The 72,089-nt window shown below is 36.2% G+C and overlaps 3 protein-coding genes and 2 long non-coding RNA genes across 5 annotated transcripts in view; 1 reads left to right on the plus strand and 4 right to left on the minus strand.

Annotated features, from left to right (window-relative positions):
• Nucleotides 1-8,595: 8,595 nt before the first annotated feature.
• On the minus strand, nucleotides 8,596-15,297 carry LOC105443986 (tyrosine-protein kinase receptor Tie-1-like). Its single transcript, XM_030978824.1, has 10 exons — nucleotides 15,270-15,297; nucleotides 14,712-14,782; nucleotides 14,001-14,171; nucleotides 11,824-11,928; nucleotides 11,329-11,510; nucleotides 10,766-10,870; nucleotides 10,236-10,341; nucleotides 9,483-9,579; nucleotides 8,980-9,079; nucleotides 8,596-8,787 (listed from the first exon to the last, which is right to left on the minus strand). Exons 2-10 carry the CDS (start codon nucleotides 14,743-14,745, stop codon nucleotides 8,728-8,730), a joined length of 960 nt encoding a protein of 319 aa, XP_030834684.1. The 5' UTR covers nucleotides 14,746-14,782; nucleotides 15,270-15,297; the 3' UTR covers nucleotides 8,596-8,727.
• Nucleotides 15,298-33,787: 18,490 nt separating this feature from the next.
• LOC115921150 lies at nucleotides 33,788-36,765 on the plus strand. Its single transcript, XR_004062778.1, has 4 exons — nucleotides 33,788-33,876; nucleotides 34,362-34,498; nucleotides 35,313-35,429; nucleotides 36,184-36,765. It is a non-coding gene; the product is annotated as an uncharacterized LOC115921150 (long non-coding RNA).
• A 7,952-nt stretch (nucleotides 36,766-44,717) lies between these two features.
• On the minus strand, nucleotides 44,718-45,727 carry LOC105443992. The gene is made up of 3 exons (XR_972927.2): nucleotides 45,678-45,727; nucleotides 45,182-45,281; nucleotides 44,718-44,994 (listed from the first exon to the last, which is right to left on the minus strand). It is a non-coding gene; the product is annotated as an uncharacterized LOC105443992 (long non-coding RNA).
• A 664-nt stretch (nucleotides 45,728-46,391) lies between these two features.
• On the minus strand, nucleotides 46,392-49,527 carry LOC100893822 (tyrosine kinase receptor Cad96Ca-like). The gene is made up of 6 exons (XM_030978825.1): nucleotides 49,465-49,527; nucleotides 48,709-48,879; nucleotides 48,222-48,326; nucleotides 47,715-47,896; nucleotides 47,207-47,311; nucleotides 46,392-46,520 (listed from the first exon to the last, which is right to left on the minus strand). Exons 1-6 carry the CDS (start codon nucleotides 49,496-49,498, stop codon nucleotides 46,392-46,394), a joined length of 726 nt encoding a protein of 241 aa, XP_030834685.1. The 5' UTR covers nucleotides 49,499-49,527.
• A 20,873-nt stretch (nucleotides 49,528-70,400) lies between these two features.
• LOC590825 (tyrosine-protein kinase receptor Tie-1-like) overlaps nucleotides 70,401-72,089 on the minus strand; it is a 6,133-nt gene continuing 4,444 nt past the window's right edge. The window contains exons 6-9 of the mRNA XM_030978302.1: nucleotides 72,038-72,089; nucleotides 71,280-71,376; nucleotides 70,777-70,876; nucleotides 70,401-70,584 (exon numbers count right to left, since the gene is read on the minus strand). The exon at nucleotides 72,038-72,089 is cut by the window's right edge and continues 54 nt beyond it. Coding sequence (XP_030834162.1) covers nucleotides 70,525-70,584; nucleotides 70,777-70,876; nucleotides 71,280-71,376; nucleotides 72,038-72,089 — 309 coding nt within the window. The 3' untranslated portion in view covers nucleotides 70,401-70,524. The remainder of the gene's footprint in view (nucleotides 70,585-70,776; nucleotides 70,877-71,279; nucleotides 71,377-72,037) is intronic.

Here is a 72,089-nt window from a genome sequence, read left to right on the forward strand (position 1 = left end):
CCTGATGAATAGGTATCAGTTACAGATCGACACCCATGATTGGGACGTTTTTAATCTACCGGTACATTAAACCCAGATGAGGTAAATGGGTACCCGATATTAAGTCTTTAAGTGCATCATTACATATTATTTTATGCACCTGTTACAAATAAATGTATTTCAATAGCCAGAATGCAAATTGCATACATTAGTTGTTGCGAGGTAGAACAAACATTATGGCTTGCCCTTCATGTACCTGACAACACGTAATGTATGTAACTTGCAATCAGGCTATTGAAATACAAATTATTATGTACAATTTCTTTTTAAACCACAATTGATTTCTCTAAAATTAAAATGAATAATACATACACATGTAAGAATCCTTAATTACAAATAGGCCTAAGGTTACTAGGGCTTTACTATATCTTCACCCGGTCGAACTTTTCTCACATTTAAACCAAAATTCCTTGCCATTCTACACACACGACCTAAAATGCATGTATTGTACTAACCTTCTACCACCAGATTTATAGGAAGTGCAGTGGTGTCAGTTGGAATAACACATCTATACGCCCCATCATCCTCGACTTCTGCATTCTCAATCGTCATCACAGATTCAATGACTGATAGTGATGTCACCACAAAATTAGAGTATTTAGATGAAGTACTGAAACGGTCTTGTCCATTATATATAGTTGTAGAACCACCTCCAGTACTATCAATCCATTGAATTGTGTTTGCTGTTCCACCATTCAAAGTACATGTCAGTGCAGTATTAGTGCCATTTGGTACTCTGGAAGGACCTGACACAGTTACTGTTTGACCACTGGTTGCTGGGAAGGGAAAAAAAAATGTGTATTCGACTTGTATAGCGCACCGTTAAGTTTTTGTTTTGTTTGTTGGTATCCCTATGCATGCGCTTTACATGAAAACCATATTGTAGGCACAAAGCTCTTATCAAATCAAGAAAATAATACCTGAGTAAATGCTAATATTCTCTTAAAAATATAATTTGAATTGAATCTTTAAAAGATATATATTATACAATTCATGAGGTTTTAAATAATGTAAAGGAAAAATAAGTGATTAAGAGTAAAAGGTTGCAATGGAATAGAACAGGTTATTCATTAATTGCAATGATATTTTTTAAATTCGGCGTTACGGCTGCGAAGCACATTTTTACCAAATCTACTATAAAAAATGAAAAAATAATTATATTGAAACCAAGAGTAATTCAAATCATCTATCCCTTTGCATTATCAGGGGAATTCCCTATCGGAAACTTCGGTAACATTCCGGCAGTTTCTAGATATAAACCTGAATAAAGTAATATATCTAGAAACTGCCGGAACTGGAATTTCGTTGAATTAATCTTTTCTAACATTCTAAATGTCAATAAAATATTTACCGTTTAGAATTGCTTGAGCTCGTGTATTTTCGTAGATGTTTTAAAACATTACGAAATCCAAAGTAATCGAACAAACGTGTTCATTGTAAGTATCAAGCAATAAGCAAGTAAATGTCAAACTGTTGTAAGATCATAATGTGAAAGCACTGGACAAGAGCATTTTGAAGACGAAGATAATATTCGGAATGCTTTTGAATAGTCATGATTATTAATATACTACTTGTCGTGGATGCAGTTTATGTACGATCTACTCCTGTAACGGCACTAAGGAAAATTTAATCTAGTTTTTTTTAACTTTGATTGCACACTAAATGTTAGCTTCTTGTATAATCATAGAATATTATGAGAACTCTTAAGTATTGAGGTATCGTTTATAGCAACAAAAGCCAGTTTATGTTACCAACCTGTTCATCATTCCCTACTTACATAATATAAGAAGTATTTAATTAATAGATAACTTTTAAAATACTTACCATGAACAAGCACAAGGAATGTAAAAACCTGTGATGCAGTCAAACCATCCATGCTAACAGTTCGATTTCAGTTGTCTCCTTGTGGAGGAATTCTTGGCATTAAATTTAGCTGATTCTTAAAAAAAGCTGAAGTTGATATTTTGTCTTCTTCCGGATCCAAGTGATTTCCAAATCTATTTTGCATGCCAGATCTGAGTTTTAAATTAAAAGATATCTTGAAATTAATAAACTTGATTCAAAATCTTTAGACTGGTTTACTATTAAATTTGACGCATACTTCTTAAAAATAGATACATGCCAGAAGTTAATGTATGCAAAGTGGATTCCAACTTTAGATGTGAAATTATGTATAACAGGGGAATCAAACAGTGAGTAAAAAGGGGGTTTGGAGACAAAGTATTAAGAAAATATGAGGAATATAGAATAACTTATGAGAAAGTCATGCAATTTTTACAACTTAGTGGAAGACTACGACAATCCATGGAGAATTCTCACTTATAGGTCTGTAATGTTTTTATCTTTACATTAAACCCGCTTATCCTTTATTCATCATTATTCGTGGTAATGGTGACACTCGTATATGCCCCCACCCGGGGGTGGCGATTTCTTGTCATGACCGGGGGTACGAAATACGAGGGAAATTATGTATTCCGTTGGTATCACGGTCAGTGGCATAATGAGCAAAAGCAGGGGGAGGCAGAAAAAAAATCCGCATCACCGCCACTGTTACATGTTACGTGCAGGCCCCGTGGAACATTTTTCAAAGTGGGGGAGGGCTAAAGTATTTAAGATAAGGTAGAGCGTAGCGACGAAGCAAGTGGAGCGTAAATTGGCGTGGTGTTCAACGGGAAAGCCCTAGCGGGACTCAAGGGGCGGACCCCAGAAGCTCACGGCGTTTAGGAATTAAATTACAGCCAGATGAGTAGCCAGGGGCCTTAGGGCCCTTGGTTGGGTCCAGGGGTAGAACCCCCGGGAGCTCAGGGGTTTAACGCATTTAATAACGGTCAGATGAGCATCCAGGGGCCTGCCTTAGGCACCCCCCGTTTTTTGTTTGCTTTTCTTTCTTTTCATATCTTTCCTCTCCTTCCTCCTTTTCTTTTTTCTCTTTCTTGCTTCTTTTCTCTTCTCTTCTCTTCTCTTTCCTTTCTTTCCTTTTCTTTCCTTTTTCTTTTTTTTCTTTTCTTTCCCTTTCCCTTTCATTTTCCCCTCTCCCTTTCCTCATTTTTCCCGACAGAAGCGCAATTTTACCTACAATATCCTGACAGGTGGGGGAGGGGGGGATGTCGCACCCCATATCCCCCCCCCCCCCACCCCCTTAGCGACGCCCCTGGTTTTTAGTCCATTATTCTTTTAAAATAAATGCAATTCCTCTATTGTTGTTTAATTCTCTTTCCCCCCTTTTTTCCATCTCTTTTTTGTTGTTCTTCTTCTTCTTGCGCTTTTTGTTTTGTTTGGAGGGGGGCTATACCCCTTTTCCCTTTCCCCTCCCCCTTTTTACCGGGGGGGGGGGGGGGGAGAGGCGTACCCCCTGTACTCCCCCCCCCCCTGAATCCGCCACTGGTATAGTTGTATAGATGTACAGTTTCCTGCGTTCTGAATGCGGGCTGGATAGACGTATAGTTGTACGGATAGTGGCATGCTTGGCCCGCCATATACCCCGCCATATTTACCTCGACTAGCTCTTAACACGACCTTTACTCTAGGCCTAGGATAAGTTTTTTCCGTCAGAACAAGACTACAGTCTGTTGCTGGGAGAACATTATAGATATTATTATGAAAATTACATATTGTATAACAGAATGTTTACCACTTACAAAGGCACTCAATTGTATTGTCCCTGTTCTTTGGGAGTTCCTGCTTTTTTTTCTCGACAAGCGAATGTATGGTGCGTTCTTTCAGATTCTTAATAGTCTAGCTGATACATGTATTAGTCAAATTTTAGATTGTGGTGCAATCAGAATGGTCAACTGTATGGAGAAGTGACCAAAAGAAAAGCTCTATAAAATGTATATTTAAACTGCATGTAGTAGTGAAATAATGTATACAAAGTAATGAGAATAGCGATCACACTCACCATTACATCTACCTTCAAGATTCCATACACCTGGTAATAATGCAACAGAATAGCTTATTTTTGGTAATAATCAAGTAAATCCACGGTCACAATTGATATGAACGATTACAAAAATTGATTCCCGTATGCTGCGTGAGGGCGTATTGCAAAACAGTTCTACTTCGTTGTTGTTTCGTCAACATATAACGTTGGAGACCATAGGCCATACCTCGTAATAAATTATATAACGACATTATGAAGAATCATATTACAGGTACTATGTCCCTTTTGCAGCCAACCTCAAATTCTGTAGAACTTTGCAGGAATTATGAATATGTCATGTATGTCCTATCTGTGAAATTTAAACGTTAGCAGTGTCCTCGTATTCAAATTATGCAAGGAAACCCGTTTACTTGCTAGACTTCACTGTCAGACACTATTGAGTGACTGACTGGCTTTTTTTCTTCTTTGGTAATATACATGAAAAGAGTTGTAAAGGGTACATGAGCATTTGTCTACACCAATAACCCACTTCTTGTGATGGCCAAGATTAAACTGATTGAATCTTTGCGCATCATAAAAGGTATGACCATTCGGTACAATTGTCTGAAAATCAAGACTATTACTTTTGGGCTCTATAGCCCTAAAGTCGATTTGACAACTAATATTCGTTATTTTCCCACTTGAAGACATTTTCAAGCCCCACCTTTTTTAGGGAAGTTTTAAATTAGTATTATCTATCAAATGCAGTTGGAATTTAACTTTTTCATTTTTTGGCCTGCAAATGGGACATAGTACCTTTAATGCAAATGTTAATTATCAGGACTCGTTTTGGCAAACCATGAAATCATGAAATTATCATATTTCATTCAAGTGCCATATTTCTTATTAACACTGTTAACAACTCTGTCTACAAGTTAAAGAACAGAAAGAGAAATGTTCGCAAAACACTGTTTAGATATTGTTTGAATTCAAATATGAAGTGTTAAAACCTTAACAAAACAAAAAAGAGTTTTCAAATGTTTTGAGAGAGCTCCAAAATTGAATACTTTTTAAATGAATGATTTGTCGAGTTGCCCTAACCGCTCCTCTCTCCCTACGCCAATGTGTATTTGTAATTATATTGGTAGATTTACCAATATTTGTACGAGGTATAATATGACTGCTTAGAGACTATCCTAAATGAGTTGTTATGTATAGTAAAAGTGCGTTACCTTCCCATCCTTCATCTCTCTCTCTCTCTCTCTCTCTCCCTCTCTCTCTCGTATTTGAAAAGTCTTTTTTTGTAAGTTTGTATTGTTATGGGGAGGGGAGACGATTCACTCGTGCAATGATAAGTTATTTATTGGTATATACATTTTCAGACAGGGATCTTTTGACCCAAAAGTCAACTTTCCTTGTAATCATATAGGCTCCCACACATATTTCCAATATGCCCCTATTGCAATTACGGTTACACGAGTGTACGCTACAAAAACGTTGTCTTAATTCTTTATTAACGTTTATTTCGTAATAAAATAGTAACATAACATAAGCAAATCATTTACGTTCTTTAATAAAAAGAAAACACGAGTACAGACTGCAAAGTTTGAACCTTGGTTATTTTTGTTAAGAGACAGATTGGACTAAAACTGAATCCTCTGCACATTTATTTTACTCTATATTTGCCATATCTACGTTTGGCCTCAGCAATATTTTCATTTTTTTATTTTTATTTTTAATAGGCCTAGTCTTGAATATAATATAATGATCTTTTGACAAATCAACGTCTGTTTGATTTCAATCATCAGTGTCAAAAGTAAATTAAAAGTTAATAGTAGTACTTCACATTAATAGTACATTATGAAAAAGAAGCAGTATCAAATACATTCAAAATTATATCAACATTTCTTTATCAAATCTTAATAGGTTTATAATAACAAAAAAATGCGATTTCCTTTTAACCTTTGCTATAATACACTTAAACATACATTTTCGCTATAAACAAGAAAGCGCTTATATCAAAACATTTTTAAAAATCGGAAGATATATAATTGCCTCATGAAAGGACTTATTTCACATTCAAATCTTACACATCAATAGAACATAAATCTTACACAAATAACACAAAAGGTAACTACAACATCAAATTTAAATTACACATATAAGTCAAATTATCAAATGAAGTTCAACCATTTCTTTGATAAGTCATACATGTATTTTACCTTCGTTTGTAACCTTTCCTTTCTGCTACATTATATTTCTATGCTTTCTCTGATTTCGCTTTCAAACACATCAATACAGAATCTCTTTGACCTTTTCTAGTTTTGTTGAGTTATAAAATAACTTTATGTACACTAAAGAACGTTATGACCAGCAATAAATTATACTGGCAATACATTTCTATATTTAGTCTTTGCTGAGCTATATACTTGAACACCTTGCATATGTAACTTGTGGATCCATTCTGTATAAATGGGATGTACAAATTGTAAAAAAAAAGTGATTCCTTCACATGAAATTTGTTGACAAGTAATCGACGTATTGCATAGAAAACATCGTAAAGCCATACAGTTACATTTTACCATCAAACATGTATTGACATAACCTTATATACCATGTCCTTCATAGTTATAATCAATACACACACGTACACGCGTGCACACGCACACATACACATGTATGATGGGTTGACCAAAGTTCGTGGAGATTTTACAAATATTAGGAAATGTGCTATTCGATCCATGATTTCTCATATTCTACACTAATTTATATAGTTCAATTATTACCGAATGGCCATCGACGTTTTTTACTACAAATTTGTTCAACTAGAAAATTTATTATCAAAGAATCCTGGAGATTTCGTGATCTCAAAATTCGATGTCTGATTGGAGTGCGCTGAAACTCAATAAAGAGTCATTAACAAAAACAAGACCTTAATAATAGTTTAGTTTTTAAAAAGCTATGCATCGCAGCCCGGGGCCGAATTGTACAATAAAACACAAAAGTATTTGTATGGTAAAAAGACCCAAAAAAAAGTGGATTCATAAAAATACAAGTACACAATCTTTATGAAAATTTAACAACACTAAATTGGAATACACTTGACAATAATAGAACAAAGAATGTAGCAATTATGATGTATAAGATTGTCTCAAAACAAGCTCCTGAGTATTTAGTAGAAAGGTTTATATTTGCTGACCATACATACAATACACGTTCAAGTCTGTATAATGTGAAAACAATAAGACCAAAGACTGAGACTATGAAAAGATCTTTTAAATATAGAGGGGCCTTAACATGCAATAACTTGCCACATGAAGTACAAGGTGCTAAATCGTTAAATATTTTTAAGGCAAAGCTGACGTAATACGAAATAAGTGTGTGGGGAGGGGCTAACTTATTAGTTTAAGAGAGCTTTGTTGTTGTTTGTTTTTAAGGTTTTATAGTTGTATACAATTTTTATCTCATAATTTCAACCTATTTATCATTGTTATTTATGTTATATTACTCCTACGCAATATGTTTTAAATGTCTATTCGTGTGCAATATGATCTTTGCAATACGTTATCAGTTTTTGTCTCTTTAAAAACAAAAACAATTATATATGTAGTATTTAACTGATCCATATTCATAATGCTCTTAAGTATTTATTATTATTCCATACTTCATTTTACTTCTACTTAATATGGAATACGCATTTTGTCTTAATTTCACAATTATTACACATTCTACATTATGTGTGTTCTCTTTTGTTTATTGTTTTAAAGTTTGATTATTTAATATTTAACATGAATACATAATATGTTTTTAACTTATTTATAATCTTGTTAAACTTCTTTTTGTTTTTACTTTATATATATATAAATATGCAAACAGATTATGATGATCATATATGTAACTTATTTAATTGTTTATCTTTTGGGTCTACCAATATAGTTTTAATTAAGTAAAGTGTTTTTTAGCTTAATTCCTATTATTGTCGTGTTATGGTTGTGAATCTGTCAGTGTTATATTACTTTTGATTATATGTCATGATTATGTTGTTTTTTATCGACACGGCCCTGATTGAAACCAGTCTGCGAACTGTTTCGGGCTTTTACCGTGTATAAATAAAATAAACTCAAACTCAACTCATGCAATTGTATATAACTCATGGGGGTTTAACACGTCAGAGTCTATTATTAAATGAAAAGTATTATTTACATGTATAGATGACGGTTCAGAGAGGGAGATATATTGAGACAGAGAGAGGGGGGAAAAGGCAAAGGGGGAACAGAGCGCAAGAGAAAGAGACAGAGAGAGCGATAGGGAGAGGGAGAGAGCGAAAGAGATATGAATTGTTGGAGAGGGGGAAGAAAAGGAGACACAGAGGAAAAGAGAGAGAGGAGAGAGAGAGAGAGCGAGAGAGGAGAGAGACATACAGAGCGGAAGGGTGATGAAAGAAGGAGAAGAAAGGGAATAGGTGGTCATCTACATACAATAATGCTATGTAATGACACTTACATTGGTCAACCTTGAGATTGTACTGATGAATATATGAGATCATAATTTCATTTTTCGGTTAATAGCTCCACCTTTAGATATTTTAAATATTACATTTTTTAATTTTTATTCTTCTTTTATTTCTACCAAATGATCTTGAACAAAAATATAAAAAATACATATACTGAATGCATATTTAATACATGTATTTCCGATATCCTGATTCAGCACTTTTGGCCGAATTTATAATGCTACTGTAGCTTAGTTGGCTCGGATGCGACCATCGTACAGCGTAAAAGATGTAGCTGCATTGTAGTATGGCTGCATAATCCGAACAAGGCTTATTTTCACATGTCCAGTGTAGACGCATACAATCCTTCATCCAAGTCATTGAGAGACAGGTAATTCTGCGAAAATCAAAAGAAAAGAAGGAACAAAAGCTGCAACGATAATTATTAGGTTTAGGGCTAGAATTTTGTTCATGATACCTATTGAACAGAACCGCGTTTAAAAATCGGAATAATACTAACGGGTACGTAATAAGGAAACTAAATTTTGCATTAGACATGTGAGAAGAAGGTAATTTGAGTATATCTTACATGAGTCTTTTCTAGAATCCTTTCCAAATTCTTGAGGATCTGATCAAAGTTACTCCGATTTGTAGCTTCCTTCTCCCAACAACCAGTCATTACCGCATACCTGAAAGATAAGAAAGAGACGATCCTTATTTAATAGAAATCTAATAGAACTACCTAAATGAATAATACAAAGACAAGTTCAAAGTTCGTATGCAACAGCAGTTTCGTTAGCATGGTTTCTTTATTTCATGTGCGAGCCCACTCCATGCACTCCGAGTCGTTTCACTCCAACGGGAGTGTTGAGACGTATCATTTTCAGATTAAGATTCAGATTCAAAGATAAGAGAGCAGAATCAAGTTCCATCATATAACTTATTGTTGAGAAACATATCCGCATTTGATAATCAACATAATTATGAAATTTAACAAGTTATTATAGCATCGAGTAAGTCAAGTAAATTATAACATTAACGAAACAATCTGTATTCGACAAAGTAAAGACTGATAGAAAGAGTGTGATTTACACTTCTTGTCCACAATGGCGAGGGCGTGGCATCTGGTAACCATTGGCAACTTCCTTTTGGACAGTGTCAAAGGTCATTTTAGGGTATGGCCTCGCACCTTTAAGAATCAAAGAAATATAACATTAAAACATTTATTTCCAATATACAAATAATTGACATGTAAAGCTATGGAGAAAAATTATATTGATCATATAATGTATATACAATTTTCCTCAACCCTTCATAGTACAAGCGGAATTAAGTGCAAATTGTTAGACTAACTGTCATTCATATCTGGGACATGTATTTGAATACGAATAATGCAATAAATTAAAAGACGCTAATATTATTGGTTGGTCATAAAGAGTGGAAAAAGTGGCTTGAATTCTTCGACTCTAAAATGCATCAAACAAGAATAAGTCGAGGTATATTTTGATTAGTGCAATTATTTATTTCACTTTTCTTCATAACACCATATGATACATGTGAAGTGGGGGAGTTCGTGGTATAGTGTCTCATTCTATTGACTCTAAATCTGAGGTTTAAAGGTTCGAATCCCAACTCGGCACTTACTTCCTTTGGCAAGATATTAATCAATATTTACCACTTTCCATCCACTCCACTCCACATGGCAATAATATTGCAAGGGTAATAATAATTGCAGGGCCCTGATGAAGAACAGCTGTAACGTTTAAAGGGCTTCTTACGTGAATGACTTCAAGGTCTTTAAGATGGTACACACAATTATATGCGATATAAACATTATTTTTTCACCTAATGTCACAATTTCCCACAAGACGATACCAAAAGACCAGCTATCTCCTTCTGTTGATTGTTCACCAGTAACCATGGTTTCAGGCGAACTCCATCTTGTTGGTTTCTGAGATGTTGGAAAGTATTACAAAAAGGGTTTAAAATTGTATTCACTTTAAAGTTAGAGTTAATAATAATTTATTCATGGCTTAAAACGAACCGTGATTAGCAGACAATGGCTTAATTGTTTACAATTTACAAGCAGATTTTAAAATACATCAGAAATAATATTGCATATGCCAAAAATGAAACAAACACCACGGTAAATAAAATTGCTGATAATCAGGGTGTATAAATATACCATTATGGGTTAACAATTTAAGGGGGAAATTACTTACGCGATAAATCATGAAACCCATAATTCAATGTTGACGTTTTAGTAGTTTCAAGATTTTCCAATATGTTCTGTCGATTAAATCATTATTAAAGATGTGCCATCCATATCTATTCTGATGATAATTATAATCATTAAATAAGGTGATAATACTCACACCTCTGCCGCTAAACAGTGATGAAGATAGCCCATAATCTGATAGCTTGCATTGATTTCTATCAGCTAGTAACACATTGTGAGCGCAGAGAGTTCCATGGATGATCTTTAAGAAATAAAACAAAAACATAATGATGAAAATAAAATAAATAAATAAATAAATAAAAACTGCAATTACAAAATCTGGATGTTATTTATTCACCTTTGATCATCACAACCATCCTCATACCATACTGGCTTACTCTCCTTCTATTCTTATCCTGTCTTCTTCCACTTTTGTTAATTATCATCCTTTTCGCACTTATCCCCGGCCTCAATGTTCTCACTCTCAACCACTCCTCCCCCTCCCCTACCCATCTCCTCTTCTTTGATGCATACGGCATCGAGACGACATCCCGTTGACTATTTGCCAAGCCAAGTTGAGTAGACTGCCTTTATCTATTTATCTCCTTCTCATGCAGGCCTACTTAATTTATCGTTATTTTTCTCCTCTGACCTTTCCCTTTCCCTTCCCCATTTTCCTTTGTTAATTCTCTTCTATTGCAAATCATGAAATAATGTTACCCTCTTCGATGCAAGATACTGCATCCCTTTTGCAATTTGCCAAGCCAGGTTGAGTAGACTACCTTCATCGATACGAACCCTCTTTGGTTTGAGATTGCCGTATGTGGGTTGAGACTGCACCCCTGTGGTCTGTAGATGGGTGAGTAGGGTACCCCCAGGGATAAACTCATACAGAATACCACCTATCATTCAATGGAAAACAATACTGAATCACATTGATATTTAACACTGTATTTTATCAGACATCATGTTATAGTATACGAAAAACATCTTGAATAATTATCAAATAAAATTGATTGTTCTTCCAAGACAATCTTGTTTTACTATTTGTATCGTTTCTGGTTATTCAGACGCGAAGCCTACTCAAAATGCTTTGCACCTCTAGGGATGATGGTAGCGTTGCAAATTATTAGAATTAAATGCTCATATGCATGAATATGTAAAGATTTTAGCGACAATCAAAAGCTTTGTAATTGCGGGAGGAAGTGTTCTTACCTTGTTCTTGACAATATCCGAGGCACTTGACAATATTAGGTAGATCCGGAAGCTCAGAAAGGACCTTGACAGCTTGAAGAACGTTGGTTGAATTGGTCACTTGATCTAAGAGAAGATACATCCTATATATAACTAGCACATTTGCTTTCAATTTCGCAGAGAGTGATTCGTTAAACTCAATCATGCAGTTGTCAATAAATAAGATTAAGGGAAAACTGTGTAGACAAGTGAATATAAATGAATATATTTACATTCATATTCATATTCATATTCATATTCATATTCATATTTTTTTCATACATAATTCATTTTTCAGAAAACTATACAAATAAAATTTGCACATAACAAAATTATTGAAATAAATTCTTAATTTCTGAGGAAATGTGGGGGATCCACTAAAAAGCAGTGCTTGTAGTTTGTGGATCCCCCAGAAAAAAATAAAAATTTAATGTTTCAGATTTTGCCTACGAAGAGTTAGAAAACACAAGACAATATTACAAAACAACATACAATGTACAAAACGAAACGAACAAGGGGAAGTAAAACAGATAAGAAGGAAAAGGGAAAAGGGGAAGAAGGAAGAAGAAGCAGGACAAATCATGACCGAAAAAAGGATAGTTATAAATGTTAATTTTGGGAAGGTAAGATCATAAGACCAAATAAATATTAAAATAATCGAGCAGATGATGAAGACCTATATGAAAAATTAAGATGATTACCAACCGTTATCAGATTATTCTTGTATATTAGTATAAGATTTGAGCAAAAATGTTTTTAGATTTTTCTTAAAGAATTTAGGGATAGACTATTTTTAATACCTTCACTTAGAGAATTCCAAAATCTAGGACCATCATACATAAAAGACTTCTTCGCTAATAATGTTCTAAAGAGTGGTAGGTGAAACTCGTTTGACCGTCTAGTTGGGTAATCATGAAATGACCTATTTAGGGGGAACATGGCATCAAATATATGTGGAAGGGTCTTTCTTGAATACTTATACATAAATTGTCCTAAGTGAAGTAGATACAGGTCATTTGTTTTTAATGGTCTGCCATTAACAAATAACTGGTCTGTGTGTGAGAGTGGAGCAGAATGGTAAATAATACGGAGAGACTTCTTTTGTAATAATAACAGTCTATTTAGTAGAGTTTGCTGCGTGTTGCCCCAAGTAAGTATCCCATAATTCAGATATGGTAAAATTAAAGATGAATAAAGCATGAGTAGGGATGATGTCGGAAAATGAAATTTAAGTTTATTTATTATGCCAATATTCCGTGAAATGATCTTACATGTATTATCTATATGGTATTTCCACGAAAGTTTGTTATCAACAGTTATGCCTAAAAATGTAATGAATGAAACAACTTCCAAGGGGGTATCGTCAAAAATGATATTCTTGGGCAGAGTGTCAATAGAATTACTAAATAACATATAAATAATATATATATATATATATATATATATATATATATATATATATATATATAAATATATAACTTCAAGCAACCACATTATAAGAATCAAGACTCATAGGCCCTTTCCTAGTCACTTACACTCTCCATTACCACTCCCCACAATACCATAGTAACCCTGATAGACAGTTGACCAAAGACCAATCAGTAGTATGATTAAGTCACCCATCCAACTTTGTTTCACTCTCCAAAACTTTCCTGATAGTATTTTTTTTCTAATCAGGAGACTTGAATTTTAACCATCAACCGGCGAACACATACTTCTTTAATCTCCATGCTAAACAATTTAATTGTATTGAGAGTTGCTGAACTCTGCCAAAAAATACATCTATTATATTCCTCATCTAAAAACCGATCCCCAAACATGACAATATATAAATATACTAAATAAAACAATTGAACTAAAAGTGAATAAATGAACTCTTAAGAATTTGTATTTCAACTGTCTTAATTAGTATTTTTATATTGCCATGATTATCTCAATTGAATCGTTTGATTTATATATATATATACATGGTTTACTTTTGAAGCGATGTGTTACTTTATACGCTTGTTTTGGTCACACTGAAATTCAACTTTATAGAAAGGTAAAGGCATTTCTATTTATGATGATAAATAAACGTCTCATTTTAGGCGATTAAGCGATTTGCTTGTCGGTCTTTTCAACTCATTATTTTGTTTAGGGAGTGGTTTGCAAAACCTCACCTGGAATCTGCCTGATAGCAACGTCTACTTGGCTCTGATTCGAGCGGAGTTCTCCCTTCCATACCCCGCCGAAGTCACCGCGTCCGATTGAACCGAGTCTCGTGAAGAACGTCACGTTTTCAGGAGCAATGATGGGAGAGTGGGATGTACCGAGTTTGAGAGATGTGTATGCTATAACAACAAAAATAAGATTATTATTAAAACGACTCTTATACTTGAAAAATCAAATACAAGCAATCTTTCATCCTCTCAAACAGGGATAAGGCTACCTTTGGATAATCTTTTCTAGATTTCTTTCAAATATAACACGAAAGTGAATGAGTATTTACCATAAACTTATAATTGTGTGTGTGTGTGTGTGTGTGTGTTGGAGATTTTTAAAATCGGTCGTAATTAGAGGTTAAATTTTAAACCTCTGTTAAGTTAGTAGGCCTAGCAACAATCTGAAAGAAAATAATTAAGCTTATCATTTTTCTTTTGGAATATATACTACTACTTTAATAAATTAATACACAGTAATGCCTTTGGTAGTTATGGTGTATTCTGCAGTTTGGGGCAAAATGATTATCATTTAGTATGATAGCGTGATTTATGAGACGTTTCTTTCTATTAAGATGTTTATTCCCATGTACAGAGCCATACATCTACCTGTTTGTGTTGTGGGTGAATTCCTCGTTTTAAACTCTTGACTGATTTTACACATTTTCTCACCTCTATCTCCGCTCTGAATCATCTCATACGCCATGTTGTCGTTTTCCTCATTGGATACATTTCTTCCTTCTCTGTAAAAAACAAAAACGTTGATGTTCCTCAATATGGCATTTACAAGTGATACCAAACTTATAAACGTTTTTCCCTAGCGAACTGTTTATTGTACAGCGCCATCTCATAGCCATCTCAAGTAACTAATTTCCAAATACTCGTATTAGAGCAGGGTTGCTCATTTTGTGTGTTAAAGTACACAGCTAATCATTTCCGTTTCCCAAATAATGATTTATAAACAACATATAACATTGAAGTGTTAAAAAACAATCTTAAGAAATATCTGTTTAATTTAGCTTATAATTGATTACCATAACCTTTCATGTCTGTACCTTTCCTATCGCACTTTGTATAAATGTATCATGTATGTATTTCATCTTTTGCACAAGCTGCGCCTTGAGCATTTGACTATGAAGTGGATTTGGCGCCTTATAAATCATATGTATTATTATTATTATTATTATACATATTTCTTATGTTGAACATTTCGAACTGCTAAATACTTACCCAGAAACAATTTTCTCCGACTTTTCGAAACCTGTAAAAAAAGAAGGAAAAAAAAAAGCAAATATCAAAATGTTGAAACATTTTCTACGCACAGCAGAGGTATATGGCACGTTTATCAACAAGGAAGTACAATTTAGCCTAAAGTAAATGGATCTCTCTCCTTAGGAAATTCATTCAGGAAAGTGATATATGTAATGATATGCAGGAAAAAATAACTTCGAGGTATATGGCACATATATCAACAAGGAAGTAAAATTTAGTCTAAAGTAAATGGATCTCTATCTGAGGAAATTCGTTCAGGAAAGCAATAGATGTTATGATGTGCAAGAAAAAATACTTTCGCTATCAACTTCCAGTATTATGTTTCTTTAATCTCTTTAAGCAATACCAAGTCAATATACTCATATGCTTTGGTAAGGCTCCATCCGCATTACAAAGACCCTCATAGAGGACTTACAGCCGTCATATTTTACACATACTTTCTAAACAGTCAGTTAAAACAATCATGAAATAAATAATTACATAGCTTTTATTTGTTCTGATTCCATCGTTCAACTATTATTCTAGTAGAGTTGATGAATATAGTCACCTAGTCTGGTCTCATGTCTCCTCAACATGATGAATTGAATGATGTTGATGATGACAGAAGCCACTAACAGGATGGCTAAGACAGCTATACCTGCAGAAGCTCCAGAACTCAGACCAGTTGGCACACAGGTGCATGGTGTGGGATCTGGATGGTGAGCAATGTTTCATACAAGCATTGCACACAATATACAAACCTATGATTAGTTTTCTATAACAACTCAGTGGTCGTATATGACACATGCTAACGGGACGATTGCTCCTGATCCATTTCATACACTAACCGAATTCATTGCTTCTACCCTAGACTAAATACTATACTTAATCCTAACATTTATCCTAAACCTAACCTAAAACCTAATCGCAACCGTAACTCCTACCCTGAACCTAACCTAAAGCCCAATCGCAGCCCTAACCCTAACCCTTACTCTAAATCTAACCTAAAACCCAATCGCAACCCTAACCCTTACTCTAAATCTAAATACTATACTTAATCCTAACAATTATGCTAAACCTAACCTAAAACCTAATCGCAACTGTAACTCCTACCCTAAATCTAACCTAGAACCCAATCGCAACCCTAATCCTAACCCTAACTCTAAATCTAAATACTATACTTAATCCTAACTCCTACCCTGAACCTAACCTAAAACCCAATCGGAACCCTAACCCTCACCCTTACTCTAAACCCTACACCAAACCCAATCGCAACCCTAACCGTATACTTTTGACGAAAAACAATACCAGGAAAATATTTCGCCGAAGCAAATGTAAGCTCCCATGCCAACAATATAACAAACAGGTATCTATAGATATATAACAACTTAAAGAATCAAATTTATACCCATTAACTGTAATTTAAAAAATATACACTAACCAACGTGTTTGAGCCATATAAAACGAAAACACCGAAAAATAAAATAATAATCAGTTCATTCTAAATATGAAATTTAAGATTTTAAAAGTCAGTTCACATTCTACCATCAGCAACCCTGATTCGTTCTATAGTAGTGTATTATTCAGATACTGAATCAAATAAATAATCGGGGGAATTCCCGATTGAATTCATTCCGATCAAAACAGGAACCTCCTGATGAAATTGAGGAACAATTTTTTGAAATGCGTGTTCACCTACTATATATGAGACTTCACTTCAATCAAAGCATAAACAGGACTTTGAACTCTGGTCTGTGTTCACAAATATACTGTAGGCATATATTTGCTGAAGTAATAGGGGAACAATATACATTGCTTGGATGAATACACATCCTTTGATATGATCTTTCTGATATTTGTTTATCACATATCATAATTTACATTGGCAAACTTTATTACTATTGCTTATTCATCAGGTGCTTAAAGTGCTGAAATTGCATGTTGTTAAGACCATACATACAGTTTTGGTTACACTCAATTTAAATTGCTTAATTATGATGTAATTTAAAGCTTGCATCCTCCCCACATCTATACTTCTTCCATTTAAGTTATATATAAGATGATAATAAGGAGAATGGACGGGTTTGTGAGACAAATTCAACATCAAATTTACTTCTTTGTGTTTAGTCATGATAAATATTTACCCCGTATGATCTTGTATATTATCTCATGAAGTCAATAATATGACATATAATAATAATAATAATAATAGCCTAATAGTCCACTCCAAATTTTATTAACACGCGCATACACCGAATAAAGCAATATCAAAAAAATTAAAGTCATACATTCAATTACTTCCCTTCTCTCACTAAAGTGTATTGTTCATCTATTCATCATTTCTTAGATTTGGAGAGATACAAATCGAAATAATAAACCTTGGTTTATTACCTTGAAACGTTAAAAAAGTAAGCTATTTTCTTGAAAGTCAAAAAAAGACGTGTTCTCCGCAAAGATGAACATGTTCTATTTAAACAAAATACAAATTAATAAAAATAAGAATAACACATTTGAAAGTTGTATCTTGAACAAAAATGTCTCCTCACCTGACGAACTTGTCGTAGTTCCTTTTGTTCTAATTGGTTCTAGTATTGTTAGAGCATAATACATAAATGTTAGAATTGTCATACTGTATATGAAGGATCTTTTTTTTTGGTGGTAATTATCAATTTCAAAGAGAAAACGAAGCATGTTAATTCTAAAGCTTGCAAAGTCCAGAACAACAAAAAATATTCATTGAGTATTATGTCTAAATGATTTAAATCAAAGGCTATTTATTTGGCACCTGCTGGTAAGTGTATATGGCGGCTGTAATATTACCAAAGAAAACCATCTTAGATATATTAATGCGTATTAAATATACCTCTACAGAGTGCCCCTACAACATAACTTGTATGTAAATAAATAATTTCTTTCTTATTCTTTACAAGTTACATAATGGGAAGTGAAATTACCGCATTCATTTTAGTTCCAAAGTTATGTTTTACATAGAAATGTACGGTTTTAATATAGATGTATGAAGAGTATGTAAAAAGGAAAAACATTATTTGACCAGATTTCTTGCGACACATGAAAAATGCTTATTTATTTAAAAGTGCAAGAAGGTGTGCGGTGAGGGATGGGTCTAAGAATTTAGTCCTTTTACCCTCCTGCACATATGTAAAGACAATACTTTGTTTACTGTGGGTAAGTAACAGTTGGATATGCAATATATTCTACTTAGAATGTTCGAGGACAAGGTAAATAAAGGTGATAGGCTACTGAAATCCACTGAAATGTGTTCACAAACACGACACGTTGAAGTGTCTTGTTTTTGTGGTCTAAAGTGAAAATCAATGTTTGTGGAAAAGTGAAATTATTTTGCATCAAATTCACATACACATATGTGCGTAAAGTATAGAACAAATATATATTATGAATATTTTGGAATAGTTCTTCTGGAATCCTCATAATACCCATGAATACTGAGTTACAGGACAGTTAGTGTCAATACTTCAAGTTTAAGCTAGTATACCTTTCAATTAAGTTTAGTGACATATGTTACAAATAGCACCTACTAATAGTCGCTTATGCTACGGTCACAAAGGTTCGTACGAATGCATCGTTCGTACGAACCTCCTTGTTTTTCCAAGGTCTTCTAGAATTTCCATTGTCTGAAAATCGTTCGTACGGCGTTCGTATCAGTTCGTAATGGCATTTTGGGCGCGTTCATGCTTGATTTTGACGGCCAGAATCAGGCATCTGTTACGCGTTTAGTTTAAAACACGATTGCGTTCATGCTCACTTTTGTAGAATCACCGAAAAACGGCGATCACGATCGCCGATCGTAAACTCACAAAAAGATGCGTTTACAATTTGTAAACGCGTTTAAATGGGGTCAACGCACTGACCTCTTAGTGGGTCTACGTAGCATGCGCACACAGGTTTGCAAATCCAGCTGAAGGCCACCCAAGGAGAATTGCCTGGAGAAGTGAGCATGAACAGTGCACCGTGGAACCGCGATTACGATGAACGTTTACGATGAGCGTTACAAATCGCTCGTTCTGCCTTCAAAATCAAGCATGAACGCGCCCTTTGTGACCCAGGCTTTACTTATAGTGGGAGGACATAACTATTAGTACATGAACATTTGCCAGATAAATATAATGCATGATGAATAATTATTAGAAGGAATACTGACAGTAGGTTCATGGACATGAAATATTGTAAACAGTTGCATGTACGTCAAAGGATGACAAAAGAAAGGAAGAAAACAGAAAATGCTGAAACGGCAGAGGACTGGAAATACCAATGATAGGGAATTTCTAAAATAAAGATAAATCAACTAAAATTATATAAAAGCAAAGAATAAGAAAATAAACACGATGTTTAATGAAACAATTTCATCGCTTATTTGAATCCAAATTTGTTAATGAATTTACTATAATTTGTTGGAAACTGACAATGAGCATTCGTGTAGATGGTAACGCACACCATTTTGTGTATTATTGAGAATAAATGAATGAATTAAATGATAATAGAACGGAAGAAAAAACGGTTGACATACCAGTCGTTTGAGGAGGGGTAGTTGTTCCTGTTTATGGTATGGGAAATGAGCAAAAAGAAAAAGAAAACAAATAAAATAGGGGATGTTAGATTAAATAGCTGTTGTATGGCACATTCACAATGTTACCCGGGAAAATATGACGTTATGTTCATGTACATTCCTTATGTCTGTAACTTTGTAACTGAGTTGTGCTACATGCCTACATTCTTGTCCATTACGTTTTCTACCTTTGTACCCACACTCAGAATGAAAGAAGAAAAAGTAGGGAAAAAATATATAAAAAGGACAGATATTCATGGCTACAAATCCTTATATTTTGACAACTCTAACGTATATTTCGAGGAGCTTTTGAGAGTTAATTCACTCTCCACTCCTTTGTGTTTCATTTACAACGGGAAACTAAAGATGTATACAACAGCCAACGCTTCTCACGCACGGGACCATTTCAGAACAATTCTCGACTGAAGCTCAAATACACTTAATACATGAATTGCTGAGGATTACTCTGAAAGCGCTCATACGGCTGTATGATTGCCAAAACAGGTTCTGTCAAGATCATTCGAAACACGAAAGCGAATATACCGTTATCAAATATCAATGATCTGAGCCCTGTATCATAAAGGGTCGCGATTACTCTGAATCAATCACAGCTTAATATTAATCGAAACTGTGTACTTAAGAAATATGAGAATGAGAATCAGCATGAGAATCTAACCATTCTCGTACTCGATAAAAAAAAATCATTGTACATTTGTAGATATCTTTGCAACAGCTCCGTCATACATATATTTTGCAGGTAAAAAGCAAAAAAGCATAACAAACAAGAAATAAGGGCATCTATACAGATAACCCGAGACAAACAAAAATTAACATGCTTCATATTTCATTTGAGGTTAAAATGTAAAATGCAGATTGTTGTATTTTTGTGGGATAATAGGTAATGCCAAGTAGCGACCGAAACATTTGCCACATGTTAACGTGGCTTTACAGTGGTCTTTAATACCACATGCAACATGCACCCACAGCGTCAAGAAATCAATTTCTTTCAAATGAATTATATTTTCCGCTCCTTACTTTGGATGCCCTCCTCTGCAGTCCTTTCGCTTTCACCATTCCCAGTACGTCTCCCTCTCTCTCTCTCTCTCTGTGACCACGCACCCCTCCCTCCCCTTTGCCCCCCCCCCCCCATATCACTCCCCTCTTCCTCTCTCTATCTCCCTCCTTCTGTCTGCCTCTTTCTCCCTCCACCAACTCTCCCTCTCTCTCTCTCTCTCCCTCTCTCCCTCTCTCATTCTCTCTCCCTCTTTGTTTCCCTCTGTCTCCCTCTTCTCCCTTTCTCCCTCTCTCTCTCTCTCTCTCCCTCTCTCTCTCTCTCTCTCTCTCTCTCTCTATTCCTCTCTTTCTCCATCCCCCATACATGTATGTGTGAGGGTGGGTACATGAGGGATGTACATAATACGTGTATATAATAAGATGATTTGTATTGCAACACCACCGTAAGATACTACACAAATATGAACAATTATCATCTGTAAGTGTCATGAGTAATGTACATGTATAATTCATTGTAATGGAGATCTATGTGCATTTAAATTCAAGCAATTAATTGTGTGTGGCTTCACCTACTACGGGTTTGAATTCAAATTCTGACTGCAAATTTGAAAATCTTGAACTCAACTTCATCATTATTTAGTGAACACTCAATGGGTAGATAAGAGGGGGGGGGGGGGGGGGGTCCTCGTTACCGCTCTCCATCTTGTCCAGTCTATATATCCATTTCCCTGTCAACATCTTCCTTAATTATATCCACCTCTTCCTATGTCTTTCTTTCTTTCTCCTTTCTCTCTGCTGTCCATCTAATCAGTTCATCTTCATCTTTCCTCTTCACCTGTCCATACCATCTCAGCTTGCTCTCTCTCTCTCTCTCTCTCTTATCTCCTCCCTTATCACAGTCACTTTTACTTCCTTTTTCACCTCATCATTTCGCCTCCTCTCCTTAACTCAGCATTAAACTCAGCATTAAATTTAGAGCTAAACAGAACATCACACTTTCTATTAAAACATGAGCATTGATTTAATTGAGAATTGGATGGTTCTTCTTCTTCTTCAGTAGCAGTACAGGCCACCGTCAGGTGTATTGTCGTATTGTTGAGGTGCAGTGCAGATGTGTGTACAATGTCTGATAATAGCTAGGTACAGTTGACTGAGTGCGAGTAAAAACAGCTACCATTTTAGCGGAGCTGGGTCTTTTGTACCTCTAGCTTGAAGGTGTTAGCAGAGGTACAATTAACGGTGTTCTGAGGGAGGCAGTTCCAGAGTCTTATAGCATTCGGGAAGAAGCTCCTCTAGTAGACCAGCGTTCGGGCAAAAGGAACTACTATTTTCACGGAATGCCCTCTGAGCAGGGATGTAGATGGAGTGAGGGAAGTGTGTGGGATGTCTATCAACGAGTTGGTGATGCGATAGACCATCACCACCTTAGCCTGAGCCCTGCGTTCTTGTAATGATGGCCACTTGAGCTGCTTCAGCATGGCTGCTACGCTGCTTGTCCTGCGGTTGTCATTGAAGGTGAAGCGGACATATCGTCGTTGAACCACTTCAAGCTTCTTGATGTTTGCTTGCGTGCGAGGGTCCCATGTGATGCTGGCATACTCCATGATTGGTTGAAGGAGAGTGTTGTAGCACAGCACTTTTACCTTTCTGGGACACGATCGGATATTCCTTTGAAGAAAGGCATGGGTGGAGTTGGCCTTTTTGGTGACAGTGTTGATGTGTAATTGGTTCCAGCTGAGGTTCTTCTGCAACTCGACACCTAGATACTTTGCTGTATTTTTGTCGTCTAGGGTCTGTCCGTGGATGGAGTAGGATTTGATTATGGGTTTGCGTTTATTGGTGACATTTCTGTGGGTTGAATTCCATCAGCCAATCACGCTCCCATCGTTGGAGTGAGTCAAGATCCTCTTGGAAAAGTAGTGCATCTTCCTCTGTCTTGATGTTGCTGTATAACATACAATCATCAGCGAAGAGCCTGGCTGTAGAGTTTGGGGAGAGGTACTCTGGCAGATCATTGATGAAGAGGAGAAACAGCATTGGGCCGATAACACTGCCTTGCGGCACGCCAGATGTTACTTGGCTGGTGTTGGAGATGGATCCTTCCAGTATGGCGGTGTGACCAAAGTTCGCGCGTGACCAAAGTTCGCTTTCTCAAAAAATCGGTAAGATTTCGAAATTCTGATATCACCAATGGAAAAAGGGTCTTAAAATTACCCAGAAACGAAATTTTCTTTAGAATTGGTTGCGAAATTGTGAAAATATTGACAAAAGATCGGCAAATTTTGCAGTTATTTGCGTCCGTTCCGAAAAATTATCAACTTACCGATAAGGGTCTGGAAATCTTTATTTTGAGATCAGAAATCCTGAAAATTGTAAGTCGAGTGGTACGAACTGATTGTACGATATCTTGCCTTGCAAATTATGATATTACCTTATTTTTGATGGATCGCTTTTTTTGATAAATCAACTGTAAACCACCGTGCGTGAAGTTAGGTCTCATTGTTTTTATGACTTTTTTAGATGCAGCGCGCGCGCACGATCGGACATCGAATATTTAGATCGCGATATCTCCGAAATCCTTCGACGGTAAATTTTTCTAGTTGAACCAATCTGTAGTAAAAAACTTTGCCGTCCATTTGGTAATAATTGAAATAAATAAAGTTGTGTAGAATGCGAGAAATCATAGATCGAATATCACATTTTGTAATATGTTCTAAAATGTCCGCGAACTTTGGTCACCCCTTCATACAACCTTCATGATCACCCCTCTCCCAGCACCAAGATAACACCAAACACAGCTTGGCATGTAATAACAAAACACAACAATAAAAAGGAAAAAATATGTGCAAAAACATGCTCAACTCTTACATCACATCACAGACATACATGTACAAATAATAAAGCAAAAGACATACATGTACAAATAATAAAGCAAAATTACTTACTGCTGGGGCCATATGGTACTGCTGCACTTAGTGTTGTATTTCCAAGGTAATTGCCAGCTATACACGTGTACTGTGTACCTTCCTCAGGATCTGAAACAGTGGCTTGGTTGCCTCCGTCCATAGATTCATATATGAGTGTGTCATCGGAGAATATGTAGTAGTTTCTTATGGCTGGTCTAGGTTGATTTTGGGCACTACATGACACTGTGATGCCTGTTCCCTGGGTTACATAGTATACAGTGACGGTGGTACCGGCATCAGATGGGGAGGCTGGATTGGTAGGAGAGAAATGAGAAGAAAAAACTAAGTCAGTCATAGCCCTCCAACAGTTTTAAAAGAAAGAGTGCGAATATTTTCATGAGTTGAAAGATTAACATTTCTATTCAACGAGGCGTCAGCCGAGTTGAATAAAATTAACGTTAATCTTTTAACGAATGAAAATATTCGCACCATTGAACGAATGAAAAACATTCATTATTTGTTTTATACAACATCGAAGAAGATCTAATAGAACGTTAATCAACAAATTATGCTTTACTCCTTATATTATTAAAGATAAATTAAAGTTGGAGTCAAGCCTTCTCGATTACATTCTGATTGCCTTCGCGTCAGATACACGCAGGGATACGCGCGCGCACGGCTGAGAGGTACGCAGTCTGCATTATAACCAAAAAAGCACGGCGCATATAACCAAAAATGCACGACCGTGCGATATAACATTTCGTCCTTGTTTTCACGAAGTGACGGTAGTGAGGAAAATCGTAACGCAAAGTGAATGCAATTTTTTTTCACTACCGTCACTTCGTGAAAACAGCGACGATTTATTGAATATCATGTGACCAACAATCCTCCAATCAAATGACAAGGATCCACGTAGGTGTTGTATAATGCCTTATAACTTGGTTTCAAATAACTATTTTTAGGCAAGGACGAACAAGTTGGATTAAAGATATGACCTTTCAAAGTCTCCTACTATTTTGTATATTTTGGCTATGACTATTCAAAACTTCAGACTAAGAAAATTTTGCATAAAAGCTTAACTGAATATATGTTATTCACACTGTTTATTATCTAATAAAAAATATAGTTGCTACACTAATTCAAATCTGTTATTAAGTACTCATGAATATAGTAGGTATCAGGACATCATTTTCATCCATGCAGCTTATATCCGAATATAAAACCATTGGTCTACTGACTGTGCTGTCTGTACATGACGTTACTTGTATTGTCCCAAACATGTCGAAAATGTGAACAATGAAAGTATTTGCCTTCTTTTGTCCAAAATTTAAATCATACTTACCATGAATAGTTAAATTTTTAGATTCCTGTCCATCCAGCTCTGTAAGCACATGTCCAGAGACTTGACAATCCAAGGTCTGTTCATAATTCTCTAGAGTTGCAGGAAACGTGAACACGCTCTTTGTGTTAGAGAAAGGTGCTGTAGCTGGTGGGTTTGATTCATATATCATGTTTCCATTTGTCCCATTAGTCTGTGCAACTCCATTGATGGTCCATGCAATAGTCTCTTGTGGTTTGCCTCCAATAGCATCACATGTAGCTACGTACATATCCTCATTGTTTGTCACAGCATCATCCAGAGTCACTGTCACATTTGATGGAGCTACAAGTAGGAAGAAACAATGGCAGAAGTCTTAACCCACTGACTACTGAATCATATCATTCCCATAGGCTTACATGTATACAAGGGGTTAATCAGCTTTATAATATTAACCTTTATTTCCATAACACACATTATAAAAGGTAATATTATTATGATGTAGCAAACTATCGATTATCTCAAGATGTTTATGTCATTGAATGAGTCCTCATTCAGCACACCTAATATTTCAAACATCAATGAATGCCTATCATCTACATGGGCAGTGGTGTAGAATGGGTCAAGCAATGGATGGACATTATTGGGATCGAGGAGGGGGTGGGGTCGGACGAATAAAACATTTGTTGATGGGTGTTGTTGGATAGAGCTTAGAAACGCTTAGAAACGTCTGTATAAAGCGCCCTATAAATGTAATTATTATTATTATTATTAGAGCTCTATCTTTATGCTTCATCCTATTATCCTGCCTCTCGTTCCTCTTCTCTCCTAGGACGCCTCCCCCCCCCGCCTCCCCCCACCCTTTCCCATTACAATATATTTTTTTAGGGAATATCGAGGGGTTGGGGGTGTCTAAATTCATGATTGCTTTTACAAAACATATTTAGATAAATGAAATGAAACAGAGGTATACATGTATATCAATATTCATTTTAGGCTAAACCTCATTCAATTGTTAATTGTTCAATGAATTTCAAATAGATTGACAGTTTATGCACAATCAGTAAACCACTTTCCCTTTTTTGTTATAACAAAGTGAATAATAATCTTTAGTTATCAATAGGCTTAGGGTTAAAATTATTGCTATCAGAATCATGTTACCATGGTCTTTACTATCTCTAAAGACGTGCCATTTGATTTCTTTACTTGTATGAGAACATAAATTCCTTGTCATTCCAAATACACAATTCATAAAATGCATGTAATGTATTAACCTTCTATCACTAGGGTTATAATATTGCCCCCGGGGTCTGTTGGAATAAGACATCTATACTCCCCGTCATCATCTACTTCTGCATTCTCAATGGTCATCACAGATTCAGTTGTTGAAAATGTAGTCACTTCAAAGTTATCGTATTTAGAATCAATACTAAAACGGTCTTGTCCACTATAGATAGTTGAAGAACTACCTCCAGTAATATCAACCCATTGAATTGTGTTTGCTATTCCACCATACACAGTACACGTGAGTGAAGTATCATTGCCAGCTGCTGCTCTGGGAGGACCTGATGCTACAGCCGTCTGACCACTGGTTGCTGAAAAGGAACAAAACTCTTGAAGAATATAGAAAATATAACATGTTTAAATGATACTATTCTTTTGAACTATCACTCTCTTAAAACTGAAATGAGTTGAAGACAAAATAAGATGTTAAAAACAATAAACAGTGATGAATATGAATTTTGAAAAATATAAAGAAAAAAAGAAAGAAAGAAAAAACCACAACATTATAATGGAACATGTTCATCATTAAATGGCAACAATTACAATCAAATTGATAGCAAGACCATGAGCCGACTAGTAGGCCTAATCATCTATCCATGAACAATGTTAGGGGAATTCGTGTCTAGAGGACTCCTATTGGAGTTTATACTTGCATCTGAAATCGTCTTTAATCAATGTATTCTAACAGCTGAGTGTTTAATTAAAGATTTATTTCAATTTGATATCATGTTTCAAAACAAAGCGGCATGTATTTTTATGAGAGGTGTATACCTCAATCACACCTCCAAATTGACTTCACGCCGACTCCAAACCAACCTGGTCCTCACCATTCAGAGTAAAATAATTTGTTGTTTGGTCTGATGCCGGTTTCGTTGGTGTGACTACGTTATTAGAAGACAGACATTGCAATTTATGTTCAATCTACTCCTGTAACGTCACCCAGAACTTCGAAAACGGTCATTTCAATTCATATTTCGAACTCTCATTTTGGGCTAAATAGACATGAAAGATTTTTCATAATATATGACTATAATAGAGAGCTCTTGGGTATTAATGTTTCGTAGCAACAGGGTTTGGTTTATATTACCAACCCCTTAATCAACCCCCCCCCCCCCCACCCCCTTACGTAATATCATAAGTATTTGATAAATATTTAAAATAAAAACCACTTACAATGAACGAGCAGAAGGACTGTAAAAACCTGTAATGCAGTCAAACCATCCATGCTAAACGGGTCGATTGTCGATATCTCCTTGAAAAGAGTTCTTGTCATTTTGTTTTGTTCTGATTGAGGAGAACGTCAGTTGAATCCTTTTGGCTTCAAGTCATTTCCAAATCTATTTTCCAAGACAGATCTTGGTTTAAAAGTAAAAAATATCTCAAAATGAATAAACGTGTTTCAAATTATATAGAACGGTTTACTTATTGCACCATACTTGTTGAAGATAGGGTACACAACTCAAAAACTTGCCGCACATGGCAACAATTAATGTAGGCAAAGTGGATTCCACCTATCAATATATACTTATGTATAGCAGGGGAATTAAATAGTAAGTAACCGGGGTTTTGGAGAATTTTTCTTTGTTAAACATAAGAAATATAGGATAACAAATTAGAAAGTTACGCAATTTTGACAAACTTAGCGGAAGACCATGACCATCATTGGAGAATTTAGTAACTCACTCCTCACGCGCCTATTTTATGAAAGTCGAATTCACGCCCGAGACTCGTTTGAATGATGAGTCGGAGAGTTATGGAAAAAAAAATGCCTTTACCGTTTACAGACGGAATTTAGTCACAAATGAAAGGAAACGAAAACGATTTACAAGGTCGAGCGCCGACCCCCCCCCCCCCCACTCAGTGTTATTTAGGGTACGCATATGCTCGTTCCCTCTTTTTGAAAGCACCCCCTATCTGCACCTGATACCAATAATCGAGTCAGCAAAGTACCGTAGCGGATTACCCAATGTGGTCGGTTAATATCAGAGCAGAATATTATACAAATAATGAATGGTTATGAGTTCAATAGTGCGAATATTTTCATGAGTTGAAAGATTAACATTCTATTCAACGAGGCGTCAGCCGAGTTGAATAGAATTCACGTTAATCTTTCAACGAATGAAAATATTCGCACCATTGAACGAATGAAAAACATTCATTATTTGTTTTATACAACATCGAAGAAGATCTAATAGAACTTTAATCAACAAATGATACTTTACTCCTTATATTAAAGATAAATTAAAGTTGGAGTCAAGCCTTCTCGATTACATTCAGATTGCCTTCGCGTACCGTCAGATACACGAAGGGATACGCGCGCGCACGGCTGAGAGGTACGCAGTCTGCATATAACCAAAATGCACGGCGCATATAACCAAAAATGCACGACCGTGCAATATAACATCTATTGAATATCATGTGACCAACAATCCTCCAATCAAATGACAAGGATCCACGTAGGTGTTGTATAAAATCTGATAACCTAGGTGATATAGTTGCACTAGTAAGGTACCGGAACTATATTGTCTCCTAGAGTATAGTGATGACCCAGTAAGATACCGATAAAACTAATCTTCCAGCGCGCGCGCGCTACTCAGCTTCTGTAGATCGCCGCCTTTAGATTATATTCTGTAACAGTAAGTTGCTGGGAATGCGCTTGTGCGGAATACGCGTGCGTATTATCAGGGAGTGCAGCCTATATTTATGCGAAATACATCCTGCATGCTCGACCCGCTGTAGCGGCGGATCCAAGAGTTTTTTTTTAAAGGAGGGGCATGAAGTGTTAAATCGGCGTGGGGTCCGGGGCCAAAGGGCCCCGGAAAAAAAATGAACTATAAGATGCTTTATGGTACATTCTGAGGCATTTCTGAATGCGTAAACTGAACATTTTTTTGAAAATTCTTGGCTTTTTTTGGAAGGAAAAGGGGGCATGAACCCCAACGCTCCCCATGGGTCCGGCCTAGCTGGCAGGGCTAGCTAGCGCGATCCGGCAAGGCTAGCGCTCTGCAGTACGCCCAGGACTGGCGTCGACCGCCGGCGTCCCCGCTAGAGACCCGCCAGAGCTCGCATACCGTATACCTGCGGCTAGCATCAGCTACAGTTTCAGCTGGTCGGCGCAGCTAGCCTTGCCCTGCTGGTGGTTCCTTGTCTTCACTCCAAAAATATCTACAATGTATACCGTAAGTTTTAAATATATAGATCTAGATATTCATCTTAGTCAGAGGAATAATCGATAGAGTCTAATTATAAGGACTAATATTGTTTGAAAACCATTTGCCTTTGTATTTCACGAGACCTATCTACTAGATCTAGTACTAGTCCCAAATATAAACTTTTCTGTGTGTGATTCTATCTATCGTTATTTGTGTGTGTGTGTTGGCAATTTTTCTACGAAAAAGTGTTGTACAATCAAAATTCATCCAACTTGAGCATACCAAATTCCACTTCACACTCCTATAATTTCAATGCATAGCCATAAGGTCTAGCCATTAATTAACCGGTATCGACGTCATAAAACGGGGTCCAGACAACTCGCCACAAAGACAACCCGCCCCAAGACAACCCGCCACAATACCCTGGACATCCCGCCACAATACCCTGGACAACCCGCCACAATACCCTGGACAACTCGCCACAGCCTTTTCGGACAACTCGCCACACTTTTTCCCATCATGATTTCTAGATCTAGATCTAAAATGAAATGAAATTGTCATTTTTCATGATTTTCGTGCTTTTATAAACACAGTCATTACAAAGAATAAAGAATAAAGTTGATTTCCCTAATTGTAACAATAATATAGCTGACTCCGGCCTCCTTCAATACTGAAGATTCTTCAAGATGCCTGCCCTAGAATCTATACCATTGCCATATACTAACTTTAGTACTAGGCCTGATTGGGGTGTGCATGTGGACCATTACACTTGTCTAGGGTCTAGATTTCACTACTTACTAGACCTCTATCTATAATTTATAGCTACGAATAGTGCAATGAAATGGTTCTTTGCAAGGGTGGTGACTCTCCTGTACACGGGGCCTCCATTTAACGTCCTATCCTGTTTTCCACTTGACATAACCTGCGCCTATGAACAAGGGAAGGGGAACGTTAACACACTTCAGTCATCCGCCTGGGTTCGGGTCGAACCCGGGATCTCTCTTCTTAGATCTAGACTAGTCAGTAGACGTGATCTATATCTCCATGTTTGCTTCGACAGGCAGACGCTTTACTAACTGAGCAAACTCGCCTCCTGCGTCCTGGCTGTGTATTAAAGTTGTGCTGTTGATTCTTAACATTTCACACAGCACTGTACAAAACTCAGCTGATTTCACTCAAAATTTGTACTTTACTTAGATCTAGTGACAATTGATGACACCTAGAGGTCTACTACTAGATCTAGGCTACTAGTCTAAAATAGCAGTAAAATACAATTTACAGAAGTTAGAAAGAATAATTAAAAAAATTTAAGCGTGGGCTTACTGTCAAAATTGCCAATCAGCCACTTCGCATCGTCTTTATTGCGTGCATTCGTTTGTTAGGTGTGTATGGACTATTTGTGGGTGCAATTCTGCCTATTAAAGTATTAACACGTAGTGCAGTGCTAAATAGCTAAGGTCAATACGCATTAGCATTGACTCTCTATCCTGCCCCCCCCCCCCCCATTCCGAAAACGGAGGGATACCATGCGTGTTACCAAAATGTCCGGTAACGGGGTACTTTTTGTGCGACAAAGTCCAGCCCGAGAATTCTAAAAAAAAGGGGTGTATTTGACTGTATGTACGTAATGCAGGCTAACTTCTTTGGGGTATTCCCTGGGTGTGTGAGCCAACCAGTAATGACAGCTTATCTGAGTAAAGGGGGGGGGGGGGGGTTGGTCTGCTTTTTCTGAGATAGGGGGTTCATTGAGCAGTGTTCCGGATTTAGGGGGGTCTCAAAGGCAGGAAAAGCCCGCATAAGGGGCGTCCAGAAATGTTTGCAGTCCTCAGATAGGGGGTGCTTTCAAAAAGAGGGAACAAGCATATGTGTACCCTAAATAACACTGAGGGGGGGGGGGGGGGTTCTCTATCAGTCTTAGAAATAACCGTCTGATATGGGTCATTTCTTTAATAAAACTGACATTTGTCGACATTCCCCATACACAGATCGTAACCCAGACGGCTCACACAGGGGGGGGGGGGGGGGGGGGGGGGGATAGATTGAGCCTATTCTGTACCTCTTTTTACTATGAAATCTGCTCCCCCGATTTTCTATATTTAGATCTAATTTTCTGATTTATAAAGCAAATAGAAAAAAAAGCTAGACCCTATGTATATTTTTCTCCTATGCACAGTTATCAAATTTGTTATGACTTATTTTCAAATGTGAAATTTACGGACTTACATGTACAGTACGTGTATGAGTTATCCAATTTTGATTTCAGAACCGTGAAACGGTACCTTCATGCATTCATTCTGGTAATCTATGACATGACCCGGCCGATATATTTCTGGGTCAACCTACCAAAACATAGCCAATGGCCAATCAGAGCACTCGTTTAATATTGGGTTTATGAATATTCATATGTCACTGGGTCAAGACGGGCTGACTCATACGTAGCTATTGGACGTTCAAAAAGAAAAAATGAATATTCATCATCTAAAAACCAGGTGGCTGACAACGAATCATGTTGACTTCGAGACTTTCTCGGATTAATCATTATCCCCTAGCAACGAAGTCGGAGGGGATATAGAAACACTGCCGTCCGTCCTTCCGTGCGTCCGTGCGTGCGTCCGTAACAATTTTGGATTCCGATCAATAACTTCGGTAATGTTTGACGGATTTTAATGAAATTTGATATGAAGGTACATGATATCAAAATACAGGCTAAGTTCAATTTCCGAGTATGTAGGTGAAAGGTGAAAGGTCATATCTCATTAAATATGCAAAAGCACCTAATTATATATGTGAAAATGTGGTTAACTTCCTTGCCTAATAATATAATAGTATAGTCCAATGGAGTTAACTTGTTCTGATGTACATGTATATAGGCCATTTGAACCCTGCGAGGGGATGCTACGCTTTGCGTTGACTTGGTAATGTAGGATCTAAATGAGCAAGCTATCGTAAGTCAAAGTAGATATTTCTGTGTTATTTTTTTATTTTTGTTAATATAATCAAATGTAATTTTACAGCCAAAGTGAATATATGAGGATGTAAAGAGTAAAAATCTTGTTGCATATCTCATTCATCCCGGTCCTGCCGAACCAAACCATTTGTTCCACTCAGTCACCATAGGACGTCCTTCAGTCTATGTATAGAGGCGGTCAGATGAGCCAGATGCAATTTCAGCAGAACAACCGTCGATATCAGAGACTGAAGCTTTCGGTCTATATCAGTCTATACTTTGCTGGAGTGGTATACTGTAGTAGTAGATCTACTGTCATCCGTTGCTGTTATCCGGACTTGGCTGTCGGATTTAATAAATTTAGAATTGAAAATTCCATTTTTATTTCAAGGGCAGGCTAAGCTGTAAGCAGCCAAAACAACAACTCCTGCAATAAACTGCAAACCCCCAAACAGTGTTTAGATTTCACTAACTCCATGCTATACATGTACATGCTTCAGAGAGCTCCGCCTACGGCCTCCGAAGGGCTTCGGTGACGGAGCTCCCTGGAGTAAAGATTTCACTAGACTTTAGTTAAGTTAGAATTAAAATAGAAATGTAAATAATCTAGAGTCTAGTCGGTAGACAGTAGGAGGACTAGGAGGCAAATTGGCTCAGTCGGTAAAGCGTCTGCCTGTCGGCCCAAAGATCTTGGGTTCGAATCGCACCCAGGCGGATGACTGAAGCAAGCGTTGTGTGTTAACGTGCCCCTCCCCTTGTTGTTTCATAGACGCAGGCTATGTTACATGGAAAACAATCCGTCTCGGATAGGATGTTAAAAGGAGACCCCGTGTACAGGATAGTCACTACCCTTGCACGTTAAGAACCCACGGCACTATTCGTATAAGAATAGGGGAAAAACCTGGTGTAGTGGTCTACCTGCACACCCCACTCAGGCCGAATATATATATATATACATGAATATACGGCATCTGCAAGAATCTTCAGTACCGGTATTGAAGGATAGGAGGCAGATTATCTTCAAGAAGGAGAAGAAGTATACTGCACTCTGCAGTGTAGTGTAGTCTAGTGCCTAGTCATGCTAGTGGTTTCTAAATTTACTCTAGAGTATTGATCTTTTTTTGGCGCAGTCTTGACTCTATGTCTCTTAGTTTACGTCAAGACTCTGTCTCTACTCTCAGTCTTTAGACTGCAAACATTGTAGCAGTGACTGTTGTTTTCAGTCACTGAGTCTGAATGTGAACCTAGCTATTTTAAGAATAAATTTTCCCCCTCTCTTTTACAGGAAATATACAGAGTGTATATTACCATATGCTTGCTTCTTTGAGTATGTGCCTGAAACAAGAATGTCCTAGAGAAAACGGACCACAACAAGAAAAGGTAATTTTTTTTAATTTTTTGTTTTAACTTGGACTTTTTAAAACTTGACCTGTTTAGTTAGTCAAGTAAAAGGAAATTTTTAAATGGGTGAGGGCATTAAATAAGGCCAAGTTGGAGGGGTATGCAAAGGGCTGGTATGAGAAGTATCGATTCAGGGGTGGCTACATGGTATGTGTGCAACAAGATGTCTACTAACAAGTTGGTGTAGTGTTTATTTATAGTGTATTTTAACTTCCAATATATATTTTTTTATAATTAACATTTGAAGGCCTTGACGAAGGGATGGGGGGAGGGGGGGGGGGGGAGTCCTATCCTACTATACACGAAACAGAATGACAAGCAAAAAGAAAATAATTGACCTTCATATTTTGCTGAAAAAGAAAGTAAACATTGAAGACAATTGAAGAAAAAAAAATAATGCAATTTTTGTGTATTCTTACATATTTGGTTAATATTTATTGAATATTTTTATAATTCTGTTCCAGAGATGGAGAGGAAGGGCTTGCTGTTGAGAGATCATGGGGTGCCTTGAGGTTCCACTTCCAGTCTTGATGTTCTGCCCCTTACCTCTAAGCGATGGCCTCTTGTGCCTGGCAATATATGAGCGAAGCACAATGGACTGGTAATTCATAATGCATATTACAATGTTTTTTTAACAAATCAGGGAAAGAAACAGAGATAAATTCATAGCATATGAGTCTGTCATGGCATTTTTAGTAACTCAACATTTGCTCCTGCAACGACTACTCTAGGCTTTATTTTGTCAAAGGTGTAGGGTTAGACTGAGGGTTGGAATTGTGATTAAGGTGGTTTAGGGTTAGGCCTAGGGATGAAGTTTAATAGTGTAGAAAAATTATGTGAAGCAATTGTCTCAGGAGAAGGTGTTGTACAACTGGATTTTCCAGGTGCTGGTGGAGCTGCATGTATCTTTTACTCATCAATGGTAGTTTTAAAATCTTCCTCTGTATTGTGAAAGCAGAAACATGATGTAGAGTGGAAGAGAAAAAAGTATGTAACACAGTATCATTTAAAATAGATTTTATAAAGTAAAAACACACTGGCCTGCAGTTTGTGAAACATGTAGCACTGTATTACCAATTAAAAGAATTCAGCGATTTTTACAACGTGCTCTATTGGCATTTATGTACTGGTTATGTTGTAACACAAAATGAATTCTTAACTTTAATCCTGGATCCATTGCTAAACATAATGTCAACCCTAAATGTATTAAACATTGCCAGACCCAATTTCGGGCTACCCTAAATCCCTTTCTACATACCAGTATTGTTCAAAGTTTATATTTATTACACCCTTACTGCGAGTTCTAGAAATTCTGCAAGAACCCTACCCTGCTGTTCACTTTATAATTAGTACTTCACATTGCTTTCATGAACATGCCGTAAAAGTGAATTTATTTTATGTCTCTATACAAACAGGTGCCTGTACATGTAATGTATTTCATGCAAATGAAGGGTAGAATGAGAAGCTCACAATGATATGGTAGACAAGGACCTTGCTGTCTAAAGCTCGGAGGCCAGATGACAGTGTATGAAGTAAGTCGCCCCATAGAAGAGCGAGAACTTTCTGTTGCAATTGTTAACATGCAACATATCCTTACCACATGCAACCCATCCCACTTTCACAATATATTTTCTTAACAACAGTAACCCAAGTTCAACGTTTGGATTGGTGATTTTAAACAAAAATGGGGGTGGTAGGGCGGTCAGCCTAGCAGTACAAGATCTAATTATGTCATATGGCTGTATCTTGGATGTCCTGGAGGTAGTTGCCCGAGAAGTGTGATAAAGAAAAATATGTTTGCATACTAACAGTAAAAAAAATAAAAATGATTGGACACCTTTGGTTGTAACAACTCAGATCAGAATGAGATTTTTACACTGTAAAGTTGCCGGTGTCAAGTATTTTTGGAATTCAATTCTATGATTTCTCTGTGAATGCCATTTTAAAAACAATGGTCTGAATGTTTAATTAGATCTTTTACGCAAACGTAGTATATTAGTAATGAAAGGCATGTTTGATAATACAGTAATTTCATTTCAGACCATGAAGACCATGTATTATTATAATTATCTGGGATCTGTCGTTGGGCTGATAAGCATGGAAAATAAGGAATGTACTCCTGTCGAGCGAACAATATGCTTTTATAAAACGAATAACTCTTTGAAGATTACTTACTAGAAGAAGTAGAACAAGAAGAAAAAGAAGAAGAAATACACTGATGATGTCAGCTTGACTTCCTAAAGTTGTATACTATTTGAAAATAGTTTATATTTTATTCATGAACAGCCGGCTTGTCAGAATTGCGTACAAGGATGCCATTGGACTTTTCTGTACTAGTAGCTGAAGGGGAGCAGTCACCAGAAGGAGCATGCAACTCCAAAACAATGTGGATACTTCTACCGAGTTCATCTCAAGAATCAAGATGTGACAGTGGATGTACATGTAGAGGGGTTTGTGACCCTCCTGACTGTGGACTACATGCAATACACATAAACTCAATCAATGGATTGTAGAGGAGTAATGGTGGGTCCGGTGAGCTCAACTCTGGAGGTTAAGTTCGCAAAATTAATAAATTTCCTTTTAATATGGGTGTATATGGTTCCAGGGATTAATTTGACGCAATGCCTCGTAGTGACACGCCCTATTAAGGGGCAACACACGTGTCAGAAGGTATAAAATGGGAAGCAGTTCCTGAATTGGCACGAGCTTTTACTTTTCGGATGACTTCCTCATTTTGTTTCATACCTCATTTCCTTTGCCGCCATGAGGTGCTAAAGTTTTAGCAGAGTCGGGGGCTTCCAGCCCATAGATGTGACTTTTCATGATTATATGTAATAAATTGTAATAAAGTTACTATCCACTTCAACACTTGACTCTTGTCGAGAATTTTATTTCTTTGTGTGGACTTTGTTCTTCTCTGGAACGCGATTTGGGCAGTGTGATAGGCGGCCACCGGCCACTCAGTTGCCGGGGATGTTTCATATATAAAGAATGTGTGAAGACAAGCGACTGCATTATAAGCTCAGCATGATCAGTAACATTGATTCCTTTTATGAGGAAATTTAAATTTTTGTTCCTCCCAACCATGAGTTGTACATATTCTTTGATTCGGGTAGAGGTTGGTGAAGAGGGATAGGTGCCCCATATTTTGTATTGTAACAGGTTTTGTTTTCTACATAAGGAGACAAGGATAATATAGTAATATATCACCTATATCAACACGATGAGCAAGACGGCGAATGAGGCGATAGAATGAGTTTAGAGAGGGTGGGGAAGGAGGATCGAGAGAATAGAAGGGGACGAGGTGAGAAGGAGACTGAGTGTGGAAAACAGAATTGGAGGGGTAAAGGAGGGCGGGAGCAGGAGGTAGAAGAGAGAGGTATATAGAGTAGAATAGGGAAGAAGGGAGGAGATGGATTGAGTGAGGAAAAAGAGGATGAAATGGGGAAGAAAATGGAGGAAGGGCTAGAAATGAGTGGGACAATAATAATGATATATGCCCGATATATGATGTTAGGCTGAAAGAGGAGGAAGGCCAAGAAATGGGAGTTGATATAATATACAATGAGGAGACTCCGTGAAAGCAGGGGGAGAAAGAGGAATTAATGGGGGGGGGGGGTTAAAGGGGAACAGAAAGTAGAGGAAACAGAGAGGAATGGTGGAGCTGAGAGAGCGAGGTGAGAGAGGGGCAGTGGCGGATCCGGGGAGGGGGGGGGGCCGTCCCTTCAAAAATAAAACGTGTAAAAACACGTCGATTTAACCTTTTGGGGGAGATGCCCCGACCCCCCCCCCCTTGAGCACCAAGGGGGGGGGGGAATTAAGAGGGCCCCCCCAAAAAAAAAAAAATGTGGTCACTACCCACTAAGGGGAGGATAAAGGGGGAAAGTAGAGGAAAAAGAAAGGAACGGTGGAGCTGAGAGAGTGAGGTAAGAGAGGGGCAGTGGCTGATCTGGGTGGGGGGGGGGGCCTTCGAAAATAAAAATGTAAAATACACGTTAATTTTACCTTTTTGGGAAGATGCTGCACCCCCCCCCCCCCCCACCCCCCCCCCCCTTGGCGCTCAAGGGGGGGGGGGGTAAAATTTAGAGGGCCCCCCCCAAAAAAAAAAAAAAAAATGTGCTCACTACCCCACTAAGGGGAGGTTAAAGGGGGAACAAAAAGTAGAGGAAAGCGAGAGGAACGGTGGAGCTGAGAGAGCGAGGTAAGAGAGGGGCAGTGGCGGATCTGGGTGGGGGGGGGGGCCCCTTCGAAAATAAAAATGTAAAAACACGTTAATTTTACCCCACCCCCCCCCCCACGCCCCTCCCCCCTGCCGCTCAAGGGGGGGGGGCAAAATTTAGAGGGCCCTCCCCCCAAAAAATGTGCTCACTACCCCACTAAGGGGAGGTTAAAGGGGGAACAAAAAGTAGAGGAAACAGAGAGGAACGGTGGAGCTGAGAGAGCGATGTAAGAGAGGGGCAGTGGCGGATCGGGGGGGGGCCGTCCCCCTTCAAAAATAAAACGTGTAAAAACACGTTAGTTTTACCTTTTTGGGGAGATTCCCTCCCCCCCCCCCCCTGGCGCTCAAGGGGGAGGGGGGGATGCAAATGTTAGAGGGCTTTCCCCAAAAAAAATGTGCTCACTACTTCTCGCCACCCCCCCCCCCCCCACCCCCCACTGAGCGCATTTTCGGCTGGCGCGATTTTCAAATTTCCGGGAGCAAAAAGAAAAAAAATTGGGCCCCCACCCCTAAGAAATCCTGGATCCGCGCCTTGAGAGGGGAAGCAGGGAGACTGGTGGATCGAGAGAGGGACCAACATTAATAAGACGCGGAGAAAAGGGAGCGGAGGTGGGGAGAAGGCGAAAGGGGGCATTCTTTTGGATTTAAGAGGGCGGCCGGCCGGGTAAGGGAATAAGGGCGTATACTCCGTGGAGCGTTTAGGAAATGAGGGGAAATAAGAAGAGCTAGCGCAGGATAGTGAAGGGAAAGAGAGAGGGAGAAAGAGCGCGTGCGGGGTGGAGGGAAGGAAGATTGAGGAGGGGGGGGGGCGGGTGGCGGAATAAGCAGGCCGACTGGAGAATGAGTTGATGAAGGTTTGGTAAAAGGGAGTGAAGGAACTAGGGGAAAGGATTGGATAAACTGGGATTAACGGATAAGAGCGAATTAAAGGTATAGACGAAAGTTGGAGGAGAATGAGGAAGGAGAGAATGAAAGGGGAGAGAAGAAAGAAGGAGAGAGTGGTAAACAGAGAGCTAGAGAAGGGAAGCGGTAAGGCAAGGGGAGAAGGGGAGGGATGAGCAAGCAAACTGGCGGAAGAACGAGTTTAGAGAGGATGGGGGAAATATGATTGGGTTTACGGCGAAGAGAGGGAAATGGCTGAAGGGGTGCATGGGGGGTGGGGGGGGGGCAGGGGAAAATCAAAGGAGAATGGGGATGAGGGATCGAGAGAATAGAAGGGGACGAGGAAAGAAGGAGAGACACTATAATACTCAGGTGATAAAGAGGAACAGTGCGTTACTGTGGCTACCGTAATCTGGATAACATTTAAGTAAGAGGTAATAGTCTACTCACAAGACGATTTTATGTTAATCGAGGGTCTATAAATAGGGGTAATATCAATGTATAGCTCTTTTAAAATGTTATACAATCGGCCTATGAACAAATGAAACTCCTAACTTCACTACAACCTTTGTTTTGGTGATTAATTGGTACTCTTTACCGCTAGGTTCTTTTAAAGCTATGATCTTGCTTAATTCGTTGTTTATGCATGCATGAAGCATTGCCCCTACCCCCCTAAAAATATTTTAAAAAAGTGAATTAAAAAAAGTTATGTCAGTGCCAACAAAATCTAAATCAATAAGTGAACATTAAACAACATGAACAACTTACACAGAGGAGCATGCACGCGTCTTATTTTATATCATTTATATTTTCATTGCCCATGCGATTAAAAATAGGTAAAGTCTGGAGTAAAGAAAACTCATCAGACCAGTGTACTATCAGGGCGCACAAATTACTCAATCCTACAGTTCACTACTGTTCTATAAATCTAACCTAGGTGACAGTAGTTCCAGTTCATTACCAGAGCAACTTTGTCACCTGGGTTTCAGATTACATATTCTGCTCTGATATTACTGAGCAACTTTGGGTAATCTGCTTCGATACTTTACTGTAACTGTATTGGTATCGGGTGCTATCTGAGGACTGCCAACATTTCCGAACCCCCCTTTCGCGGGCTTTTCGCGGGCTTTTCCTGCCTTGGAGACCCCCCTAAATCAGGAAAAATGCTCAATGTACCCCCTAAATTCGGAATAATTTCTAAGGAGTCCAAAGAGATGAGAGACAAAAAGAAAAAACACCCCCTTTTTAAAGAAATCTCCGGGTGAAAAGTCAAATACACCCCTTATTTTACAATTCTCGGGCCGGACTTTGTCGCACGAAAAGTACCCCTTTACCGGACATTTTGGCAACACGCATGCGGTCATTCCGACCCCTGAGTGGGGGGGGGGGGGCGGGGTCGAGCGTCTAGTCACCCTTACGTGACTAGTCCGTTTACCATACACAAAGGCACATCATTGTGTTGTCCCTTTTCTTTGAAAATTCCTGCTTTATATCGCTCGACAAGTGAATGCATAGTGCGTTCTTTTAAATTAGTAAAAGTCTAGCTGGTACATGTATAAGTCGAATTCTAGATTGGAGTGCAATCAGAATGACCAACTGCATGCGGAAGTTACCAAAAGAAAAGCTCTATAAAATGTATATTTAAACTGCAATTAATTATAATAGTCATATATTTTCCCTCTTCAGTCAAATTTCAGTAACATACGTGTAGTAGTGAAATCATGTATACAAAGTCATGAGAATAGCGATCACACTCACCATTACAGCTACCTTCAAGATTCCATACACGTGGTAATAATGCAACCGAAAAGCTTATTTTTGGTAATAATCAAGTAAATCCACGGTCGCATTTGATATGAACGATTACAAAAATTGATTCCCGCATGCTCAGTGAGGGCGTATTGCAAACAAGTTCTACTCCGTTGTTGTTTCGTCAACATATAATGTTGGAGACCATAGGCCATACCTCATAATAAATGATATAACAACATTATAAAGAATCATATTAATGCAAATTTTAATTATCAGGACTTGTTTTAGCAAACCATGAAATCATGAAATTATCATATTCATTCAAGTGCCATATTTCTAAAACGCAAATATTTTGTTTGTTTGGGGGGATAAGACTCAAGACCTGCCATAATTTTAACGATTTATAATAAAACTGTGAAAAGGGGTGAGTGACAGAGGGGGCATATTCGGAGTACCCGCCCCCCCCCCCCCCCCCATAATTCAAGATATATATATATATATATATATTATTTTTTTTTCGGGGGGGGGGGGAATCGCATGAAAAAACAGTTACATGTAATTATTTTTCATTACACCTATGTATCATAGGTTTTTAGTGCTACCACATACAAACATGCATACAATCTCGCTCGATCACTACGCTCCATCGATTATCAATAGACGCAGTTTTTCTTAACACTGTTAACAACTCTGCCTACAAGTAAAGAGAAAGAAAGAGAAACGTTCACAAACTATAACATTTACTGAAGCTGTATACATTCATTAGAGATTCATTCAGGAAAACGTTGTTAAGATATTGTTTGAATTCAATTTGAAGTGTTAAAACCTTAACAAAACAAAAAAGAGTTTTTTAAATGTTTTGGAAGAGAGGTTCAAAATTGAATACTTTTTAAATGAATGATTTGTCGATTTGCCCCAGTTGTGGTTTATCCCTTTAATAACCGCTCCCCTCTCCCTACGCCAATGTTTATTTCTATTGATATTGGTTGATTTAAATTGGTAGATTTACCAATATATGTACGAGGTATAATATAGCCGCTTAGAGAGTATCCTTAATGGATTGTTATATATAGTTAAAGTGCGCTACCTTCCCATCCTTCATCTCTCTCTTTCTCTCTCTCTCTCTCTCTCTCTCTATTTCTCTCTCGTATTTAAGAAGTCCTGTTTTTATAAGTTTGTAGTGTTATGGGGAGGGGAGACGGTTGAGCATATATGGTATATGTTGACGATTCACTCGTGCAATGATAAGTTATATATTGGTATAGAAATTTTCAGACAGGGACCTTTTGACCCAAAAGTCAAACTTTCCTTGTAATCATATAGGCTCCCACACATATTTCCAATATGCCCCTATTGCAATTACGGTTACGGAAGTGTACGCTACAAAAACGTTGTCTTAATTCTTTATTAACTTTTATTTCGTAATAAAATAGTAACATAACATAAGCAAATTGCTTACGTTCTTTAATAACAAGAAAACACAAGTACAGACTGCAAAGTTTGAACCTTGGTTAATTTTTTTTAAGAGACAGATTGGACTAAAACTGAATCATCTGCACATTTATTTTAATCTATATTTGCCATATCTACGTTTGGTCTCAGCAGTATTATTATTTTTTTCCTTTTCTTTTTAATAGGCCTAGTCTTGAATATAATATAGTGTTTTTTTTTTGACAAATCATCGTCTGTTTGATTTCAATCATCAGTGTCAAAAGTAAATTAAAAGTTAATAGTAGTACTTTACATTAATAGTACATTATGAAAAAGAAGCAGTATCAAATACATTCAAAATTATATCAACATTTCTTTATCAAATCTTAATAGGTTTCTAAACCAAAAAAAGCAATTTCCTTTTAGCCTCTGCTATAGTACGCTTAAACATAAAGTTTGGCGATAAACATGAAAGTGGTTATATCAAAACATTTTTAAAAATTGGAAAATATATAATTGCCTCATTAGAGGACTTATTTCACATTCAAATCTTACACATTAATAGAACATAAATCTTACACAAATAACACAAAAGGTAACTACAACATCAAATTTAACTTACACATATCGGTCAAATTATCAAATGAAGTTCAATCATTCCTTTTGAAGTCATACATGTATTTTCCTTTGTTTGTATACTTTCCTTTATGCTACATTGTATATTATGCTTTACTCTGATTTCTTTTTAAAACCCATTTTTCAATACAGAATCTCGTTGATCTTTTCTAGTTCTGTTGAGTTGTAAAATAACTTTATGTACACTCCTGAACGTTATGACCAGCAATAAATTATACTGGCAATTCATTTCTATATGTAGTCATTGCTGAGCTATATACTTTAACACGTTGCATATGTAACTTGTGGATCCATTCTAAATGGGATGTACAAATTAAAAAAAAAAGTGGTTCCTTCACATGAAACTTGTTGACAATTAATCGACGTATTGCATTGAAAACATCGTAAAGCCATACCGTTGCATTTTACCATCGAAAATATATTGACATAACCTTATATACCGTGTCCTTCATATTTATAATCAACAGACACACGTACATGCTCGCACACGCACACATGTATGATGGGGTGACCAAAGTTCGTGGAGATTTTACAAATTATATTAGGAAATGTGATATTCGATCAATGATTTCTCATATTCTACACTAATTTATTTAGTTCAATTATTAACGAATGGCCATCGACGTTTTTGACTACAAATTTTTTACAACTAGAAAATTTATCATCAAAGAATCCTGATTGGAGTGCGCTGAAACTCAAGAAAGAGTCATTAACAAAAACGAGACCTTACTAATAGTTTAGTTTTTAAAAAGCTATGCATCGCAGCTCGGGGGCTGAATTGTACAATATTCTTACACAAGTATTTACAAGGTAAAAAAGCACTTAGTGGAATCATAAAAATACAAGTACACAATCTTTATGCAATTGTATATAAAGCACGCTTGTTATACACATGAGAGACTAGTATTAAATGAGAAGTTGTTTTACATGTATAGATGACGGTTCAGACAGAGCCAGAGGGAGAGAGAGAGAGAGATAGATGGACAGAGAGAGAGGGTGAGAAAGGTAGAAGGGGGAAACAGAACGAAAGAGAAAGAGACACAGAGAGAGCGATATGGAGAGAGAGAGAGAGCGAGAGAGATATGAATTGACAGAGAGAGGGGGAAGAAAAGAAGACACAGAGGAAGAGAGAGAGAGAAGAAGAGAGGGCGCGAGAGAGGAGAGAGGCAGAAAGAGAGGAAGGGGTGATGACAAAAAAAATGGAATAGGTGGTCATTTACATACAATAATGCTATGAAATTACACTAACATTGGTAAATCATGAGATTGTACTGATGAATGTATGAGATCATTTGCTTCACACCGGACCTCTTGATATACAATTTCATTTTTGTTGTCAAAAGCTATTTACATGGTAAAAAAGCACGAAGTAGAATCATAAAAATACAAGTACACAATCTTTATGCAATTGTATATAACTCATGGGGGTTTAACACGTCAGAGTCTAGTATTAAATGAGAAGTATTATTTACACGAATATATGACGGTTCACAGAAGAAGATAGATTGACACAGAGGGAGGGGGAGAAAGGTAAAAGGGTAAAGCAGAGCGAAAGAGAAAGAGACAGAGAGAGCGATAGGGAGAGAGAGAGCGAGAGAGAAATGAATTGTCGGAGAGGGGGAGAAAAGGAGACACAGAGGAAAAGATAGAGAGAGAGAGAGAGAGAGAAAGAGAGAGAGCGAGAGACGAGAGAGGCATACAGAGAGGAGGGGTGATGAAAAATTGAGAAGAAAGGGAATAGATGGTCATCTACATACAATAATGCTATGTAATGACACTAACATTGGTAAACCTTGAGATTGTACTGATGAATATATGAGATCATAATTTTTTTTCGTTTAATAGCTGCACCTCTAGATATTTTAAATATTACTTCTTCTTTCTTTTTTCTTTTTTTCTACCAAATGATCTTGAAAAAAAATATAAAAAAGACATATACTGAATGCATATTTAATACATGTATTTCCGATATCCTGATTCAGCACTCTTGGCCGAATTTAACGCAAGTTAGTTCCTATAATGCTACTGTAGGTTAGTAGGCTCGGACGCGACCATCGTACAGAGTACACGACTTAGATGCATTGTAGTACCGCTGCATATCCGAACAAGGCTTAATTTCACATATCCAGTGTAGACGCATACAATCCTTCATCCAAGTCATTGAGAGACAGGTAATTCTGTGAAAATCAAAAGAAAAGAAGGAAAAGAAGTTGCAAGGATAATTATTGGGTTCAGGGCTAGAATTTTGTTCATGATACCTGTTGAACTGAGGTTAAAAATCGGAATAATACTAACGGGTACGTAATAAGGAAACTAAATTTCGCATTAGACAAGTTAGAAGAGGGTAATTTGAGTATATCTTACATGAGTCTTTTCTAGAATCCTTTCCAAACTCTTGAAGATCTGATCAAAGTTACTCCGATTTGTAGCTTCCTTCTCCCAACAACCAGTCATTACCGCATACCTGAAAGATACGTTAGAGACGATCGTCATCTATTAATAGAAATCTAATAGAAAAACTGAAATGAATCTAATAAAAAGAAATACACAATAAAGACAGATTCAAGGCTCATGTGCAATAACATTTTCAAGAGTATTATTTCATCATTTCATGCGCACACCCATTCCAATTCGTTTCATTTAACTAGGAGTGTTGAGACGTATTCATTTTAGATTAAAAGGAAAGAGAGCAGAATCAAATTGAATCATGAACCTCGGAAAGTATATCCGCATTTGATACTTAACATTATCATTAAATCTAACAACTAATTATAGCATCGAGTGAGTCAAGAAAATTATGACATTTACGGAACAATAGTAACTAGACAAAGGAAAGACTGCTTAGATGAGTATTATTTACACTTCTTGTCCACAATGGCGAGGGCGTGGCATCTGGTATCCATTGGCAAAGGTCATTTTAGGGTATGGCCTCGCTCCTTTAAGAATCAAAGTAATAAAACAAGTCAAACATTTAATCCTTTATATGAATATAAGACATAACGGTTTGGAGAGTACTGTCTTCTTTATATATATAAATATATATATATATATATTGTTTCTATCAACATTATTGTTATAGTACAGGCAGACTTAGTGGACATTTAAGACTAAATGTTATTCCTATCTGTAACAAGTATTTTAATATGAACTATGCAATAAATACAAAAATCGTTATTGCTGGGTCTTAAAGAGTAGAATAAGCATTTTTTTAAATTCTTCATCCCTAATATGCATCAAACAAGTTACAAACATTATTTATTTGACTATGAGTGCATTGCCGATATCTTACTTCAACTCATATCATAAACGTGAAGGAGTCGTGGTATAGTACTGGTTGATTCTCTTGACTCTCACTCCAAGGATTGGTGGTTCAAATCCAAAACTGGCACTAACGTCCTTTGCAAGACATTAATTCACATTGCCACTCTCTACCCACTCCACTCCACATGGCAATAATATTGCTAGGGTGATAACTTTGGCAGGCTCCTCAGGGAGAACAGCAGAAACGCTGATAACACTTTCTTACTAAATAAATTCAGGTTTTTTAAGATGGTACGCAAAATTGCATGCACTTTTAACTTTGAAAAAAAATTGTACCTAATGTCACAATCTCCCACAAGACGATACCAAAAGACCAGCTATCATCTTCTGTTGATTGGTCACCATTATTCATGGTTTCAGGTGAACTCCATCTTGTTGGTTTCTGAGATGTTGGAAAATATAAAGAAGGTTTAAAATCGTGTTAAGGTGGGTTCTGGTAATTCGATTGCATTGTGAAAGAAAAGGGGTGGAATGGATCAGAAAAGGTTGATCATGTAGCATGTAAGTATTGTGTGCACTACAAGGTTCTGGAGTCAACAAAATCATAATAAATTTGGCCCAGTCTTGGTAAAGTAACAAGCACTGTACACAGAAAGATGTATATGAGACTACACAAATGGTGTCGGGGCTGGCTCACCTTGTTTTCCTTATCTTTCTATGCTCTTACTCAGCCAGTATACATTTTCTTCCAAAATTGTTTGGCACATGAAATTTATTTGTAATCTTGAACATTCAGTGTAAGTTTCGTTTTATTCTGTGAGAATTCATTTTCTTCTTTTTTTACCAGAACTCACGTTTATCTTTAACTTTACTTAAAGTTCAAATTTATAATCATTTATTGAAAGTTTAAAACAAATCGTGATTAGCAGCCAATGGCTGGATTGTTCACAATTTGCAAACAGATTTGAAAATACATCAAAATCAATATTGCATATGCCAAAAGTTATACAAACACCACGGTCAATAAAAATTGGTAATAATCAGGGTGTATACATATACCATTATGGGTATAACAATTAATTAATCTATGCTGATAATATATCATTAAATAAAGGCGATAATACTCACACCTCTGCCACTAAACAATGATGAAGATAGTCCATAATCTGATAGCTTGCATTGCTTTCTATCAGCTAGTAACACATTGTGAGCGCAAAGAGTTCCATGGAGGATCTATAACATAATGATAAAATTAAAATAGAAATAAATAAATGATCAAAATTCTAATTTACATTATTCACCTTTAATCTTCATAACCATCCTCACATAATACTGGCTTCCTCCTCTCCTATTCTTCCACTTTCTTAATTCTCATCCTTCTCACACTTATCCCCTGCCTCATGTTCTCACTCTCAACCACCCCCCCCCGCCTCTTCTTCTTTGATGCAAACGGCATCGAAACGGCATCCTTTTGACTATTTGCCAAGCCAAGTTAAGTTGACCGCCTTTATCTATTCATCTCCTTCTCATGCAGGCCGTCTTAATTTCTCGTTATCTTTCTTCTCTGTCCTCTCCCCCTCCTTTCCCATTTGCCTTTGTCCTTTCTCTTCTATAGCAGTTCATGAAATAATGTTACCTTCTTTGATGCAAGATACTGCATCCCTTTTGCAATTTGCAAAGCCAGGTTTAGTAGACTACCTTCATCGAAACGAACGCTCTTTGGTTTGAGATTGCCGTATGTGGGTTGGGATTGCACCCCTGAAGTCTGTAGATGGGTGAGTAGCGTACCCCCAGAGATGAACTCATACAGAATGCTCCCTGCATTATGGGAAATTCGTTCAATTGAAAGCAATAACGTATGAAACTGATATTCAATATTATGTTTTATTAGACATCATGCTATAGTGAAGGAAAAATCCACTACATTAATCATTAATTTTAATGGACTGTTGTTTAACTTTTAAACTGATCGCGAAAATTGCTCAAAATGTTAGGTACCTCTAGGTGAGCTATAGTGACTTTTGCAAACGTCGTTACAATTATTTAGGGGGGAAATGCTCATGTTTACATTAATATGTATTGTATAAGAAGACCAGAAGACCAACAACAAAAAATGTGTAATTGCTGGAGGAGGTGTTTTTACCTTGTTCTTGACAATATCCGAGGCACTTGACAACATTCGGGTGATCCGGTATCTCAGAAAGGACCTTGACAGCTCGAAGAACGTTCTTTGATTTGGTCACTTGATCTGAGAAAAGATAAATTGTATAAATAACTACCACATTTCCTTCCAATTTCGAAGGGAGTGGTGGGTTAAAGTCATTTGCAGAAGTCAATCATTCAGTAGTTAATAAGACCGAGGTAAACAGTGTAGACAATAGAAAACAGTACATTATACTTATATATTTATATATATGTGTGTGTGTGTGTGTGTGTGTGTTACTTTGTACGTTTGTTTTGGTCCTACTAAAATATAACTTTCTAGAGAGCTATCTTTGCTTATCAAAGATAACTCGACATCTCGTAAAGTTCCATCTTGTTTTAGGCTACATTGATATTCATTATAGCGATTTGCATTTCGGTCTTTTTTACTCCTTATTTTTGATAGGGAGTGGTTGGCAAAACCTCACCTGGAATATGCCTGATAGCGACGTCTACTTGACTTAGATTCGAGCGGAGTTCTCCCTTCCATACCCCGCCGAAGTCCCCCCGTCCGATTGAACCGAGTCTGGTGAAAAACGTCACGTTTTCAGGAGCAATGATGGATGAGTGGGATGGACCAAGTTTGAGAGATGTGTATGCTATAAAAACATAAATAAAATATTATCACAAAGCTTTCAATAATTGAAAGATCAAGTACAAGCAATCTTTCATACTCTAAAACAGGGATAAGGCTACCATTTGATAATCTTTTCTACACTTCGTTCAAATATAACACGAAAGTGAAAGAGTATTCACCATAAACGTATTTATAATTGTGTGCGTGTGTGTGTGGGAGGGCGAGGTGAATTTGCGATTTAATAAAGCGGCTGTTATTAGAGGTACGTTTTAAAACCCCTGTTAAATTAGTAGGCCTAGCAAAAATCTGATCAGGGAGAATGATTAATCGTTTAATGTTTACTGTAGAATATATACTTCTACTTAAATTAATCAAGTAATACCCCTGATAGTAACGATTTATTGTGCAGTTTGAGACATTTTTTTTTTTTTTTAGTACGATAGTATTTGTGTGGTTGTGGGAATTTTTCAACGTTTTTATGATAATTTACAAATCCGTTAATCTACCCTTTTTATTTTGTGGGTGATTTTTTACTTCGTGATTAATCTACGTGGTACTAACGTTTTCCTCGTTGTAAATTCTTGACTGATTTTACACATGTTCTCACCTTTATCTCCGTTCTGAATCATCTCATACGCCATGTTGTCGTTTGCCTCATGGGATGCATGTCTTCCTTCTCTGTTAAAAAAGCGATACTGAACAAATGACCTTTCTGCCCTAGCCCATAGCCATCTATTTACAGAGTTTGACCAAACCGTTTCGAGTTGGTCACAATATGGCGGCTACTGCTTTGTTGGGCAAGCACAAAACAAAAGAATATGCGCCATGTTGTGATCAAATGAAACCAAGTTGGCCAAACTCTTCTAATCAATGGCACTGCCCTAGCCTATTGTACAGCGCCATCTCAGAGCCATCTCATCGAACTAATTTTCAATTACTCGTATTATTGCAGTTTTGTTTTGTTTGTGTTATAGTACCTAGGAAACATTTTTGTTTTCTACATTACGAAATATGTCTTCATTCTGCTTTCAATCCCCTTAAATGTGGAGAGTTTCATACCAATACAAACTCAAGTTTTACTTTACTTTTTAACATATTTGACACGTAAACACATGAATAATGATATCATGCTTAACTTTTGAGGTTTCTCGTATTTCACTAAATCCGAATATTGGTGTGCATGAGAATGTGTGTGAGGGGAAGGGTGTTTGTATGAATATTTATCGATCGATATATATTCTTTTGAATATTTCAAACTGCTAAATACTAACCTAGAATCTGTTTTATGTGACTCTTCAAAACCTGTAAAAAATTTAAAAAAATTAGAGGAAGAAGCAATTATAGACATTTTTATATAATTTTCTTTGCACATAAGAGGTATATGCCACATTTATCAACAAGGAAGTAAAATTTAGCCTAAAGTAAATGGATCTCTATCCTGAGGAAATCCATTCAGGAAAGCGATAGATGTTATGATGTGCAAGAAAAAATACTTTCGCTATCAACTTCCAGTATTATGTTTCTTTAATCTCTTTAAGCAATACCAAGTCAATATGCTCATGCCCTTTGGTAAGGCATTTATCCTCATTACAAAGACCCTCAGAGAGGACTTACAGCCGTCATATTTTATACATACTTTCTAACAGTCAGTTAAAACAATCATGAAACAAACATTTACATAGCTTTTCTTCGTTCTGATTCCATATCTCAACTATATTCTAGTAGAGTTGATGAATATAATCACCTGGTCTGGTCTCATGTCTCCTCAACATTATGAATTGAATGATGTTGATGATGACAGAAGCCACTAACAAAGACCATCAGAGAGAACTTACGGCCGTCAGTCTTGCGGTTGATTATTTACAAGCATACACGAACTTGCTTAGCAATCAGGTAAAACAATCATGAAAGCAACATTTACATATATCACCTACTCTATTAGAATTGATGAATATAGTCACCTGGTCTGGTCTCATGTCTCCTCAACATGATGAATTGAATGATGTTGATGATGACAGAAGCCACTAACAGGATGGCTAAGACAGAAATACCTGCAAAAGCCCCAGGACTCAGACCAGTTGGCACACAGGTACATGGTGTGGGATCTGGATGGTGAGCAATGTTTCATACAAGATCTAAATACACAAGCTTCTAGATTAAATCATCAAACCTATGATTAGTTTTCTACAAATACTCGGCGTTGGTATCACACGTGCTTACGGGAAGATTGCTCGGGATCAGGGGCGTCGCTAGACCTTTTTCAGTAGGGGGGGGGGGGGGGCGTATAGAAGCCAACGATTACCGACAAAACTACCCACCAATTACCGAAAATATTAAAAGTCCCAATATCTACAAATTTAACCCTATAAACACGGGGCTGAAGGCTAAATTGTATTTCCTATGGACTATCCATAGAACTTGCGTATGGGCAAATTGTCATTTTCCTCGACGACATAAATATACGAATTATATCGTCAACTAGTCAGCATCATAGCTATATGTTTAAATGCAGGCGCGGAGCTAGGATCTTATTTTAGGAAGGGCTGTAGTGAGCAAGCGAAGCGCACTCATCGGGGGGATGTGTGGGTAATAGACCTCATCATTTCCGTTTAGGTTTAATAAAATTTGTAGTGGACTTATTAGGCTATCATTATTATTATTATTATTATTATTATTATTATTATTATTATTAACTTATCAGAGAAAGAAGACGATTCGTTGTACCGTTTTCGACTCTTAATAAGCCCTCATTGTCTTAATCCAGTTTCCCTCTTTTGCGTGAAGCGCGGAAGCTTTGACGTTTCCTTAAACTATTAGAGAAAGCAGACAATTCGTTGTACCGGTTTGGACTCTCATTAAGCCCTATTTATCTGAAATCTTACAAAAAGTTTCCCCCTCTCGCGTGAAGCGCGGAAGCTTTGACGTTTCCTTAGATTATTAAAGAAAGAAGACGATTGGTTGTACCGTTTTTTTACTCTTAATAAGCCCTAATTAACTAAATCCGGTCCCCCCCCCCCCATGAACGCGAAGCGCGGAAGCTTTGACGTTTCCTTAAATTAAAAGAGAAAACAGACGATTCTTTGTACCGTTTTCGACTCTATTAAGCCCTATTTGTCTGAATTCAGTTTCCCTCCTCCCGCGCGATTTGCGGAAGCTTTGACGTTTCCTTAAATTATTAAAGAAAGAAGACGATTCGTTGTACCGATGTTGGCTCTTTATCCTTGTTTGAATTTAGTTTCCCCGAAAATTTCAAACCTCTGATTTTCTTTAGCTGATATTATAGGAAAGTAAAAGTCACTCTCGAAATCGTCACAGGGGATAAAGAGTCACAGTTCGTAGGGAAAAAAACTTGTCGGCCGACCGACAATATACATCTCACCGACTTCAAACTTCTGCACTGATATAGTACACGAGGATCTAGCAAGAATACCGACACAGCTGACCCGACACAGCAACATATTTACCCGTGTCTTTCTTGCTCCCTCGACGAGACGACTCCACCCAACAGCCTCCTCTCTCTTTTACTCCCACTCCTCCTCTCTCAGGCTCTTACCTCCCCTCTCTCTCTTCTCTTTCATCCCCCGTTTTTTTGTTTGTTTCCCTTTTCTCTGTTTTCTTCTTTTTTTCCTTTTCTTTCTTTTCCTTTCTTTCCTCTTCTCCCTCTTTTTCCTTTTTCTCTTTCTTTCTTCTCTTTTCTTTCCTTTCTCTTCCTTTCTTTCCTTTCTTTTCCTTCCTTTCTTTTCTTTTCCTTTCCTTTTTTTCTTTTCCTTCCCTTTCCCTCTCTTTTTTCCCTCCCCCTTTTCTCTTTTTACCCGACGGTAGCGCAATTTTACCGATAATATCTTAACAGGTAGGGTGTCGCACCCCCCCCCATTCTTTTTTACCAAAAGAATAAGTTTACATACTTGATTAAAGCAAACCTGATTTGTTTTGCTACAGTAGTATATCAATCAGATATTTAATCAAATTAATCATCAAAATAAGGTATTAAGGGAAAATCCCAAATTAAATCATCCCCCTCAAAACAGGAACCTTCTCATGAAATTGAGTACAAAATGTATGTTTTTTTCACCTTCTATGAAGGTTTACTTCAGCCATAGCATACATTGGACTTTGGACTCTGACCTGCGTTTACAAATACATTTTAACAGGATAACAATTTGCATTGCTTGGATCAATACAAATCCATTGATATAGATCTTTCTGATATTTGTTTATCACATATCATAATTTATATTGGCATAGATTGTTACAATGGGGTTATTTAGGTGGTTCAAGGGCAAACATTACTTATAATGTTCAGATTGTACATCCAGTTTCAGTTTACACTCCATTCGTATTACTAAATGATAACGCAATTTTAAGCTTGCATCCTCGTTACATCTATATTCCACTTTCTATCTAAGATGGTTATATGAAGAGTGGATTGGTGTTTGATACAAAGTTTAGTCCTCTATGTATATAAATGATAAATATTTCTTGTTCTGTCTATTGTTTTAAGAAGTCAATAATATTACGAAATCCGCTTATATATCGACTAACGCAATATCCTACTTTTATGTGATTTGTTGCTACTACTAATAATTTTAAAAGATGATAATAATACAAATAGTAATAAGAAACCGTTCTTGTAGATTGATAAAAGAAAAGCAAGGAGAAAAAGTTGCTGAATCCCTTATACCTGTATAACATTTGAAAAAACGAGTGTTTTAAGGGCAGAATCAATTTTATCTGTTGTATAAATTGTTCTCAATAGAGTCAACGAGGAGCCTAGAAACGCGCAGTTCAAGGAACAAGATTCTATACTTCCTTGTAAATTGTTAGTTCTTGTTCGCCTATCCAACACACATAGAGAGATTTGACTGCCTTCTCTTACATGTACGATACATTTTAATAATAATAATAATAAATAATAAATTTTATTACGTCCCTATTTGTATTTCGTCACCTATACATAATGTCTAAGTCAAATCACAATCAAAAGTTTTTTTATATCACTGTATTGGTCAATATTGCATAGCAAACAGGAATATGTAAGAAAATAAGTTAATATATCTCGATCATAATAATATCTAAAGATTGATTTAAAATTATTGAAACAATATCTCTTACCTTCTTCTTTTTCTGTAGTAGTACGGCCAGTAGTGAATAATTCTGGTCATGTAAAACATACACAAAAAGAGTGATTTTAATGGCAATGTATTAAAATAGATGATGAGTAAGTTTTCAGCAAGAATAGAGTCAGCGAGGAGCATAGAAATGCACAGCTCAAGGGACAAGATTCTATACTTTCTTTTAAATTTTTGGTTTTTGTTCGCCTATCCAACACATAGAGAGATTTGACTGCCTTCTCTTACATGTACGGTACATTTTATTACGTCCCTATTTGTATTTCGTTACCTACATGTATATATAATTTCTAAGTCATATCACAATCAAAAGTCTTTTTATATCACTGTATTGGTCAATATTGCATAGCAAACAGGAATACGTGAGACAATAGTGCAATATCTCTCGATCATAATAATATCTAAAGATTGATTTAAAAACATTTACAAATATCTCTTACCTTCTTCTAATTCTGTAGTAGTAAGGCTAGTAGTGAATAATTCTGGTCATGTAAAACACACACAAAAATAGTGATTTTAATGGCAATGTTTTAAAAATAGATGATGAGTAAGTTTTCAGCAAAAATACAAACAAATAATCGAACAGTCAAACAAAACTAAAATGAACAAAAAAACTGTTTTCCAAATTTTCATTTTTTTTTGTTCGTTCTCCAAAGTTTGAATCATCTTTATATTATTGGTTTGATCGACATAATCATACAAATCATAATGGAGTACAACAATATTCATTACACACACTGAGTGATTTCACTCAAATGAAAGTTTGAATTGTTAGATCCTTCAATTTGATTATCCTGTTTGAGCAAAGTTGTGTCTCATCAGGAATTATAGAAAATATGAAAAGTAAAATAAAGAAAAATAACCCATACCACTGTTTGATTCTGTAGGTCTTGAAGTTGTTCCTGTGGTAAAGAGGGGAAAATTATGTTCAGTTATCTTAATAAATGTGAGTTAAAAAAATAGTTGATCACATTGAAAAAGATGACTTAATGTTTAATATCAAGAAGTGTAAGATCATGTTATTTGGGACAAGAAAACGAATCAAAAATCATAGTGTACGCTTGATTTACAGAGATAATGTTATAGAAGTTGTAAATGAATTCAAATATCTTGGTGTATTATTTGATAATTGTTTAAAGTGGAATATACATATATCGAAAACTGTCTCAAAAATATCTAGAACCATATCATGTATAAAACGAATGAAATATTATTTGCCGAAAAGAATTTTAAAATTGTTATATGATAGTTTAATATTGTCACATATTGACTACGGTATTGTTTTGTGGGGATGTTCAGCAAAGTGTCATTAGGAAAAGTTACAAAAGTTACAAAATCGTTATGCCCGTTTAATACTAAACGTAGATATTTGGACACCTCGTATTATATTATTATCATGTCTAAGATGGCAATCAGTTGTTCAGAGAGTGCAATACCAACTTAGAATATGGATGTATAAGGTGATAAATAATAAAATGCCGAAATATATTAAGGATATCGTGTGCTATCGACCGATAAACGTTTATACCAGATATGCAGCTACCTGTCCTCTATTCATTAAAAAACACAAAACCGAGTATTTCAAAAGATCTTTCTGTTATCAAGGCTCCGTTACATGGAATGCATTACCCCCTTCTTTACGTTTATTAAACTCACTGGATTCATTTAAAAAACATTGCAAACTCATTTCTCTCACTTAGTTTAAAAAAGTACTTACATGAATATTTTACCCCCCCCCCCCATTTTTTTCGATATTTTATCGTGTTTAATTTTTGTGTTCATTATAACTTATGTATGTTTATACGTTTTGTAAAAATGTTTTTGATTATGTTGATACAGGGCCCCTTGGTCGAGCAGTTTTTATAACTGAAAGGGCTACCCTGTCAAAATAAAACGACAAATAAATAAATAAATATTTTACTTGCAACAGCTGTTTTCAATTGTATACAAATTGAACACACATATAATCCTATCGTTATTTCTCCTCCTTAAGGGAAATCTTGCCTCACAACCCTGCCCCCGAAAGATATTATCCAGACTACGCCACTGAGACATTAAGTAGACCAAGCAGAACCAGTATCATAGTTATTTAAGGACTGACTTTATTTGCTTTTTCAGAAACTAGTAATTGTTTACACGACTATTTTTTTGTAGAAAGTAACTTTCAGTAGGACTTAGGGACTTACGAATTATATAGCGGGTTTGAGCCGTACCATGAGCCTAGTTACCGCCCGGGAGGGATGAGGGGGGGGGGCACTTTAAAATTGTGTTTTGTTTGGGGGATAGGGGGCTTGATTACTTTCGTACCTGCGCCTACGCAGCAGCCGTGGGGTGTCCCCTATCCATTATGTCGCTTTCTTATTATAATTTTTTTAATTGATTATTTGATTTTCATTTTTTTTTTTATGAATAGCGACCCTCTTTGCGTAATATGAATAGCGACCCTCTTTTCGTATTATGAATAGCGATCTTCATTTCGTATTATGAATAGCGACCCTAAATTTCGTATTATAAATTATTACACTCGTTTCGTGTTATGAATAGCGACCCTTTTCTCCTATTATGAATAGCAACCCTCCTTTTCTATTATGAATAGCGACACTCTCCTTCGATTGTGAATAATGACCCTTATGAATGGCGACCCTCATTCTGCATTACGAATGGCGACCCTCTTGTCGTATTACGAATAGCAATACTCTTCTCGTATTATGAATAGCGACCCCTTCTACTGTTGTAAATAGCGACCCTCTTCTCGTATTATGAATAGCGACCCTTTTTTCGTGTTATGAATAGCGACCTTGTTCTCGTATTATGTATAGGGACCCTTATGAATAACGACCCCACTTTTGTATTATGAACAGTGAGCTCTTCTTTGATTATGAATAGCGGTCCTTACGAAAAATGACCCTTATGAATAATGACCCTTTTCTCAAATTATGAATAGCGGTCCATGTGAATAGCGGTCCTTACGAACAGCGAGGTTACCACGGATGAATGATTATTAGAAGAAATACTGACATTAGGTTCATGCACATAAAAAAGGGGTATATACATGTAATTACATGTGTGTCATAAGGATGACAAAGGAAATGATGAAAACAGAAAATGCTGAAATAAAAGAGTACAGGAGATACCAATGAGAGGGAATTTATGAAATATAAATAAATCATGTCAGGCGAAAATACATCGACTAACATTATTTAAATTCGAATTATAGAAATAATATATAAATTCACAGGAAAATGGTTACAATTCAGGAATTTGCTTAAATAAAAGGATATTTGTATGTATTTTTTCCCAAATCATTAGCTGTGGTCACAACAAAGTGATTGCATAGCCCAATAATCAAACGATAATATGTGTATTTTGTATTGTTTTTCCATACTTTTTCCTTGAATATCAGACAAACATTATTTAAAATATGTATGTCTTCTGTTAAAACGACAGTTCAACAAAAATTTGTATCTTGAGTTTTCAATTTTATTTATATTATAAATGTAAATTACCATGAATATATTATGTTTGTTAATTTATTGCAAATGAAAATCAATATAATTCCTGTGGAGGGAAAAAGTATGGAACACTTGAAAAATTAATATTATATTAAAGCTAAGAATTTAAATACAAACGCAATGTTTGATTAAACAAATTCACTGCCTATTTTAATCTATATTAGTTATAAATTTAGTATAATTTGTTGGTAACTGGCAAAAAGCATTTGTGTTGATCGTAACGCTCACAAGTATTTGTTTTATAATGATAATAAATGAATTAAATGAATGATGATAGAACGGAAGAACAAAACGATTGACATACCGGTCGTTGGAGGAGGGGTGGTTGTTACTGTTTATGGTATGGGAAAGGAGCAAAAAGAAAATAAAACAAATAAAACAGGGAATGTTAGATTAGCTGTTTGCATGACACATGCAAAATCTTACCCGAGAAAATATGAAGTTATGTTCATGTACATTGGTGTATGTCTGAAAATATTGAACTGAGTTGTGCTACATTTGTGTGCATTACGTTTTCTACCTTTGTATCTACACTCAGAAAAAAATAGAAAGAAGTAGAATAAAAAGAATGAAATTTGAAACAAAGGATAAATATTCAGGGCTTCTAATCCATACATTTTTGACAACTGTGATGTATATTTCGAGAGCTTATTCACTCTCCACTCCTTTGTGTTTTATTAACATGTCAATTGAGCAGTACAGTTGTGTACAACACCCAACACTTTCCACACACGTTTCAGAATATTTTACGTCTGAAGCTCAAATTAACAAAATACAGGAATGGCTGAGGATCTCTTTGAAAGCGCTCATTCGGCTGTATGGTTGCCAAAACAAATTCTGTTAAGAGCAGTCAAAACTCGAACGCGAATTTACTGTTATTGACCACCAATGATCTGGGCCTTGCATTATGAAGACTTACAATTAATTCAAATCAATCGCAACTTTAAATTAATCGCAACTGAGTTTTCTCGTTTGAAATGAGAAATGGAAAATTGTTTAATATGGTGTAAACCAAAAAGCCATGCATTTGGCAAACCACAGAAGACCGAACCAACCTGTGAAACATGTCAACACCAGACAAATTAGCAGGAAAGCAAACTCAACAGTGTCATATTTTTTTTATTCCGTACAATTTGTGATAGTAGATACACGTACATATTCTGCTGCTCGTTCAGACATGAACATGAGTCGGCAAAAATGTTGAAATAAAAAGAGTACAGAAGATACCAATGAGAGGGAATTCATAAAATTTAAATAAATCATGTCAGACGAAAATACATCGACTAATATTATTCAAATTCGAATTATAGAAATAATAAATAAATTCACAAGAAAATAGTTTCAATTCAGGAATTTGTTCAAACAAGAGGATATTTGTGTGTATTTTTTCCCAAAACATTAGCAGTGGTCACAACAAAGTGATTGTAGAGCCCAATAATTAAACGATAATATGTGTCTTTTGTATCGATTTTCCTTACTTTTTCCATGAATATCAGAAATACATTATTTAAAATATGTATGTCTTCTGTTAACACGACAGTTCAACAAATATTTGTATCTTGAGTATTCAATTTTATTTATATCATAAATGTAAATTACCATGGATATATTATGTTTGTTAATTTATTGCAAATGAAAATCAATAAAATCCCTGTGGAGGGAAAAGGTATGGAACACTTGAAAAATTAATATTACATAACAGCTAAGAATTTAGATACAAACGCAATGTTTGATTAAACAAATTCACTACCTATTTGAATCTAAATTAGTTATAAATTTAGTATAATTTGTTGGTAACTGGCGATAAGCATTTGTGTGGATTTTAACGCTCACAAGAATTTGTTTTATAATGATAATAAAGGAATTAAATGAATGATGATAGAACGGAAGAACAAAACGATTGACATACCGGTCGTGGGAGGAGGAATGGTTGTCGGAATGGTTGATCCTGTTCATGGTATGGGAAAAGAGCAAACAAAAAATGAAACAAGTAATAAAGGGGATGTTACATTAGCTGTGTGCATGACACATGCAATATCTTACCCGAGAAAATATGAACTTAAGTTCATGTTCATTAATGTATGTCTGAAACTATTTTACTGAGTTGTGCTACATTTGTGTGCATCACGTTTTCTACCTTTGTATCCACACTCAGAAAAAATAGAAAGAAGTAGAATAAAAAAGAATAAAATTTGAAACAAATAATAAATATTCAGGGCTACTAATCCATACATTTTTGACAACTGTGATGTATATTTCGAGAGCTTATTCACTCTCCACTCCTTTGAAATTTTTTTACATGTCAATTTAGCAGTACAGTTGTGTACAACACCTGACACTTCTCACACACGTTTCAGAACATTTCACGTCTGAAGCTCAAATAAACAAAATACAGGAATGGCTGAGGATTCCTTTGAAAGCGCTCATTCGGCTGTGTGGTTGCCAAAACAAATTCTGTCAAGATCAGTCGGAACTCGAATGCGAATTTACTGTTATTGACCATCAATGATCTGACCCTGTGTTATGGACTTGCAATTAATTCAAATCAATCGCAACTTTAAATTAATCGCAACTGAGTTTTCTCGTTTGAAATGAGAAATGGAAAATTGTTTAATATGGTGTTAACCGAAAGGCCATGCATTTGGCAAACCACAGAAGACCGAACCAACCTGTGAAACATGTCAACACCAGACAAATTAGCAGGAAAGCAAACTCAACAGTGTCATATTTTTTTTATTCCGTACAATTTGTGATAGTAGATACATGTACATATTCTGCTGCTCGTTCAGACATGAACATGAGTCGGCAAAACCGTTGATGTATCTTATAACATATAGCTCCGTGAATACGAGTAAGTCCTTTTGCGTGCAGTTGCCAGTCACTTACACCTAATAAAACTACAGCAGCTATGTTGCAGGGGTTTAACATGGCACATTTTTAGCCTGAGCGTTGAAGCGTACTCAGTAAAGATCATGGTAAATTTGTAGACAGCTTTTTTGTAACGATTTCCTCGTTACCGCTCTCAATCTTGTCCTTTCTCTCTGCTGCCCATCTAATCAGTTCATCTTCATCTTTCTCTTGCACGTATCCATATCATTTCAGTCTGCTCTCTCTCTCTCTCTCTAATCTTCTCCCTTATCACAGTCACCTTTACTTCCTTTCGCACCTCATCAGTTTGCCTCCTCTCCTCGACTGAGCATTACATAACACAAACTTCTTTTCCAGATTTACACTATGAAAAACTTGAGAAAAGATAACTAGGGAGGCTATGAAGACCTAGAGAAAATCTTTTCAAAAAGGTGCTAAATTTGCTAAATTTTGGCAAAAACGGGAAATTACGTGGAATTACTGGGAAATACTAAATTTTTAACAATATAACTTTAAAATGTTTAGATTATGGAGCAAATATCAATACTATAAAAAAAAAAAAACAATGAAAAGGTGACTTTAGTCATGAAAGGGGGTCATACAGCTGCTTGAAACGATAAATGGGCACGCTATGGCTTTCAAACTACCTGTACATGGATACACCACCTTTGAAGTAGTAAGTAGGAAATACATCTGTGTTGTGTTAAGTCGATTCAATTCAGCAAATCCCCCAAGATAAACGTTGGACTGCATTGGAATTATTATACAACACATAGAGTATACACATCCTGACAATAGGCCTACACACACTTGTATTTCATCTAACCATTAATACATTTCAGAATGTGAGTTGTCAGTTTTCAAAGTCGTCTGCATTATAATATGTATGCTTGTTAGATTTTACAAAATAGAAGTCGTTTTGAAGCAGTTTTGTACACTGCAAAGGTCTATGACAATTGGTCTTTTAGTAATGATTACATCCCAATAAATTTTAAAGCCCACCATTATCTCATCAAATTGTTTGTGATCACTTGTTCGTTTCTACATGTACTGATTATTCGGAAATGGAGATAGAATGCATCAATGTGATACAACGAAATCACATCATTTCAATATTCAAATTTCCCTTCAACAAAATACCACTCAAAATGGGCATGTACCGCACATGTACTTGCGTTAATTGGTGTTATATATTTGTACGTCCTTTTTCATTTCATTTATTTATCTAAACACGGTAACTCTCTCAGCCTAGACGGCTGTTTTTCAGAAATTCCTACTTAAGGACGATAGGACATTACAATTTTTAGCTCTAATTTATATGTTGGATAGGATAATCAATTTTTTTTTTTCTTACCCACGGAACTCTCATCAGCATTAATGCTGTTATTCGGGAGGGCCTATAAAAGTCGTCCTATATAGGGTGGTTGTCCTAGGGGGTAGTTGTTCTAGGGGGTAGTTGTCCTAGAAATCAATTTAACACACCAAAGTTAACGACTCCTTTACACACGAAGCATCAATAGGTCAAACACACTTCAATGAACTTCACCAATAAATGCCCAAACATGTACACATTTTTTTCACAATGCTTCATTAGGAAGAGAACTAAGACTTCATCCAAATTTGAACAGAACATCACACTTTTTATCGGAATATGAACATTGATCAAATTGAGATTTTTATGTTTTTCACCCCTCCCCCTCCCCCAGGTTCATACCAACCACAACTTGGCATTTAACCGAACACAGCAATAATAAGAGAAAAGATGTGCAAAAAACGCTCATCTCTCACATCACAGACATACATGTACAAATAATAAAGCAAAATTACATGTACTTACTGGTTGGGTCATATGTTAATGCTTCACTTAGTGTTGTATTTCCAAGGTAATTGCCAGCCATACACGTATACTGTGTACCCGCCTCAGGATCTGAAACAGGGACTTCGTTATCCCCTTCCAAAGATTCATGTATCAGTGTGCCATTGGAGAATATGTAGTAGTTTCTCATGGCTGGGCTAGGTTGATTTTGGGCGTTACATGACACTGTGATGCTTGTTCCCTAGGTTGCATAATATGCAGTGACAGTGGTACCTTCAGCAGATGGGGAGGCTGGGTATGTAAAAGAAAAATGAGGAAAATCACATTCATCTAAAGCTATTTGTACTTATGAAAGAAAATTTGACAATTTCACCTCAACGGAGGCATAAAGTCTCTGCTGCAAATAATTGTAGGTTGAATTGAATATGTATTTCCAATCTGATCTTTCAGTGTCACGTTCACATGTCCAGATTGTCCAAGCTTTTCTACATTAAATGTTGCCTTGCACTATGGTTTAAAATAACTATTATTGCCAAGACGAACGGGTTGAATTAAATATATTACCGTCCACCCTAAGCCTGCTACCTAATAAAAACGTGATTAACTAATTAAAAGGAGGTTTGGGGCTATAATCATTCAAAACTACGGACCAAGTTATTTTGCACAAATTCTTAACGGAATGTCTTTTATCCACACGGTATGTTATCCAAGTTAAAAAAATATAGTTGCTATACTCATTCAAATCTAAATATTAAGTTTATGTACTTCTGAAAATATCAGGAAATATCATTTTCATCCAAACGGTTTATTTTCCAATATAGAACCATTGGTCTGCTGACCGTACTGAAGGTAAACAAGGTAAACATGTAAACAAATGTGAACTACGATAATATCTGCCTTCTTGAATCCAAAGTTCAAATCAAACTTACTATGAATGTTTAAATCTTCAGATTCCTGTCCATTCAGCTCTGTAAGCATATCATGCCCAGAGACTTGACAAACCAAGGTGTGTCCATAGTTCTCTAGAGTTGCAGGAAATGTGAACACGCTCTTTTTGTTAGATAAAGGTGCTTCAGCTTCTGGGTTCGTTTCCACTATCGTGTTCCCATTGCCATCAGTCTGTGTACCTCCATCGAAGGTCCATGTAATAGTCTCCTGTGGCTCGCCTCCAACAGCATCACATGCTGCTACATACATATCCTCATTGTATGTCACGGTACTAGTCAGAGTCAATGTCACAGTTGATGCAACTACAAGCAGGAAAAACAATGGCAGAAGTCTTAATCAGCTTTATATTAGCCTTTATTTTCATCAGACACATTATAAAAGGTATCTCAAGTAGTATAAAATGCCAAAGAACGAGTCCTGATTCAGAATACCTGTTACGTGAAACATCAATGTAAGTCTATCACCTACAGGTACACAGCGGTGTAGAATGGGTCAAGCCATGGATGAAAAGTATTGCTATCAGAATCATGTTACCATGGTCTTTACTATCTCTAAAGATATGCAATTTAATTTCGTTTCATGTATGAAAGCCTATTATACCTTGATACTCTATACACAATTCATAAAATTCATGCATTGTACTAACCTTCTATCACCAGGTCTAGAGTATTGCCATTGGAGTCTGTCGGAATAAGACATCTATACTCCCCATCATCCTCTACTTCTGCACTCTCAATGGTCATCACAGATTGAGTCGATGATAATGACGTCACCTTAAAGTTAAGGTACTTATCATCAGTACTGAAACGGTCTGATCCTAAATAGATAGTTTGAGTAGGACTTGTACTATCCTCAATCCACTGAATCACGCTCGCTGTTCCACCGTTCACAGTACATGTGAGAAGTACATTAGTACCAGCTGCCGCTCTGGAAGGACCTGACACAGTTACCGTTTGACCACTGGTTCCTGGGGTGAAGGGAAAAATTAAGGTTTCCAAAGTTGTTGTAACACAAAATGTGCACATGAACTTGCAGATGTAACAAGACGGAGAAAATAAAAGAAATTAATAGTTGAACAGTTTGACCTTGTACTATACTGGTTTCTGGAAAAAGACACAAAACTCTTAAAACAATCAAGAAAATAGCACCTAAATGTCACTCTTATCTTTAAATTCTCCTATTTTTTTTTCTTTTTTTTTTCTCAAGATTTAAAGATGTAATCAAAATCTTGTCAAAATTAAAAAAATCTTTGTTCATTATTTTGGTGTGTGCCTGAGTGCGATTCTTAAAAAAAACTATTATTTAGCTTAAATAATGTAAATGTGAGCTTTGAGGATGTGTAAAAAAGGTAGTCAATTTAAATTTAACTATTTCGCACGTGAAATAATGCATAAACAGACATAAAATCTGATCTAATTTAAATGATCTGTTTATTTTGAAAATAAATCCTGCTTAAAAAATTACGAGGTTTTAACAATATAGAGGGAAAAGAACTGTTGAAGACTGAAAACATATATTGTAATATAAAATGCTAAGCATTTTACAATCATATTGCTAGCAAGGCCACCAGCCGACGAGTAGACCTTGTCATTTATATCTGGGTGATGTCAGGTAAATTCGTATATAGAGCACTCCGGAGTTTGTATCTGCATCTGGAATATTGTTGAATCAATCTACTCTCGCAATTGAAATTTGAATAAAAAGATATATTTATTTGGAAACTTTTAATGTCATGTATCAAAGCAAAGCTTCATATTTTAATGAGAGGTTAAGAAAAAAATGTAATCGAAAACATAATTTCATTATAGTTATCAATCAATTAGCAAGTATAGATCTAATGCTCCAGTATTTTATGTGAAAGCGCTGAACTGTTTGAATATGCATGGATATTCAGATTGCATTATGGCAATATTGATTAGCACTGTCTTATAGACATTGCAGTTTATGTTCAATCTTCTGCTTTAACGTCATCAATGAAACTTCGAAAACGGTCATTATAATTACAATTTCGACCTTTCAATGCGGGCTAAACAGACATTTATTTTATGCATTTTGTCCATAATATATGATTATAAAAGAGAACTCCGGAGTATTTAGGTTTCGAAGCGACAGCGTTCAGTTCATATTAACAACCTCTTCATCATACCCTCTGTACACACTAATAAATAAGGGTGCTATTGGGGTACAGATTTGCATCCATCTACGCGTATTTGGCATATGGTGCTGCTATTGTAGCAGAAATGTACCTTTATTTCTTAATGTATACGTAATATCAAATTAGTATTAAAAAATAGATAAATTAAAAACTACTTACCATGAACAAGCAGAAGGACAGTAAAAGCCTGTAAAGCATTCAAACCATCCATGCTAAACAGTTCGATTGCCGGTATCTCCTTGCTGATTCTTAAGGAGAGCTTCAGTTGAATTTGTCTGGCTTCATATCATTTCCAAATTTATTTTGTAGTATAGATCTTGGTTGAAAAGTAAGAATGTAAATGAAATAGATGAACTTCATTCAAAATCTATAGACCGATTCACTAATTTCAAGCTTACATCTTGAAGACAATTCAAGAAATTGCCAGAGGCTTGCCAGACATAACAACAATTAATGTATGGAAAGTTGATTCCACCTATAGATATGAAATTATGTAAAGCAGGGGAATCAAACATTATCCAGGGGTTTTAAAGACAAAACGAGGAGGAGTACAAGAAAACTACTGAGAAAATTATGCAATTTTGAAAACTGAGCGGAAAACTATGACAATCACTGGAGAATTTAGTAATTAATTCATAGGTCTGTAATGACAATATCTTATGTTCAACCCCTTATCCGTTGTAATTTATTTATCATTATTCTTGGTTGTGGTGTTGGTGGTGGCACTCTATTATGCCCCCCCCCCCTTCTGATATGTCCGATATAGTTATCGGCACATTTTCAGCACGTCGTGGGGTTTCAGTCAGTCCGCAGCTCGTGAAAAAACGCCTATTTTATGAAATTCGAATTCACTTCCGAGACGTGTTTGAATAATGAGTAAGAAAGTTATGGCAGAAAATTGCCAAAGTGTTACCGTGTACAGACGGAATTTTTTGTCACAAATGAAAAGAAACGGAAAGGATTGCCAAGGTCGAGCGTTTACTTCCCCTTACCAGAAGAGTATGTTTATTTACCACTCACAAAGGCACTCAATTGTATTGTCCCTGTTCTTTGGGAGTTCATGCTTAATTTTGTTAGACAAGTGAACGTATGGCGCGTGCTTGTATATTCTTAATATGTTTGTACATGTATTAGTACAATTATAGATTAAAGTGCAATCAGAATGACGAAGTGCAAGCAGAATTTAAGAATTTACCAAAAGAAATGTTATATGCATCGTATATTTAAAATGCAATTAATACATTTTTACAATCTTATATTTGCCATCTAGAGTGCAATTACACTAACATAGTAGAGATACCATAAATACAAGGTAATGAGAAAAGCGGCCACACTCACCTTTACAGCTACCTTCAAGATTCCATGCACATGGTACTAATGTAAAAGGAGAGCTTATTTTTGGTAATAATCAAAACAGTAAATCAAAGGTCACAATTGATATGAACGATTACATAAATTGAACCCCGCATGCTGTGTGAGGGCGTATTGCAGACAAGTTCTAATCCGTTTTTGTTTCGTCAACGTATAATATTCCACAGGATAGGCTATACATCAACTTAAATGGCATTATGACATTATACGGAGTCATATTAATGGGTTTAATGTTTGTAAATTATCACGTCTCACTTTTGCAATCCATAATTATCATCATGAAATCATCATATTTAATTGAATTACTATATTTCAGGAAGACAAATATTTGTTTTGTAAACAGTTGGAGTAGATCGAACTCAAGACCTGTCATAATAGTCATAAGGCTTCGGAAAGAGAGGTAGAGGGGCCGATTCGGAGTTCGTACCCCCCCCCCCTTCTAATTCAAGATTTTTTAAACTTTTTTTTTTTAGGGGGGGGGGGGGAGTCGCCATAGAAAAAGAAGTTACATGTCCCTATTTAGCATTAGACCGATATATAATAATTTGTTTAGTGCTCCAAATATAATTTTTTTTTTTCATTTCAAAATCAAAAACTTTCTCGCTCGGTCACTACGCTCCGTCGATTATCCATAGACGCAGTATTTCTTAACACTGTGAACAACTCTGTCGACACGTTAGAGAAAAGAAAAAGAAATGTTCGCAAACTATAACATTAACTGAAGCCATATCCGGTAATTAGAGATTCATTCAGGAAAAAAATGTTTACATTTTGTTTAAATTCGAATTTGAAGCGTGATATCCTTATTTTTTTTTAAATAGGAGGGTTTTTTAAAGAGAGCTCCACAATTGTATACCATTAAAATAAATGATTTGCCGATAAAATAAATGATTTGCCGGCATATCTCTTAGACGTCCCTACTCCCTACGCCAATGTTTATTTATATTGATATTGTTTGATTTAAATTGGTTGATTCACAAATATATATACGAGGTAAAATATATACATGCTTAAACAGTATCCTAAATGTTTTTTTAATATAGTAAAAATGCGCTACCTCCCCAAGTTTCGTCTCTCTCTCTCTCTCTCTCTCTCTCGTATTTCAGAATTCCTGTTTTTGTTAGTTTGTAGTGTTGTGGGGCGAGGGGAAATGGGGGAGCGGAAAGAGAGGATATGCAGACACTTCACTCGTGCTATATCAAGTTATTCATTTAACCAAAATAATCGTAACTAGATATTTTCAGACTGGGGCCTATTGACATTAAAGACCAACTTTCGTTTTTAACATTTAGGCGCCAACATATTTGTTTTAATATGGCCCAATGCAAGTGTAACATAACGTGAGCATATTTGTTACGTTCTTTAATAAAAGAGAAAACACAATTACAGTGAAGAACCTTGGTTATTTTTTAGAACAGACAAATGAAACTAAATCTGAATTATGCGCACATTTGTTTTACTCTAAATGTGCCAAATACGTTTTGCATCAGCAATATTTCATATATTATAACAATATTTTTTGACCTTAAGAACTCGTTAGAGAATTAGACTTTTAATATGCCTAGTCATGATATCATGATCTTTTGACAGATCATCGTCAGTTTGATTTAAATTATCAGATTCAAAAATAAATTAAAAATTTAATAGTAGTACTTCACATAAATACATTATGGGAAAGAAGCAGTAGGCCTATCAAATAAATTCAATATTGTGTCAAATTTTCTTTGTCAAAAGTGAATAAATGAGTTTTATAAAACAAAAAACTGTGGAAAACCTATGAATTAATTCAGTTTCTTATGTTTAATATACACGAAAAAGAAGATGTTATTCTATTAACATATTCGACATTTATTTAAAAGAAATATTATGGAGGGCAAATGTTGAAAAGTATCACCTCTGGAAGAAAAAAAATATGTTTAAAAAAGTATAAGTAATTTAGTGATGTAAGTAAATTTCATTTGTTTTTGTTTGTAATCAGTATAATCATGTTTTTTATGTCAGTATTTTTCAATTGATAAATGATGGACAAAAAAACTGATTTTTTTTTTAGCCTTTAATTATAGTATGCTTAAACATAGAGGTTCGCGATTAACATGAAAGTGATTGCATAAAAAAACATTGAAAAACATTGAAAGGATTATATTTGCCTTATTGGAGGACTTATTTCATATTCAAATCTTACACATCACTAGAAGAACAATATTAAACAAATAACACAAAAGGTAAATACAACATCAACTTTAACTTACACATATCAGTCAAATTATCAAACGAAGTTCAACCATTTCTTTTGATAAGTCATACATGTATTTCCCTTTGTTTGTATACTTTCCTTTCCGCTACATTATATTTCTATGCTTTCTCTGATTTCTCTTTTAAACACATTTTTCAATACAGAATCTCTTTGACCATTCCAGTTTTGTTGAGTTGTAAAATAACTGTATGTACACTCCAGAACGTTATGACCAGCAATAAATTATACTAGCTATTCATTTCTATATTTAGTCATTGCTGAGCTATATACTTTAACAACTTGCATAGCTCGTGGATCCATTCTGTATAAATGGTATGTACAAATTTAAAAAAAAGTGATTCCTTCACATGAAATTTTTTGACAAGTAATCGACGTACTGCATAGAAAACATCGTGAAGCCATACCGTTGCATTTTACCATCGAAAATGTATTGACATAACCTTATATACAGTGTCCTTCATATTTATAATCAACACACACACGTACACGCGTGCACCCGCACACATACACATGTATGATGGGGTGACCAAAGTTCGTGGAGATTTTACAAATATTAGGAAATGTGCTATTCGATCCATGATTTCTCATATTCTACTCTAATTTATTTAGTTAAATTATTACCGAATGGCCATCGAAGTTTTTTACTACAAATGTGTTCAACTAGAAAATTTATCATCAAGGAATCCTGGAGATTTCGCGATCTCAAAATTCGATGTCTGATTGGAGTGCGCTGAAACTCAATAAAGAGTCATTAACAAAAACAAGACCTTAATAATAGTTTAGTTTTTAAAAAGCTATGCATCGCAGCCCGGGGCTGAATTGTACAATAAAATACAAAAGTATTTGCATGGTAAAAAGGGACTGAGTGGAATCATAAAAATACAAGTACACAATCTTTATGCAATTGTATATAACTCATGGGGGTTTAACACGTCAGAGTCTATTATTAAATGAAAAGTATTATTTACATGTATAGATGACGGTTCAGAGAGGGAGATATATTGAGACAGAGAGAGGGAGAAAGGCAAAGGGGGGAAACAGAGCGCAAGAGAAAGAGACAGAGAGAGCGATAGGGAGAGAGAGAGAGAGCGAAAGAGATATGAATTGTTTGAGAGGGGGAAAGAAAAGGAGACACAGAGGAAAAGAGAGAGAGAGGAGAGAGAGAGCGAGAGAGGAGAGAGACATACAGAGCGGAAGGGTGATGAAAGAAGGAGAAGAAAGGGAATAGGTGGTCATCTACATACAATAATGCTATGTAATGACACTTACATTGGTAAACCTTGAGATTGTACTGATGAATATATGAGATCATAATTTCATTTTTCGGTTAATAGCTCCACCTTTAGATATTTTAAATATTACTTCTTTTAATTTTTATTCTTCTTTTATTTCTACCAAATGACCTTGAACAAAAATATAAGAAATATACATATACTGCATGCATATTTAATACATGTATTTCCGATATCCTGATTCAGCACTCTTGGCCAAATTTAACGCAAGCTAGTCCCCATAATGCTACTGTAGCTTAGTTGGCTCGGATGCGACCATCGTACAGCGTAAAAGATGTAGCTGCATTGTAGTATGGCTGCATAATCCGAACAAGGCTTATTTTCACATGTCCAGTGTAGACGCATACAATCCTTCATCCAAGTCATTGAGAGACAGGTAATTCTGCGAAAATCAAAAGAAAAGAAGGAACAAAAGTTGCAAAGATAATTATTAGGTTCAGGGCTAGAATTTTGTTCATGATACCTGTTGAACAGAACCGCGTTTAAAAGTCGGAATAATACTAACGGGTACGTAATAAGGAAACTAAATTTTGCATTAGACAAGTTAGAAGAGGGTAATTTAAGTATATCTTACATGAGTCTTTTCTAGAATCCTTTCCAAATTCTTGAGGATCTGATCAAAGTTACTCCGATTTGTAGCTTCCTTCTCCCAACAACCAGTCATTACCGCATACCTGAAAGATAAAAAAGAGACGATCCTTATTTAATAGAAATCTAATAGAACTACCTAAATGAATAATACAAAGACAAGTTCAAAGTTCGTATGCAACAGCAGTTTCGTTAGCATGGTTTCTTTATTTCATGTGCGAGCCCACTCCATGCACTCCGAGTCTTTTCACTCCAACGGGAGTGTTGAGACGTATTATTTTCAGATTAAGATTCAGATTCAAAGATAAGAGAGCAGAATCAAGTTCCATCATGTAACTTATTGTTGAGAAACATATCCGCATATGATAATCAACATAATTATGAAATTTAACAAGTTATTATAGCATCGAGTAAGTCAAGTAAATTATAACATTAACGAAACAATCTGTATTCGACAAAGTAAAGACTGATAGAAAGAGTGTGATTTACACTTCTTGTCCACAATGGCGAGGGCGTGGCATCTGGTAACCATTGGCAACTTCCTTTTGGACAGTGTCAAAGGTCATTTTAGGGTATGGCCTCGCACCTTTAAGAATCAAAGAAATATAACATTAAAACATTTATTAGCAATATACAAATAATTGACATGTAAAGCTATGGAGAAAAATTATATTGATCATATAATGTATATACAATTTTCCTCAACCCTTCATAGTACAAGCGGAATTAAGTGCAAATTGTTAGACTAACTGTCATTCATATCTGGGACATGTATTTGAATACGAATAATGCAATAGATTAAAAGACGCTAATATTATTGGTTAGTCATAAAGAGTGGAAAAAGTGGCTTGAATTCTTCGACTCTAAAATGCATCAAACAAGAATAAGTCGAGGTATATTTTGATTATTTAAGTGCAATTATTTATTTCACTTTTCTTCATAACACCATATGATACATGTGAAGTGGGGGAGTTCGTGGTATAGTGTCTCATTCTATTGACTCTAAATCCGAGGTTTAAAGGTTCGAATCCCAACTCGGCACTTACTTCCTTTGGCAAGATATTAATCAATTTTTACCACTTTCCATCCACTCCACTCCACATGGCAATAATATTGCAAGGGTAATAATAATTGCAGGGCCCTGATGAAGAACAGCTGTAACGTTTAAAAGGCTTCTTATGTGAATGACTTCAAGGTCTTTAAGATGGTACACACAATTATATGCGATATAAACATTATTTTTTCACCTAATGTCACAATTTCCCACAAGACGATACCAAAAGACCAGCTATCTCCTTC

Source organism: Strongylocentrotus purpuratus, unplaced genomic scaffold (assembly GCF_000002235.5).
Source record: "Strongylocentrotus purpuratus isolate Spur 01 unplaced genomic scaffold, Spur_5.0 spur5_scaffold_1, whole genome shotgun sequence".
In the NCBI taxonomy this organism is placed as follows: domain Eukaryota; kingdom Metazoa; phylum Echinodermata; class Echinoidea; order Camarodonta; family Strongylocentrotidae; genus Strongylocentrotus; species Strongylocentrotus purpuratus.

Excerpts from the sequence above, each read along its gene's own strand:
- LOC105443986 (XM_030978824.1), bottom strand. The coding sequence starts at position 14,745 with ATGGCGTATGAGATGATTCAGAGCGGAGATAGAG. Across the intron at positions 10,342-10,765 it reads CACTGTTTAGCGGCAGAGGT|AAACCAACAAGATGGAGTTC; the intron begins GTGAGTATTATC and ends CCAACATCTCAG. Across the intron at positions 9,580-10,235 it reads GTGGGAAATTGTGACATTAG|GTGCGAGGCCATACCCTAAA; the intron begins GTGAAAAAATAA and ends TGATTCTTAAAG.
- LOC100893822 (XM_030978825.1), bottom strand. The coding sequence starts at position 49,498 with ATGGCGTATGAGATGATTCAGAACGGAGATAAAG. Across the intron at positions 48,327-48,708 it reads CGCTATCAGGCATATTCCAG|ATCAAGTGACCAAATCAAAG; the intron begins GTGAGGTTTTGC and ends ATCTTTTCTCAG. Across the intron at positions 47,897-48,221 it reads CGGATATTGTCAAGAACAAG|GGAGCATTCTGTATGAGTTC; the intron begins GTAAAAACACCT and ends CCCATAATGCAG.